This window comes from Lactuca virosa, chromosome 9 (assembly GCF_052849685.1).
Source record: "Lactuca virosa cultivar CGN04683 chromosome 9, Lactuca_virosa_CGN04683_v6, whole genome shotgun sequence".
NCBI lineage: Eukaryota > Viridiplantae > Streptophyta > Magnoliopsida > Asterales > Asteraceae > Lactuca > Lactuca virosa.
The window spans coordinates 266,999,489-267,071,577 of NC_136434.1; the positions used below are offsets into that span (position 1 = coordinate 266,999,489).

Genomic DNA, 72,089 nt, shown 5'->3' on the forward strand with positions numbered 1-72,089 from the left:
ACATGCAAAGTTAGTATTACATCGAGTTTTTATCGCCAAATGGAACACACTTTCAGAAAAACTATAATGGGTATAGTTTGCAGGTTATTCATTACATCTTTACGTAAACATTGTGAAAATGAAATACTTTCATCTACACGAAATATAGACTTTTCTTTTCATAAATCTATTAAATACTAAGAGTTGTGAGACATTCAGCTTCAACGTACTCTCAAGTACGTATTTCAAGTCTTGTATTATAAACCATAATCTCTTGGAGGGAGAGCGTGATACTTGTGTATAGATCTATACGGGATTGACAATCCCGCACCTAAACTGTTAGCTACAGTTAGACCGGCAGGTCTGGGGTGACAAACGTCATAACACTACAACGCCTGAAGAACGTTGTTACAGGCAGTCTGGGTCAATAGCATGGTTATAAAACTCACACGGGAGTATTAATATAAGTTTCATTTACGAGACTTTTTGATGCATACACATTATTTGAGTATAAATACACTTTCACCATTTAAACACGAAGGATACTATTTCAATACCAGCCTTTAGAACTTTTTCAGACTACATGTAGAAAATATTGGATTTTCTGGAAAACACGTTCAGTTATTTTTACTAAAGGACATACAAATTTTTCAGTACAAAACTCTTATGAACTCACCAACTTAATTGTTGACACTTTTTCAAAACTACTTGTATTTCTCAGGGAATTAGTAATACAGGTAACCATCAGCTTTTGGAGAATGAACGCTAAGGCGTCTATTATCAAAACATTTTAAATCATCATATTTGTAATATTCCTTTGAAACATGTACTACACGCAACAATGTAAGTTTTTATTATATTTATGATGGTTGTGTTTACTTCTTTACAATATTCAACTGTTATGATACTACGTGAAGTCACCCACCCCCGAATGTTTCCGCCATTCTGGTTTGGGGTGTGACAGATTGGTATCAGAGCATTGTTTATAGTGAATTAAGTATATCGAACCACATAAGATATACAAACTATAAATGCAAAGGGACCAAAAACCCTCTGACAAAATGTTTTCATAAACGATACTTTTAATAAATTAAAGTGATATACATTTTTTTATATATATATATAAAAGTATAAGTACACGCATGCATCGGTCTCGTATTATAGCAAAATTTTATAAAAAGTATTAAGGCAAGTTGCGACACTACGACTACGCTTCGGGGTATGTAATCAAATCAAGAATAAATATAGTCTGATCAACTATATTCATCCTGGATGTGACCAACGTATGTCGAAGAATGGTCGTAGTAAGCAGCAAGTTGAAAACTTACCGAATTAAATACTAGAATCGAACTCACAAATTTGAAATACTATAGGAGTATTTTGTAAAAAAACTAAAAGAACTGTTATAATCATGTGAATCTCAGTATTTAATTAGAAATAGGAATCGTCGAATAAAATTTACCCTTATCGAAAATTTCCCTTCTTACTCCCGAGTTTTATATAATTCTCTTACCCCTATTCTCGATCAGACGAAATGTCAGGTTTTCACATTCCCGGGGATCCCTACTACCCTAACCAGGGTAATGGAGGCTGGATTGAGGACGACCCAGAAGAGGATTCCGAAGAGGAAATTCCCGAGGAAGAACCCGAAGAAGAATCCGAAGAGGATCCTGAGGAAGACCCAGACGAAGATACAGAAGAGGAAGGAGATGGTGGAAGCACAGACTCGGAGCCTGAGATCTACAATCCTCCTCGAGGAGCAGCAAATCCCCCAAGGAACTTTCAGGGCCCGGCGCCCCGCTGGGCTGTGGATCTGAAGCGATGGAGCAAGGAACAAGGGCAACGCCCACCATACGGCATGGCACGAGGCTTTTATAACCTCCGCAACGGGGGTTCGGCTGACAGGGCACTCCCTGTCATGGTCCGACGCATTGCCAACCAAGGCGAGCAAGCAAGAGCAAATGCCAACCAACTCTTGGACATTGGGGCCACCACTGTTGTCACCGCGGTACGTCTTTGTCGTCTGGACGAAGAGCATGAGCGAACAATAGAGCACACCTTTTCCCTGCAGAAGGACATCACTGTTACAAGAACCGAAGTGAGGGAGCTCCGTAGGAGCCAAGCCGCAATGGAGAGGCGCGTCATCGAGGCTGAACATCAAGTAGCCCGAGCTAAGGCTTCCACAACCACATACCATGGTCCACAGCGTGCCACCCGCTCAGAGTAGAGCGCGTACTTCCGGCACTATGTATATACCTATCAAATAAGTGTTGGTGCTACTCTTTCCTTTCAAAATGTAAACCCATCGGATTGTGAGAACACAGTTCGGGGGTCGGAATGCGGTCAAATTTTCCCATTTTTCATTGATGTACCCTAGACCTATATAAGGTCAAATTTTCCTGATCATTGTATCATATACTAATATCAATGAAATTGACACGCGTTTATTATTTCCTTGAGTATTCCATTTAATTCTTAAAAGAATCATACACTTATTTTTGAAAGTTTCCATTAACATACAAAAACCAGAAATGATCAAAACCAAAACTTATAATACTAAAACCTTCCATAATCATTTCTAATGACTTATCAAGAATTCGTCTCTTAACTTGTGGCAGAATCATGCCACCAAGAAGAAATCCTCGACGCTTCAATAATACAGGAGCACAAACACCCCCTCCACCACCCCCTCCGTCGATGGATGCTGCTACCTTTCAGGCTGCGGTAACAGCTGCCGTAACCGCATCAATGGCGCAAATGAGTAACAACGGATCAGGAAGAGGAATAAACAGCTCTACAAATGGCCAAAACCAGGGTCGTTCCGGGGAATGTACTTACAAAGACTTCTCCAACAGCAAACCCATCCCCTTTAATGGAACCGGGGGAGTGATGGCTCTATCCCAATGGATAGAGAAAACGGAAGCCGTGTTCGAGATATGCTCATGCCCCGAAGAGAGCAAAGTAAAATTTGCCGCCTGTACTTTCTCCGAACGAGCCCTAACGTGGTGGAATGGCCACGTCAAGTCACTAACCCTGGTGGTGGCAAACTCCATGGGTTGGGAGAACCTGAAGCAAATGCTACTGCAAGAGTACTGCCCAAGGGGCAAGATCCAGAAACTTGAACAGGAACTTTGGGAATTAACTATGGTAGGCTCGGACATCACAACCTATACGAATAGGTTCAGTGATTTGACAATACTTTGCCCAGGGATGATGGCCCTAGAAAGCAAGAAGGTGGAAAGGTATATCTGGGGGCTGTCGCCCCAGCTTCGAGGAAGTGTGCTAGCTTCCAAACCCACGACGTTCGACAGTGCCAAACAACTGGCACAGTCCCTCGTCGATCATGGGGTCTGCCAAGATGTCACGACCATCGTCCCGGAACCAACCAAAGGAAGCAACAACAATAATAGCAATGCCAACAACAACAACAACAAGAAGAAGTTTTGGAACAAAAGGAAAGGTCAAACTTCGCAAGAACCTTCAAAGAAACAAATAGTGGCGGTCCATGCCGCTACTGCCCCCACTGCTGTTCCCGCTACCCCTGCACCGACAAAACAATATGTTGGGAACCTACCAAAGTGCAACAAATGCAATTACCATCACCACGGTAATTGCCGGGAGATGCACTGTAGAAACTGCGACAGAAAAGGGCACACTGCCCATTTCTGTAAGGCACCGGCGCGACCAATCACCCAAGTTCCTGGTGCTGGAGTGAGCCAGGCATGTTATGGGTGTGGGGAAACTGGGCACTACAAGAGGGATTGCCCTAAGGCAAAGAATGTTGGCGGTGTAGGAAGAGTGTTGGCAATAGGGCAGAACGAGGCAATAGCCGATCCCACAATGGTTACGGGTACGTTTCTCCTCAACAACATTTATGCATGCATACTCTTTGACTGTGGTGCGGAGAGAAGTTTCGTGAGTCATAAATTCAAACATTTACTTAATCAAAAACCCCAAGCACTCAATAAAATATTCACAGTAGAAATGGCAAACGGTAAAACGGAAAGCGCAAACGATATGTACATAGGCTGTATGTTAAATTTAAATGAACACTCGTTCCAAATCGATCTTATGTCGATTACTATAAGAAGTTTTGATGTCATCATCGGTATGGACTGGTTAAGCCTTCACCATGCCGATATACTTTGTCACGAAAGGGCCGTTCGCCTCAATCTGCCAAGCGGCAAAACTCTTATCATTTATGGGGACAAACCCAGTACAAATTTACAAATCATCTCTTGCGTCAAAGCCCGAAAATACCTTCGCAAAGAATATTATGCCTTCCTAGCCCATGTGGTGGACAAGAAACGAGAAGTGAAAGGCATTAAAGACATTCTGGAAGTCTGCAATTTCCCAGATGTTTTCCCAGAAGATCTTCTAGGAGTCCCACCAGAACGTCAAGTCGAGTTCAGGATCGACTTGATTGCCGGAGCAACCCCAATAGCAAAATCGTCATACCGTCTAGCACCGGCTGAAATGCAGGAGTTATCCAGCCAGCTGAACGAACTTCTAAGCAAAGGATTCATCAGACCAAGCTTCTCACCTTGGGGAGCACCAGTTCTGTTCGTAAAGAAGAAGGACGGATCTTTTCGCATGTGCATCGATTACCGAGAGCTGAACAAACTCACGATCAAGAACCGATATCCCTTACCGCGCATAGACGATCTATTCGACCAACTACAAGGAGCGAGCTACTTCTCAAAGATCGATTTAAGATCTGGTTATCACCAGCTGCGAGTCCTGGAAGGAGACATTCCCAAAACGGCATTCCGAACTCGCTATGGTCACTACGAGTTTGTAGTGATGCCCTTTGGATTAACAAATGCACCGGCGGTGTTCATGGACTTGATGAACCGAGTATGTCGTCCTTTCCTGGACAAATTTGTGATCGTATTCATAGATGATATACTCATCTATTCAAGGAACAAGGAGGAGCATAGCCAACACCTCCGACAGGTCTTGGAAACATTAAGGACAGAGAAGCTTTACGCAAAATTCTCAAAGTGCGAATTTTGGATTCGGAAAGTAGATTTCCTAGGTCACGTGGTCAGCAAGAAGGGGATACACGTGGACCCTTCCAAAATCAAGGCAATCGAGAACTGGACAACTCCAAGGACTCCAACGGAAATCCGGCAATTCTTGGGCCTTGCTGGGTATTACCGAAGGTTCATACAAAACTTTTCGAGGATCGCTAAACCACTTACCACCCTGACTCAGAACGGTGTAACCTTCAATTGGGGAGAAAAACAAGACACTGCGTTCCAAACACTGAAGCGAGCTCTGTGCAGTGCACCTATATTATCCTTGCCAGAAGGAACGGAAGATTTTGTGGTCTACTGTGATGCGTCAAACCAGGGACTTGGATGTGTCCTAATGCAACGAGGGAAGGTCATCGCTTACGCCTCGAGACAACTCAAGACGCACGAGGTCAACTATACCACGCACGATCTCGAACTAGGAGCAGTCGTTTTCGCTCTAAAGATCTGGAGGCACTATCTCTACGGCACGAAATGCACAATCTTTACCGATCATAAAAGCCTTCAACACATCCACAATCAAAAGGAACTCAACATGAGACAAAGACGGTGGGTAGAACTACTAAACGATTATGAATGCGAAATTCTTTATCATCCCGAGAAAGCTAACGTAGTAGCTGATGCCCTCAGCCGGAAGGAATACTCGGGCTGCCGAGTGAAATCCTTAACCATGACTATCCATTCACACATGCCCACACAAATCAAGGAAGCCCAAATAGAAGCCTTGAAATCCGAAAATGTGGCAAGTGAAGCCTTAAGAGGAATGGATAAAAATTTTGAAGTCAAGGAGGACGGAGTTCGTTACTTCGCGAATCGGATCTGGACGCCGAAGTTTGGCGGATTTAGAGATATGGTCATGGATGAAGCCCATAAGACACGATACTCCATACATCCCGGTTCAGATAAGATGTATCTGGACCTCAAGAAACTGTATTGGTGGCCGAACATGAAAGCCGAAATTGCTACCTATGTAGGCAAATGTCTGACTTGCGCCAAGGTCAAGGTGGAACACCAAAAGCCATCGGGATTGTTGCAATAACCGGAAGTACCTGAATGGAAGTGGGAGCGGATAACCATGGACTTCATAACCAAGTTACCCAAGACGACAAGTGGACTCGACACCATCTGGGTGATCGTCGACAGATTAACCAAATCCGCGCACTTCCTACCACTCAAAGAAACGGATAAACTGGAAAAGCTAACCAGAACATACATCAGAGGGATTTTACGACTGCATGGTGTATCAATATCCATTATCTCGGACCGGGATAGTAGATTCACCTCGAGGTTCTGGCATTCGCTACAAAAGTCTCTAGGAACAAGGTTAGACATGAATACCGCTTATCACCCACAGACCGACGGCCAGAGTGAGAGAACCATACAAACCTTAGAAGATATGCTAAGAGCTTGTGTGATCGATTTTGGTAAGGCGTGGGACACCCATTTACCATTGGTCGAATTCTCGTACAACAATAGCTATCACACTAGCATCAAAGTTGCCCCATTCGAAGCCCTCTACGGTCGTAAGTGCAGATCACCTCTGTGCTGGGCTGAAGTGGGTGACACACAACTAGCAAGAGGACAAGCAACCGACAGCACTCTCACTAGACCAGAAATCATAAGGGAAACTACGGAGAAGATTGTTCAAATCCGGGAGCGACTGAAGGCTTCAAGAGACAGACAAAAGAGTTATGCGGATAAAAGACGGAAACCCTTGGAATTCCAGGTTGGGGACCGGGTACTACTAAAAGTCTCACCCTGGAAGGGATTAATACGTTTCGGAAAGCGTGGGAAACTAAACCCAAGGTATATCGGACCATTCGAGATCCTTGCCAGGATCGGCCCGGTAGCATACAAACTTCGATTACCGCAGGAACTCAAAAACGTACACCCTACCTTTCACGTATCAAACCTAAAGAAGTGCTTGTCCGATGAGACCCTCGTTATCCCTCTGGACGAAATTGAAATCAACGAGAATCTCCAATTCGTAGAAGAACCAGTAGAGATCATGGATCGGGAAATTAAAAGGACTAAACAAAGCCGCATACCCATTGTGAAGGTCCGTTGGAACGCCAAGCCAGGACCTGAATACACCTGGGAACGCGAGGATCAGATGAGACAAAAGTACCCACATCTTTTTCCTAATCCATAAACTCTGTCTTAGATTAAATTTCGGGAGGAAATTCCCTCTAACAGAGGGATGATGTAACAACTCGATATTTTTAAGTCAATGTAACATTCAAAAAGTCAAATGTAATAAACTGTTTGGAATCAACGAAAATAGCATCAAAAATGAAGTGTTCAAAAATCTAAATTGGGATACTCAAAGTGTTAGACATCGTGCCAAGGTTTCCAAAAACATAAAGAACACTCAAATCTGAGTTATAACGAAGAAGTTATGACCAATCGAAAATCCACGACACACCCGGTAAAACACTGCTAAACGTAAAAAGTGAAACTTCGATAAAATACTTTTTAGCCTTAGGTATCTAAACGAAAGTCATAGATTTCGTTAAACCGTGAGCATACATAAAGAGAACGCCCAAATCTGACTTCGTATGAGGAAGTTATGATTTTTCTAAGTTTCGGAACAGCGGTAGACAGCTAAAAATTCGGAATAAAGATCGAGCGATTTTTAGCCGACGCAACCTAAACGAGAGTTCAAGGTCTCTACAATAGTAGCACAATGGTAAAAAGACAGACGAAAACGGACGTCGGATAAAGAAGTTATGGATTTTTAACGGAATTATCGTGTCCCGGCCTATTAAATAAAATATAATTAAAAATAAAGTCAAAATTTGCCGACGAAGTCTTAATGAAAGTTGTAGAGTATTTTCTCACCTTCGCGTGGATATAAAGAACGTCAAAAACGGAGCTCGTATGCGAAAGTTACGCATTTTTGAAGTTTTTGGCACGCATTACGAAGCTTATCCGAAGGAGTACGCCCAGCGTACTGAATGGAGGGCCTCGGATCGGCCACGTCGCCCCTACCACTCTACTGCCATCCCATCCGAAGACCGGAGACCGTGACATCATCGCTGACGTACGCCCCGCGTACGAGGGTACGCCCAGCGTACGAGGTACGCCCCGCGTACTTCGGAGTACGCCCAGCGTACGAGGGCAGTGTTCCTCACCTATAAATAGGATGCGAGACCTCCGACTTTCCTTGCCCATTTCCTCCTTCTCTCTCATTCTTACTCCACATTTAGCATCCCGAGACGATCCCGACTTCCCGGTTTCATACCTCAGCCCCGACGAAGGTCCGAAGCCCCGAGATTCCCGAGAATCTCACCACTTTCTGGTCGAGGTGCCGCCTGAGGAAAAATCTCATTTTCTTCGAATCATCACACTTTCCAGGTGAGTTCATACCCCTACTTTTCACGTCTTTTCATGTTTTAGGGGGGGAATACAAGTGCAATACGAGAAAAACTTATCGTTTTATACGGATTCACATACATCACCTACATTTTTTATAAATGTTAAAATAACTTTGATATCAACGTTATACTTTACATGCAAAGTTAGTATTACATCGAGTTTTTATCGCCAAATGGAACACACTTTCGGAAAAACTATAATGGGTATAGTTTGCAGGTTATTCATTACATCTTTACGTAAACATTGTGAAAATGAAATACTTTCATCTACACGAAATATAGACTTTTCTTTTCGTAAATCTATTAAATACTAAGAGTTGTGGGACATTCAGCTTCAACGTACTCTCAAGTACGTATTTCAAGTCCTGTATTATAAACCATAATCTCTTGGAGGGAGAGTGTGATACTTGTGTATAGATCTATACGGGATTGACAATCCCGCACCTAAACTGTTAGCTACAGTTAGACCGGCAGGTCTGGGGTGACAAACGTCATAACACTACAACGCCTGAAGAACGTTTTTACAGGCAGTCTGGGTCAATAGCATGGTTATAAAACTCACACGGGAGTATTAATATAAGTTTCATTTACGAGACTTTTTGATGCATACACATTATTTGAGTATAAATACACTTTCACCATTTGAACACGAAGGATACTATTTCAATACCAGCCTTTAGAACTTTTTCAGACTACATGTAGAAAATATTGGATTTTCTGGAAAACACGTTCAGTTATTTTTACTAAAGGACATACAAATTTTTCAGTACAAAACTCTTATGAACTCACCAACTTAATTGTTGACACTTTTTCAAAACTACTTGTATTTCTCAGGGAATTAGTAATACAGGTAACCATCAGCTTTTGGAGAATGAACGCTAAGGCGTCTATTATCAAAACATTTTAAATCATCATATTTGTAATATTCTTTTGAAACATGTACTACACGCAACAATGTAAGTTTTTATTATATTTATGATGGTTGTGTTTACTTCTTTACAATATTCAACTGTTATGATACTACGTGAAGTCACCCACCCCCGAATGTTTCCGCCATTCTGGTTTGGGGGTGTGACAGATGCGATCAAATTTTAATAGCTAGTATTAAGTCGATGCTTGAGCGTTTTAGAACATTTGTAAACCTTTTAATAAAACTTTCTTTTATAAAATAAGGTTTGGAGTTTGATAAGTTTATAAATCTCAATTTTAAATTTTTACAATTTTAATCCCGAAATTTTACCGGTTACTAGTTTTAACGATAAAGCTTGTTTTATTGTAAAACTATTTTTAGCATCTTATGTTAAAATGTAAATTTCATTAAAACAAAACTCCTTGTGATGTTTATTTATGTTCAAATATTATTTTGCATTTGAAAAACTAATTTATCAACCATAACATAATAATAATAACATAAACATAAAACAACACAAGCATGCATAACAATTATAACATATGTGCATAAATCAAGCCATTAACTAGTAATAATTTTGTGAGCCATCACAAAATTATCAAGTCCATTCCTAAAGGGACATAAGGGACCTTTATATTGTAAAGTCTTCATGTGCTCCCACTTGCTTCAACACCTTGTAGCAAGTTTATAAAAATAATTTTATAAAGTTTGAGAAACTTTAATAAAATCAACTTTATAAACTTTTGATCTTCAAAATGGCCACCATCTTCATTCTTGTTACATTTTTATAAAAATAAATTATTTCTAAAACTAATCTATTACTTACAAAAATAAACAAAAGAAAACTATATATTTAATTATTACATACCATATGAATAAATAAATAATTACAACTATTTTAAATAAATCAACACATGCAACAACACAAAGGTCCATGGCTAGTTTATGCACATCATACATATTTATATACTCAAAAATATATAAAATAACTCTTTGTTTTTCTAAGACAAATTTTATAACTAAAAAGATGCATGTAAACTTTTGGTCAAAAATAACAATTATAAACATTTTAAAGTTGTCATAGAAAATATGTGTGGATTTTTCTTGCAAAGAGAAAACCATCCATGTTTTCCAAAAACAAATATTTCATCAACGAAACAAATAATCTAACTAATCTTGCAAAAATCACTCTGATACTAATTATTGGGTTTTTATTCAAAAATCTGGTTTCACAACCGGTAAAATGACAACGGAAGCTTTAAAAATGTTGAATAAAACCAAAACTATTTTACCTACCATGGATCATTTTGCAAGAGTTAGAAAGATTAAAACAACCATAGAAGAGAAAGCATAACAACCTTTGAAGACTCTGATCCTCATGGGAGGTTGGAAGTTGATAAAGTGTGGCATGAAACTCTAAAACAAGAGTTCTCTAAAAGTATCCACCAAGCAAGAGTAGAACCATCAAAATATTCTAGTATACACTTGTGATTTGTTGTTCATAAGCCATTGAAATATATACCAAATATATGTTCAAAGGTGAAGCAACAAAGGGACTTTGTCTAGCATCAAAATGCAAGAGAATGGAGGAGAAGAGGAGCTTATGAAGCTTGAAATTTGGCAGCCCCATAGAGAGCAAGGTGCTCTCGGATTTTGGCTCCAAAGAAGAACAAAATGAGGCTTGCAAGAACTTTAATCTAACTTTCCATGCCCTCCCTTATATAATGGCCAAAAAGCAAGAAGATACCATAAAGCCAAAAGGTGAAAGGAGACACAAAAGCAAAGCAAGGAACAACACCATTCCAAGCATGGCATGCACCATTAAACAATTCAAAAGAAGACCATGATTGGTCTCCTTTCAATTTTCGAAAAAGGCATGTCACAAAGAAGACAAAAGTTGTCTCATGGCTAGTTTATATATACATACATGTTATCTTTATAAAAATCAATCATTTTTATAAAGAATTCCCAACATATATATATATATATATATATATATATATATATATATATATATATATATCTTATTTTATATAAAACTATCTTTTATATAAATTGTAGATATAAATATGAATATATAAATATCTTATTTTTATAGAAAACTACATTCTATATAAATTGAACTAGTTTATTAAGATATATAAATATAACTTATAAATAATCAGACTTTATGATATATTTCATAAGTTGTTATTTCTCCAATAAATATTATTTTCACAAAAATAAATTCCCACTTAGTAAAATATTATTTCCATGAAATAATAATTTTTCAATTAAATACAAGTGTTGATATATTTATTAATAATCAAACTATACTAATAAATAATCAATTGACAGTAACTTGCTATATGGTGTGACCCTATAGGATCATATATTATTAGCAATATCATTCTATAATGACTCTTGGGCATACAAGATCTTTCAAGGCCCAACTTTCTCAAGTCTAAAGCCCAACACCAAACGAGCCCAAAATCTTCCAAGCCCACAGATCGTGTACGCGTGGCATACTTGGCTTGTACACCCAGTGTACGTTGGTGTTGACCAAGATCGAGGTGTTGACCCAGTACGTGCAACATACACTTGAGTACGCACGGCGTACTGGTCTGCCAACCCATACTTAGCTTCATGTCTTAATCCCTTAAGACCTTACGTCCAAAACATAGATCCAGACCCCTAGAAACGACCTAAGCCATAAAGTTGCAAACCTTATGCTTTTGCATGCAAGGATGGGGCTCAAAACATGAATCAAGTCCATAAGCACCCATGGTTGGTCCCTAACACTTGCATGGTTGAGGCTTAACCATCAAGATCTGATTTTATGTCTCAAAACACCTTCTATAGCTCAAAAGGACAGCTTATATGGTATGAAGTTCCTTAACTCCAACAATCCAAACTACGGGACCAAAAGATGACATTTTCCACCCTAAAACTAGATCTAAGCATGCAATCGTCAAGGTTTGAGCTTTATACCTTCAATGGATCAGAAATGGTGCCAAACTTCTGGATCTACAAGCTCTTCCCAGGTCCTTGCTTCTTCTCAAGCTTCCTTCTTCTTCAAAGGCTCTAAAGAACACCAAAAATAACTCAAGAAGCTCACAAATGCACTAAGGTGGCTTAGGGTTCGAGATTTGCACTTCAACGGCAATAGAGGCTGAAAAGCTAAGGGACTTGGGGGACTTAAGGTCCTTAAATAGGGTGCAAACCCTAAAAACTAGGGCTTTCTTCATACATTAGTACGCCATGCGTACACCACGTACGCCCAGCATACGTGGTTAAGATTCGCGACCAAACTGTGGCTAGTACGCTAAGTGTACTCAATGAGTACGCCCCGCATACTAACCAAGGGACTAAAATGAAAGAGATTTTACATTAGGGACTTAAAGGTAACTTACCAAAACTTGGATGTTACATAATCACTAAAGGAAGACACAAAGGGAAGCACCAACACAAACAACCAACTTCAAAAGGAAGAGAGTGAAATGGTGAGAGGAAGCTATGGCTTCTATGAGAGAAATGCAAGACCAAAAGCTAGCAACTTTTGTCCATAAGACTTTCTTATATATCCCATGCATGAAAAAAGGTTATACCTTATTTTAATCTAATGTAATACACTAGATGAGAGGCATGGGAAACAAAGCATGGAGGTTGACAAGCAACCTCAATACCCTCTCGAAAGTTACGATTTTGGGGGCTTAGGAAGAGACAGAATGTTAGGCTAGTTTGCCTAAGTAAGTCAAGTATCTAGTTAAGTCATGGTTAGCCAAAGTACCCAAGACATTTGTACATGACTTATTAATCATACCATATGATGCAATAACTAGTTTGTCTTTCCTTTCATTATTATGGGAAATTGTCAGAAAAGTCCCAATATTTTCGGAAAAGTTTCACTTTATTCCGCAAAAAAAATTGAACATAAAAGTCTCGATTATTTCATTTTGGCTCAAATTAACAAAAGTCCTTTTTTTCTTTTAACATGAAAGGGAAATCAAAAGTCCTTTTTACCCTAATTTACGAAAAAATCTCAAACTAAAATTTGTTTACGAAAAAGCATGAATTACCGGTAAAAATGACGATTTGACCCCTTTTTCCCGGTTTACCGGTTTCATTACTTACCAGTTTCATTAAAGTCCCATTATTTTATCCTAATTTTTGAATAAGTCTCAAACTAAAATTTAGTGATGATTTGGCCCTTTTCTCCATGTAACATTCATTTTATCAATTTCATTGCTGACTTAGACACCTAGTCATTAAATTAATTGATAAGATGGATATGATGGGTTATATAAGGCTACATTTACTGTAAAATTTGATATCCATCTTATCGGCTCATTTATGACTATGTATCTAGGTCAGCAATGAAACCAATAAAATGTGTGTTTTTAGGAAAAAAAATGGCAGAAAATGAGTTGATGTCTGATGAGATGAATATATTGGGTTACATAAGATTAGATAGATAATTTGAAATTTATTATAAACGTAAAAAATGATGCAGATGTTGCTAGTTTATGTAATTATTGCAATCTTCATTGGATGCATTTATATTCCAAAAAAAATTATAATACATCAGGATATCAAGTTTTATGGTAAACATAACATTATATAACCCAACATATCCATCTCACCAACTCATTTAATGACTAGGCATCCAGGTCAGCAACAAAACCGGTAAAATGTATGTTACATGGAGAAAATGACCAAATCATCACTAAATTTTAGTTTGTGAGTTATTCGTAAATTATGGTAAATTAATGGGACTTTAATGAAACAGATAAGTAATGAACCGGTAAACCGAGAAAAATGGGTCAAATCGTCATTTTTACTGGTAATTCATGCTTTTTCGTAAATAAATTTTAGTTTGGAACTTTTCGTAAATTTTAGTAAAATTTTAGGATTTTTCTGGAGATTTCCCAATAGAAAATGAAATGTTATCGTGTAAAATCAAATAATCGTGACTTTTCTGTTCAAAAAAAAAATGGGACTCAAGTGAAACTTTTCCGAAAATATTATAACTTTTCTGACAATTTCCCTATTATTATTTTCATAAAACAATATTTTTTCTCTAATTAAATACAAGAGTTGAATTTATTTATTAATAATAAAATGTTTAATAAATATTCAATAAGTACCAACCTGATTGACCCTATAAGATAATATGTTATTAACAATATCACTCGATTATGATTCTTGAGAATATAAATCCAACAAATATTGCATTGAGTTTGCACACATAGGATTACCTCAACAAGCTACTTTCATTCTACAATACGAAATGATTTTAGAGGTCATCTCGATACACCAATACTATGAAGTTTGCTACAAGTGGAGATACCATTGTTTCTGGTACAGAAGTTCCTATAAAAATGGGAATGCTCTACCTTTGAGTGCGGTTTGAACTATTAATTTACGTAATTAGAAGTAACCAATTAGGTTTACGACGAAACCTAGAAATCGATCACTGATCCAATTTGAGTACCTCTACAGGATAGACATCAACAGAAAACTGAAAAGTAACGGCAGCAAGTGATTGAGTTCAGTAGTTCCTCATATAAAATTATTGACTCTAGAGATATAGTAATATGGAGAAGACAAAATTGTTTCAAGCACCGACAGAACCGGAAGCGCCCCTTCTTTCAAAGAGATGAGGACTGATTATTCACATTTCATTTGATGGTCAGAGGCGAATTGAAAGCTAAGCAGTGGTAATTCTAAATTCTTTTCAATCAGATTATAAGTCAACTAATTTAACATTATAAGTCAACTAATTTGACAGGCAGATAATTTTATATTTTGTATGTTTAAGGACATTTCATATTATATTTGTTCTTTTTTTTCGTCATTTATATCTTTGTTTGCAAATTCTCTATAGATTAAATGTGGGTTGATATTCTTTATTTTTTGTGACTATAAATGATGAACACGCAGAACTTATTATTTTCTGTCAATATGTTGCTATTAAATGTATTTTTGTCCAGTCGGTAAAATTTGTTTCTAAATAGTAGTGTCCAGATGCAAAAATTAACAAATGAATAAATAAGATAAAAAAAAATTATGCACAACTCTACATTTAAAATTGTTTTGTATATATAAACACAGCCATGCGATGGTGATATTTGTTATGTTTTGAATGTTTTTCTTTAGTACATGGAAAACATATATTAATATGATATAGATTTTTTCAACTTTTTTATTCTATTGATGACATGCCAATATCAAAAAATCAAATCAACAATTATCACCAACTGCTCATAAATATGTATAATAAAGTCGATATCTTTTTTTACAACAAAATTTAACACCTAAGCAAAAAGGTCTCTTCTAGTATTGTGTATCTGTGAGTAAATGAATAATAATATATTGGAGACCCCACATGTCACTTATCGCGTACTTCCCTTTTGGGAAGTAAATCTGCTCTCCTAAGTCTCAAATTCAACTTCATGCCTACATTTAACACACAAATCATCAGCAGTTATATAGAATTTAGGAGGGCATTCACGTCTTTTGCACCGAGTCCAATGCATCCCTAAAAGTAGGTCAATAGTAATTTAGAACATACCAATTGAATTTCGGGAGAAAAACTTCAAAATCTCATCAATAATTATTACCTATATATACATATCATAACAAACAAAAACAAAGAAATATTAATGTTAGACAAATTACAGTGGTCTAGAAGAAATAATTTAAAAAAAACTTACAGGAAACGATAAATACAAAACAGTAGTCCACTCGTCCCATGTCAAAGGTACAACCTGAAATGGAAAATGAAGTTTAAAACTTACTGACAACATATTATTATTTATTATTTAGAAAAAAAAAATAATAATAATAATAATAATAAGACTTACAGAAAAGAGAAGCGAAAGTGGTTGAACATATAAAATGAGGCAGTGAAGTAACATAGTCACCCCAATAGAACCAACAAGCCATAAATTACTCCAAGGAGGTATAACCCTGAAATTATTATTACTCATTATTTTTTAAAATCCTCTCAAAAAAGAATTCAACCAACCGTGTACAAAAAAGATACTTGACAAAATGACGGAATAGCAAATGAGGGAAAATTCATAAAAATTAGCTTCTTTTTTTTAGTATGATGTAAGTGGATAAACACGTCTGAATGAGTAAATGACGATTGTATCCCTCTGTTAATGAAAAACTGTCTCTTTGTTTGTGTGACAAGAGGTTCTGTTCATATAAAGTCAAAAGAAACACACATATATCTCAGTCCTTAAGTCAAAAAAAGACAGCTCCTGGCTAAAAGTAAAAAAGCATAAAGCAAATCCAAAAGGGTAGGATATGGATTATGGAGTCAAATCAATCAATGTAAATAAAAGTAGGTATTCCTAAAGTAGAAAGAAATAACGACCCCGTTTTGATTTGGCAAAAGAAGTAATACTGACATTAGGGATTGATTTTCGCTGAGATTGTTTAAAGCATTGAACATTTCAACAACAACAAGCACTGTCATTGCAACAGTTGAGGGGTGTCGATCACTGAATATACTGCAAGGATATGTTGTCTGACGTGTCAAACAGCTGTCAAAATTCATCTGCATAAATAATTATAAAACAAACAAAATGCATTCATTTTAAAAAACTCCCAAAACCAAACATATATATGTACCAAACTTAATCCTTCAATCATTATAATAATCACAATAATAAAAATAATAATCATAATAATACTAACCAAATATAATAATATATATTGTAGTGTCACACTATCACTACAATAGCAATAATAATGAAAATAATAATACTAATATTGTTATCATAATCAAGGCTAAATGTAAAAAATAACAAGCTATTTACATTTAGTATTTGTGTATTAAGCAATTATAGCATCTTCCTTTCATTTCTTTATATTACAGCATTCTACTTACTAAGGCATCATATTGAAAAATCTTCCCAAGTAGAGCATATTAGTTTGAATTTTTTTCTTATTGTGTATTATTATTGTTTAACATTTGTATGAAAGTTGTAAAGAAATCAATGACTTGACCCTTATTATTATTATTATTATTATAGGAAGAATGAATAGTTAATGTAAGAAAGGATTTACCAGTTCAGTATAAGGTATCTTTGGACCCGTATCCGAGTAAATAAACCACCATATGAAACCCGCCACAGTTGCAAGTCCAACATAAGCTGCATAAAAAATTCAAAATTACAAAAATAAAAATACCTTTTTTTTATTAATTCGACATAACAAAAATTAAAAATGAATACCTCCAATCACTAAATAACGGAAGAATAGCCACCCAGTGACAACAGCTTCATTAACCTGTGATTCAAAAAGTTGCACATGATTTTTAAAATCAAATGTTAATGTTATGTAATAATATTAGTATATAATAAAAAAAAATAAGTTAATAATGAGAAAGAGAAAGAGAAAATACCTTTCGAGGTTTAGCCTTCATAACATCTGAATCTTGCTTATTGAAGCCAATAGCTGTAGCTGGTAATCCATCAGTAACCAGATTAACCCAAAGTAGTTGCACCTGGAACAAGTGATGGAGAAGTGGTAAGATTTAAATGAAAATGGTAGGACTAGGGAGGGGTAAAAATGTAATTTCACATAGTTGGATTGGAAGAAGCTTACAGGGACAAGAGTATCAGGTATCCCAAGTACAGCTGCAACAAAGATACAAACTACCTCTCCAATGTTTGAAGAAATCATATATCTAATGAACTGCTTTGTGTTATTGTATATAGCTCTTCCCTCTGCAACAGCCTATCAATAACAAATTAATTAATTAATTAAAAACAACTCTTTTGCTTTTGCAAATCTTTATTATTCAATCGATAATGACAAGAAACTTACTGCAACTATTGTAGCAAAATTGTCATCAGCCAAAACCATGTCTGAAGCACTCTGATAATAACAAGTGATGATTATTAATTTATTAGTATATTATAACCATAAAAAAGTCAACATATATAAGAAAGAGTTGACTAGTCAAAAAGTCAGAAGAAGATAGATACCTTTGCAACTGCTGTGCCTGAGCCCATGGCAATTCCTATATCTGCCTTCTTTAATGCAGGTGCATCATTCACCCCATCTCCAGTCATGGCAACCTTCAAACAAAAATTCATTTACCAATTCTCAAAATGATTTTTTTTTATTTTATAAATTCTACTTAAAATAGAAATTCTGCATTAATCTTACCACTTCATTTTGGTGTTGTAGTGCTTCCACCAGCATCTTTTTATGAGATGGTTCAACCCTGAAGGATTGCAACAAATCAAATTCATTTTCCTTATGAAAGAAATCATACATTAATAAAAGAATTTAACCCTTTTGCAGATATAAATAATTAAATAATAATATGTATGAAGAAGTGAAGATACCTGGTGAAAAGTATCATATGTTGGAGTGCAGATGTCTTTTGAGAAGCTGGAAGCTCTTCAAACTCAGAAGCAGTGAAAGATCTTCCCACAAAATCATCCAAGTGATCAAAAGCACCTATCTTTCTGCATAATGATTCTGCAGTAGTCTGGAATTTTCATCTCCAATTAGAATAATAATAACAAAAACTGATTTTGAATGCACAGAAAGTTAGTTAGTTAGTTAGTTAGTTATTTACCTTGTTATCCCCTGTAACAACCATAACACGTATGCCAGCTGTCATGCATGAGAGAATAGCATTTCTGACTTCCTCTCTAGGTGGATCCAGCATTCCAACCTTAAAGTAAACAAAAAAGGAAAAATGAAAATAAAATAATTTGAGATTGAGAATTGGGATATGAGAATGGGATAGAAAGCATACATACCAACCCAATAAATGTAAGATCTTTCTCATCATGTAAGGTAATATTTTGGTGACCTGTAGGCATCCTTTTTAAGGCAAGTGCAAGACATCTTAGTGTATCTTTTCCTGCAAAACTGAAACACAAAAAAGTAAAAAATCAACTCATGTAAAATTTAATATTGTTGGAAATAGAAAATGATATCACCTGGAAAATCTAGATTCCAGCTCAGCTCTGATATTTGGAGTTAGAGGAACAGTAGAACCATCATTGTTACAAAGGATACTTGTGCATTTAGAGAGTACACTCTCAGGGGCACCTTTGGAAAACATAATTTCAATCTGTTTTCTACTACAAAGAACACTCATCATCTTTCGATCACGAGAAAATTCCAAAAGAGATATCTGCATCCAAAAAAAAAATCAATAAAAGAAAAAACATGATTATGGTTATGATTATGATCATAAAAACCAAACCTTTTTGAACTGATTTTCCCAATAATGATTACAGTAAGATGCTCTTTCATGCTTTGTCAACATATTCAGGGCAGAAGGCATAGAATCAAAACCTGGAAGACCAACCTGATAAGATTTTCAAAAAAGTCAAATAACAAGTTTGACTAATGTTGAAATTTTATAAAATAAAAGAATCAAATGAATCAACCTTTTCTGCTAATATACGAAGAGCCACTTCAGTTGACTCCCCAATTTTTTCATAGTTTCTTTTGTCTGGATTGTATTGTATAACAGACTCATTGCAGAGAGCTGAACACATGGCAATGTGAAGAAGACAAGGAAATTGAGCAGGAAAATCAAGCTGCAAAAAAAAATGTTATTTATATTATAGGAAAGTTTAAGTTAAAACTTAAAACTTAAAACTGAAGTAGATTTTTTAGCAAAAATAAACCTGCATCCCTGAGTGATCATAAATAGAACCCTCTGGTGCATAGGTAGTACCACTAACACTGTACTCTGAAGCTGCAACTCCATGATTTACAGAATGAAGCACGCAAAGCTAGGAATAAAAAAAGATTAATAAACAATACAAGTATGATTATTATTGATTAGAAACTAGTGTAAACTTTCAGCATTTTTTAAAGTAAAGTTTTGAAATAAATACAAGCAAAATGAAAATGATGAATAAGTAAGTAATTTAATCTATGATAACAAAAAACATGGAGAACATAAAAAACGTAATTATCAATCATAAATTTGCAAATGGTTATTTTTAAACAATATTGATTGTTTTGTTCGTAAGTCTATCATCGTTATTTTTAATTAATATGTATTTGCAGTGTTCTTTGACTCAAGATTAATGATAAGATAATCATATTGGATGATGAAATATAATAAGACTGAAAAAAACGAAGACAATCATAAATGACAATATCATTGTTTTATTTAAAATCAGAAAGTAAGATAACATCATTGATGTCTTTTGTGTTAAAAAGATATTTGTAATCAGTTTGTGTTTAGAAAAGCATGAAAGACACCTGTTACACCAAGTATTTGTTCTTAAAAATTACAGGATTAGACCCTATAACAATAAATAATTTCATTACATTTATATGAAAAAAAAAAAGGGAAACTTGTTGTGTATAGTGCCATAAATATAAGAAGTTAAAACATGCCAAAAAGACAAGTGGATATTAAATAATTTTAAAAGAGAGAGAGAGAGAGAGAGAGAGAGAGAGAGAGAATGACAAGTGTCTGATTGCATGAGAAGATGACATGTGGCAAAAAGGATCACCTTTGAAACTGACATCATATTGGTGGTGAGAGTACCAGTTTTATCACTGCAAATGACTGTAGTACAACCCAATGTCTCAACAGAAGGCAATGATCTCACAATAGCATTCAAACGAGCCATTCTTTTAGTTCCAAGAGCCAAACACCTGTCATTATTATTTTATTTTATATATATAATAATAATGAGGTAATATCAATAATAAATTACAATTTACAAATCACAAATCACTCACGTTGTAACAACAGCTGGAAGGCCTTCAGGAATTGCAGCAACAGCCAAGGCAACTGCAATCTAGTGAAGTAAGATAAATTAAATTAGTAATACCGATACACTCACTGAGCATGAAATTTTTCATTTTTATAAAATAATAATATTTAGTTTACCTTGAAGTAGTGAACAGCACCTTGAAAGAAGCCTCCATGGATAGGGTCACGAAAATGTCCAATATTCACAATCCACACCAGTATACAGATACCTGCTATAACTTTTGCTAAGAAAGTACCAAATTCATCAAGCTTCCTTTTCAATGGTGTTGCTTCCTGCATCCATCAAAACTCAATTAGGGTTTAAATTTTTAAAATATAATGATATATATATATATATATATATATATATATATATATATATGTATACATGAAACTTACATCTTCAGTTTTCAACATGGAATCACGTATGCTGCCCATTGCAGTATTAGAACCAACACCAACAACAACAGCTCTTGCTCTACCAGCAACCACCACTGTTCCCTGCTCATCATCCCATATCTTCAATTCATTAATTCTATTTTATTAAATAATTCAAAATAATTTTTAAAGTTTAAAACTCATACCGAGAATAGGATATTGGTTTTGTCTTGATACACTGCATTGCTTGTTACCATGGACTCCAGCTCCTTTTCCACTGATGAACTCTCACCTGTTATCAAAAACACAAAATTATCATCATCATCATCATTATTAGGTTACAAAATGTAAAAGACAATACCTGTAAGAATGGCTTGATCAACACGTAAATGGTCACTTAAAAGCTCAATCATTCTCAGGTCAGCTGGAATTTTGCAACCCACTATTCATTGGAGAATCCCACAAAAAAAATAATAAGAAAAAAGAAATTATTGTCCATTGATGGTATTATATGTTATATAGATAGGGAAGATATATATGTAAAGATTATAAAACCTACCACTAACTTCAACAATATCCCCAGGAACTAGTTCTGTTGCAGGTAGGATGGAGAAGCATCCTGCAAAGCATTCACAGATGAGAAAATATAGAACACAATATTTTAATTCTTATCTTGGATAATAAATAAGTTTGAATCCAAAATACAAAGTAATTAATTAATTTTAAATGTTAATTGATACCATCAAATGTTTACCATTACGCATGACTGTTGCAACATCTGCTTGATAGGCCCGCAATTCCTGCAACATGAAATAGGAACAAATTAATAAAATTATAAAGAATGTTTGTGTATATTAAAGTAAAAAAAAAAGGTTTAATAAGATCAAGAATTCAAGACAATAAAAGCAAGACACAATCACACAAGGAACATTGAATAAAACTAGAGTTAGATGATAAGATTACCTCCAAAGCCTTTTCAGCATTTGTTTCTGTAATTACTCCTACAGCAGCATTTGCAGCCAATATCATGAGTATAACCTGCAATCCATCATAATAAAATGTAAATCATGTCAGTTGTAGTTTCTACATACAACATAATCTTTCAAGTCAAATCCACTATAATCACATAGTATTCTCATAGGCTATAGCAATATAAAGTTATAAGGTAGTGTTTATCAAGTAATCAAAGTTGGAATTGAATGAAGCATTTCAAATAAATGGAAAAAACTGAATCTTACAGAAGGCTCCAGAAAAGCAGTTAAGCCTGTTTCTCCATTGACCAGTGCCAAAAGAAAAGAAACAACAGCTGCAGCAATCAATATCTTAACAAGCAAGTCATCAAATTGCTTCAATACCAATTTCCAGAAAGGAGTGCCTGTATACATACAGTGAGATGCAATTAAATGTAGTGAAATTCAAGTGATTTGATTAAATCAAAAATGAAGGTGAGCTATACTTACTTTCTTCTTGAGGCAACACTGCAAAGAAAAAAAAAACAACTTATTAGAAAAAGAGAATACAGCCTATATTTATAGCTGACAGAATACTTATTAAGCCAAAAGAAAGCAATGTATCAAGTTACTTATAGCATAAGTACACAGTAAATTATGAAACATGAAAGCTTGCTTTCACCATGTAACACCTTCTTCAGATGGTATACAATCAAAATAGAGGAAGATTAATCAAATAGCAAGAAATCTAAGCTATGTATTCTTTATTCTTTAATTTGTATCCATTGCTTCCATGTCGATTTCCTCTCATTTTAACCATGGAATCTTGCTCCATTTTATGAAAAACTTACAAACAATATGATATACTTCTTCCTAAGTCACTCACCAATCCATTTGATCAGACTTTACTAGCCTAAAATAATAAAAATAGAGTGCATACCATTACTGCCATAAATCCGAGCATGACTTGTCACCTACAAGTAATAATAATAAACAAATAAAAAAGAATCTTTAGTGAAAAGCCAAATCAAACTATAACTGGAACAGAAGTTTGGGAAAATGACCAGTGACTACCATTACATACCTGGATATCAGTGAGACCTTTTGTGGGATTTACTCCAAAAAAATCCAGGACCTGCATACAGAAACAGATACATTGCATAAACAGGTAGAGAAACAAGACTACACATTGTGCTTTGAGATGGAAATTAGAGGTCATTTAGCTCATCGTATTAGAATGGCAATAAAAGAGAAGTTAATTATCACTATGAAGGTAACATTCAACTACTGTTTCTAGATTCAGCACTAAGTTAGAAGGAATGCTCGATTATTACTGCCAACAATGAACATTCTTGGATCATCCACCCACTCCATCCCAAGAAAAAAAAAAAAAAGTCACATACATTTCCATATGAGTTATAAAGGAAAAACCTCAACTTGGCTGGAAGACAATGCTAGGATTTGGGAGAATGGAATCATAAAGTTCACAAATTGTGCCCTAAAAAATTGAGTAATACCTCAGGAACAGATCTGGCGAATGCGTCCTCCATTGGAGAGAGGACTGGCCTGGTGATCGAATCGAGTGTGGTGGATTTTCAGGAAGAAGATTGTTTGTGTTTATTGTTTGTAAAGATCTAGCAGCAACTTGAAGAGATTGATGTTTCAAGTAAGGGAAGTAGTGATCCAGATCACAGCTAGGGTTTTTGTAGTTCCGACGAACAGAACGCCGACGTAGGATTTACGTTAATTGGCTGACTCGGCCCGGGTCCGCTCGTTTGCTAAAGCCCTAAAATGTCTGACTGTCAACAATCACTGACCTAGCTCCTTACTCGGTCCATGATTGAAAGAGAGCTGACCGAGTCCGTCCTGCATCTTTCTCATTCATGCCCTTCGCGTTGCTTCTTTCGTACTATGTCAAGACGCAGGTTCCTTTAATCGATCGCATAACCAGGATCGACAAACTGCGTACACGACCTGGAACGTGAAATGTGTCTCGATCCCGATTTTGTATGGGGTTTGGCAAAAAAAAAAAAAAAAAAAAAATTTAAAATTATTGCATATCACCTTATAACTTATTAGTTTATAAGTTAATTAGGTAACTAGTTTATAAGTTAATTAGGTAACTAGTTTATAACTCAAGGTTGCAAAATTAATTACACTTTTATACTAAAATGTTGTAATTATTAATCAAATAATATAAATAAAATTAACAAAGTTTTATTAATAATAATAAGAAAACATGTTATGAGGAATAAAATTTTACAAACAACTTATAAATTTCTAAAAACTTCTTTATAAACAACATTAGAAGTTTTATTTGTAAGTCTATCATCCTTATCTAAAATTAACAATTTTAATCATTCTCTATTTTAAACTCTAGATAGGGTCAATTATATAATTGACCATGTGTAAAAATCGGATCTTTCAAAAACAAACCAACCTTAGATAAAGACTGTCATTGGCTCATGTTAATTGTCATTGCAAAACAAACAACTAATGGAAATTGTCTTCTTTGGAATTTGAATAGGATTTTTTTTTCAGATGGTGTTAAGGTCATTATTGGAATAAAGGTCCGATTTCCAATATTACTTCCAGTTATGATAACTGCCTTAATAACACGTTTGCCCAAAGATATCACATGTAGTCTAGTGTCATTACATAAACCATTTTTTTATCAATGTTTCTCAGTAACATAACTGGAACCCCGACTTTCAAAACTAACTTATGATTAGGCAGACCCGAGACTTTAAGACCATTTAAAACATCAGGTGAGTATAAATTGGCATCAAAGTGATCATGGACAAACTCAGATTCACATAGTTTATCTGAACTTAGATATTCAACTTCATCTCCTGGAAATAATGCTACCAAACGATCATTTATTTTTCCGACAACTTCATTTTTTGGAGCATGTATTGCTCTTTCTTGAAAATATTCTGGATTGCTAGAAGCTTCAAGAATTAAAGGATATACAAACTCGATTAATGAACATATAGTATCATAAGGATCATTAATTAGAAGATCATTCGGAATATCAGTAATTGCTTCGTCATCATTAGAAGTAAGTGTAGGGTAACTTATGAAAAAATGACTTATTAGAGGTCCCCCACCGGAAAAAGTTATTTTCGTCCAAACACTTTTTTAACTTATAGTGGTGTGGAACCTAATAAGTTGTTTTAAAAAGCTTAGCCAAACACCCCCTCAATTGGGATCGAGAATTGATCGACTCTGGAACACAAATTAGTCAAATTGGGATCGTAAACTGGTACGATTGGAACTCAAATTGGTCGCCAACTGATTTAATTGAAATCTGATTTTCTTCTTTGTGATGTGAGGTCAGGTCGGGTAATTATCGGGTATACCCGAAAATTTCTTAAGTGTCAATTTTTGATTTTTTTTTAATTAAAGAGTTTCAAGTGTGTTTGAAGAATTAATGGTGTATTAATATGTGATAACCCGGAACTTCCATCTAGTCAAGTCAACCCATGTTAAACTCGTTTCGGTGGTCTTTTAACACTGTTTAAGGGTTCGTTTAAGTGTTCTAAGCTTAAGTACAATCAAGGTTGGGATTAGGGATGAGTTATCAAGTCGTAAGGTAACAAAATCAGGCCATGCACTCTCTTAGGAGGAGTGTATGGCCGTACACATGGGTGTACGGCCGTACACATGGGTGTACGGCCGTACACCCCACCCCATGGGCGCACACTCAAGGTGGTGGGTCACCCACCCCTATATATATGAGTAGACCCCCTTCTTTCACTCCTTTCTCTCCTTGGCCGCACACTACTCCTTCTCTCTCGAGTATTCTTCAACCGTGAACCCTTCAAAGCTTCAAGAACGTGAGTAATTCATCCTCTAACTTGTTATTGTCACACCCCAAAATCGGAACGGCGGAAACGTTCTGGGGCGGAGGACGTCATGTACAGTATCACAACACAGAAATATAGTAAACAAGCAACAACATCATCCATTGCATTAATAGTGTATTTAAATACAAACGTGTTCTGTACAGTTATAAGACACCAAAAATATAAATCAAAATAAGATGGGTCTTGAAAAGTGCTCCATCTTCTCAAAAGCTGGCCTCGGTACCTGCCTACTGCCGACCTGAGAATACAAGTTATTTTGAAAAGAGTTTATCAGCATTAAAGCTGGTGAGTTCATAAGCATTTTAGTGTCATTGTTTGTATGAAAATGTTTGTACGTGTTTGGTGTGTAAGTTTGTAAAAATGTTTGTAGTAATTGTTTGTAACTCCTTGAAAATCCTATATTTTCTATTTATAAGTAGTCTTCTACCAAAACGTCAAGTACTGCATGCTTGTTCTTTGTAAAAGTGAGTATTTCTCCCAATGTGACTATCATTTGATAAAATATAGTTCTTGTATTACTGTTTATGTGAGAAAATCACAAAGTAGATGTAATGGGAAAATAACGAAGTACTGTAGTATTATATTGTAGTGACCACTGTTGTACTAACTACCTTAAACCAATCGTTAATTAAGGTATAATGTGATATAATTGTAACCATACTTGATCGACCTTAGAAAAACACGACGCTCGAAGACGTCGAGATGGTATGACATTCATCACCCGAAGACCTGCAGGTCCCACTGTAGCTAGCAGCAAGGTGTAGGACGGTCAGTCCAGTATAGATCTATACACGAATTCACGCTCTTCCTTCAGAAGACTCTGGTTACAAGTCGAGCCATGACAGAGTTGTCATGCCCCGAGGTAGTGCCTCACATTTTAGTTATAGTGTGTATGTATTTCTTGTACTAGTGTAGTGTATGTTCTCTCCTGATCCTCATCATAGTGTGTTCTTTAGTATAGAGTTTAGTGTGTATGAATAGTATGTATTAGTGTATGTTCTTTCTTTCTAGTGTGTAGTATGTTCAATTATATAGTGGAGTGTATGTATTGTTTACAGTATGTATTGACTCATGTATGAACTGACTCCTTGTATGTTTCATAGTATTAGAGATAGTGAGTAGTATACTCCTAAACTATACTTATTATAGTTTACTAGTAATGTTATATAAGTAACTTAGCATATGCACCTTTGTTACCCAAAGGGTTAGAATTGAAGTAAAAGCTTTATATCTACACATATATACATGATATATAACTAAGGATCAAACGACAGTCGGACAAACAACAGGGTACTCTAAGTCCACAACCAAACAAGGAACAGGAAATAAAGTGAGTTATCAGTCCTAAGTCCTTCAAACCTTACTTATATAACTATATACACATTAGACATGGTTTGGCAACATATAAGTTTAAAGAGTTGAAAGTAAAGATTTGATAATCAAGAATAAGTTTTATAAACAGTTTAACATGTAAAAGAGTTTGATAACCATTCTGAAGTAGTTTTGTTGATAAAGCAGTTAAAAGTATAGAAAATCCATTTGTTTGCAAGTTATAAATCACATGTGATTGATATTATAACTAGTTTGATTCAACTGGTATCCCCCCCATAAAATCATTTAAAAACATTTAAAAGGTTGATTAAGGGGGGTATGAAGTGAGTAACTCCAATGGAAGGTCGATATAGGATTGTCGGGTGTCAATTGAAGTCTTGAGCACAAACGAATCCTATTTTCATGTAATAGCACATATATGAATACACTTAGGGTATATAACCACTAATATCCACTTGGACACGCCTTAGGGACATGAAAGCACTTAGAATTAAGTGTTACAAACACCCCTTGAAGTCCCTAAATGAGTGTAGGGCCTTAGATTTGAGTGTAAGGCCACCAAACTCAACTTTTGTGAGTGTGCGGCCAGGCCTGTGTGCGCCCAGAGTGTGCGGCCAGGCCTGTGTGCGGTCGTACACTCCCACCTAAAAGTGCCCAAATCGATTTTCCAAAGCTTGGGGATGATCCTAAGAAGGTGTTTTGGCCGTTGTTATGCTTAAAGGAGTGTTTAAGTCCATTTTAGGACCAAAAGATGTGTGTGCGGTCACACATGATGTGTGTGCGGCCGTACACACATGAAGATCATCTTAGAACGATGCTTCCATGGATCAAACTCGAGGAAAATGCTTTCTAAGGTGTTGTAGTAATGATCTAAGGATGTTTACTTACTTGTATTGCCGATTGGAGAAGAAAACTTGAAGAACTCTAGAGAGAAAATGTTCCAGCTTTGAAGGAGTGGGAAAAGGGTGTAAGGTTGACTTAGGGGCCTTTATATAGGCTGGAGTGTGAGGCTAGGAGGGTGTGCGGTCAGCTGTGTGCGGCTGGCTGGCCGCACACTCGGGTGTGCGGCCGCACACACCTTGTTTGGTGTGTTTGGCCCGATTTTGTAATGCTACATACATTCTAACCCTTCCTAAGACTCATATCTTGATTATACTAAGCCTAATGCACTTATATAGACCCAAAACTTCATTACAAAATAGCGAAAACGAGGCTAACTTTGATAAAAATGAAGAATGTATAAGTTAGAAATTTCGGGTTGTCACGGTTATCATTGAAATACCACTCTATCTAAGCCTTGATTCTACAAGATTCGTCATGTTCTTCATGTATTGAAGAGAGTACGGTCGTACACCTTCATAAGGTGGGTCGTACACTCCTTAAAGGCTCTCTAAAGTGAGAGTTTGACCCCTATCTTCTAGTTGGACATAACCCTAGCCTTGTTGCGCCTTAAACTTGACATTTTGGGCATGAACAAGAAGGGTGTACGGCCTCACACCCCTATGTACGGCCGTACACACCTCTTAAGGCCGTGAACCCACTTTGATGATCCTTAATGGCCTCAAACTTGCACCACAACCAAGCATGGACCTAGAACACTTCATGGATGCTAGTATAAGCCTTGGAAACACCTCAAGAACACATCCCATCATAAGTGTACGGCTGTACACTCATGGGCCATACACCCATGGTCGTACACACCTATAGGGTGGTCGTACACCTCTCCCACTCAATCCCATAAGGTTCTAACACTTAGTGCAAGAGGTTCCAAGTCCCTAGAGTGGTTTCTTATCGCGTCTAGTAGTGAAATACCCTAATTTGGTTGCTATATGTATTATTACATGTTGAATAGGATCCAATCGTGTTCCAGGTTTCACTTGACACTCAGCCTCCCGTATCGATCCTTCAATCAAACCACTTGCTCGAGGTGAGTTCATACCCCTACGTTTTTTTTGAGTTTTTCATGTTTTCAGGGGGGGGGGGAATACAAGCAAAAGCACAAGCAATCTTGTGCCCAAAATATATTATTTGTTTAAGATAATTATATTTTCAATATACTTCGAATATGGAAATCAGTTTTTCCAAATGGGTTAAGAAATCAACTTGTAAAAGCAGTTTTCAAAACTAAGAAAATGAACTTATGAATCATGAAGTAAAAGATATTATTTTAAAGGATTCATGTTAATAACAGAAAGGTTTTTCCTGTAATATTATTCGTAAAGTCGTTAATCTAGTTGGAGACACGTCCTTGGGCGCTTACAAACTTAACTAAGTGTGAGGACTACCCCTTATGAACCAGAATCTCCTGGAGGGAGAGAGTGATTTTTGTGTATAGATCTATACGGGAGTAACTATCCCGCACCTTTCTGCTAGCTACAGTAGGACCGGCAGGTCTACGGGTGACAAAGTCATAAAGGATACTGGTGCCCGACTTGCGCCATATCAAGTTAATGTATGGTCATAAAGCTCGCAATGTAGATAACAACGATGTATTTACGTAATAATAGATCAAACGAACTAACTTCAGAGTTAATAACCAAGTGATTACTGTAGGGTATTAACAATACCTTCAGGATTTAGATCACCACGTTTTCAATTAGTTTTATTTATGTAATAAGACTAATATACCTCACTGGGAGTAACCAGGGTTTTTCAAAAGAAACTATGCTTTAACGATATAAGTATGGTAGATACTTGTACTCTTCAGTTTAGAACGGATAACCAACAACCTACTTTTAGGGAAAATATAGGATTTTCCCAGGAATAACACGGTATTTTATAAACTGATGGTTTATCATTCAACTAACGGATATTCATGTTCATTCCATGACTCATTGGATTGTGCGTATCTAATATGAACCGGGAAGTCATGGAAGGAATGGTTTTTAATCATGTTTTTCATAAGAAAATATGGGATTTTCTTGAAGAACGCTTTTAAAAAGGATCAAAGAATATTTTTCTCCAAAACTAAATGCTTATGAACTCACCAGCTTTATGCTGATACTCTTTCAAAACTGCTTGTATTCTCAGGAAATTAGTAGTCATGTACTTCCAGGAGTTTGGAGAAGGCGGAGCGTTAGAGTCACGTCTTTCTATTTTACTCTTGATATAAACAAAACTATGTTTTAAGTCAATGTAAACCTTTTTCATATATGTATTCAATGTTTGGTTGTGTTTACTATGATTGCTATGATACAATTGTGGTGATACTACACGTGACGTCCTCCGCACCCAAACGTTTCCGCCGTTCCGGTTTGGGGGTGTGACAGATTGGTATCAGAGTTATTGTTTATAGTGAACTAAGTATACCAAACCTTACATGGTATACAACTATAAACACTAAGGGGCCGAAGTGCTCTGAACTAAGTATATACTTTTAAAAACACAAGTATTATTATAACAAAGTATATAAGTATACCCGAGTACCAGAATCCGTGTCATTAGTAGAACAAAACAAAAGTATTTGGATGTTGGACATTGCAGTTAAACCTGGACAGTTATGTAATCATATCTGAAATCAATATAGCCTGATCAACTATATTCATTTCAGATATGACCAACATGTGTTTGGGAGTGATCGTAGTGTTGCAACAAGTCTAAAACTTACCTAGATACCAGAAGAGTTCCAGAACCAAACACAGAGGTTAAAATACTGTAGGAGTATTTTAGGATGCTATAACGATCGAACCGGAAACTTACAAAAAAATTCATAATACAATGGAAGTATTATTAGATTCGACGCCTATTAACTATCCCTTTTTGTAACATCCCATTTTAAATAGAGTAATTAAATAATAAACTCGAAACCTTGGAAAGTAATTATTATTATTATTTTATATTATTATAGCCCAAAAGCAAGTAATAATTATCGGATGTTAGAAGTCGGGGGTTAAAAGTGTAAGTTTTGGATTAGTTTTGTAAATATTTGTGAAGGCAGGGACTAAATGGTAATTATTGGGACTTCATTTGAAAAGAATTTGTAGAGGAGGGGCTTTTTTAGTAAAATCCGGACCTGAATTGTAAAGGACTTAATGCTGAGGGTTTATATGGTAAATATAGGGTCTATTTCGAAATAAATGGGAGCTGGAGGGACCATTTTGGTCATTATGGCAAACTCGTATAAGGAACCGGTATATAAAGGTTATGAAACCCTAACCCTAGAGACCCATTGCAGCCGCCAACTCTCTACCACCTTATACCTCCCATCTCCGGCGTCACCTCCTTCCTCCACTTCCGGCGTCGCACCGCCACTGTTGAGACCGTGAACCACTGATGCCACCTCCACAAATTTGTTGTTGCCTCTATCTCCGGTCCAATGCCACCACAAGTCGCCACTGGTGAACCGAGGAAGCGGAAGACGGACGTCGGGGCAGGTGTGGATTTCTTTCCCAGCTAACGACGTTGCTGCCGGAGTGTGCCGACGGCCTCCCAGCACCGTTGCTATTCCAGCGGTCGTCAAGGGCGCAAGCAGGCGTCTTCTCTCCGCCCTGTCGTTGCTGCTATCGTCAGGGGGGGGGGGTTATGTCGCCGTCACCGCCTCGCTGCTAGTCCTTTCCGTCAAGGGTTGCGCCTGTCGCCACCCTTTCGCCTCCTCTTTAGTCTCGTCGTCAGCCGCGACATGCCACCGCAATATGTCGCCGTTAAGACTTCGATGCCGCCTGTCCGGGTTTCTGCCGTCACCAACCGCCACCGGAAGTGTGGCTGGGTCCTTGTGCAATTGAGAAATGTGTGTGTGGGTGAAACATCCCAAAAACACAACCCAAAAATTTTTGTTTGAAAACTTTACTAAACCATAATATTAAATATTAAAAGATAAAACCATGAATCATGTATCTCAAAATGTCATAATAACTTTATCAAATCGAAACTAGTGTCAAGATCATATCAAAATATCAGAGTCTATCTCCCAGGCTAAAACTGTGGTGTGTGCCATGCCATCATCCCGAGCCCTTCCCTTTGCTAGCTGAAGTACCTGAAACCAAAACTGAAACTATAAGCACGAAGCTTAGTGAGCTCCCCCAAACTACCACATACCATACAATAACATATAAAACACATACTGGGCCTCGCCCACTGCATCAGACCGAAGTCCGGAACTGACTAGGGCCTTGCCCACTGCATCGGACCGGAGTCCGAAAATAACTAGGGCCTCGCCCACTGCATCGGACTGTCACACCCCAAAACCAGAATGGCGGAAACGTTCTGGGGTGGAGGACATCATGTATAGCATCACAACCAATGTATAATAGCAATCATAGCAACGCAACCATTACAGTGAATACTTAAATAAAAATGTTTCCGTCAAGGGTTGCGCCTGTCGCCACCCTTTCGCCTCCTCTTTAGTCTCGTCGTCAGCCGCGACATGCCACCGCAAGATGTCGCCGTCAAGACTTCGATGCCGCCTCTCCGGGTTTCTGCCGTCGCCAACCGCCACCGGAAGGGTGGCTGGTTCCTTGTGCAATTGAGAAATGTGTGTGTGGGTGAAACATCCCAAAAACACAACCCAAAAATTTTTGTTTGAAAACTTTACTAAACCATAATATCAAATATTAAAAGATAAAACCATGAATCATGTATCTCAAAATGTCATAATAACTTTATCAAATCGAAACTAGTGTCAAGATCATATCAAAATATCAGAGTCTATCTCCCAGGCTAAAATTGTGGTGTGTGCCATGCCATCATCCCGAGCCCTTCCCTTTGCTAGCTGAAGTACCTGAAACCAAAACTGAAACTGTAAGCACGAAGCTTAGTGAGCTCCCCCAAACTACCACATACCATACAATAACATATAAAACACATACTGGGCCTCGTCCACTGCATCGGACCGAAGTCCGAAACTGACTAGGGCCTTGCCCGCTGCATCGGACCGAAGTCCGGAACTGACTAGGGTCATGCCCACTGCATCGGACCGGAGTCCGGAACTGACTAGGGCCATGCCCACTGCATCGGACCGGAGTCCGGAAATAACTAGGGCCTCGCCCACTGCATCAGACTGTCACACCCCAAAACCAGAATGGCGGAAACGTTCTGGGGTGGAGGACATCATGTATAGCATCACAACGAATGTATAATAGCAATCATAGCAACACAACCATTACAGTGAATACTTAAATAAAAATGTTTACATCAATTTAGAACTTGTCTGAAACTTTTTTTATTACATCAAATAGTATGCAAAATAAAATCATGAAACTCTGATTGCTCCAACTCCTCAAATATCCAGCAGGTACCTGTCTACTGATTTCCTGAGAATACAAGCAGTTTGAAAAATATCAGCATAAAGCTGGTGAGTTCATAAGCGGTAGTTTGTAATGAAAACTTGTTGATGAGTTTGTAAAAGTGTTTGTATAGTTTCAAGAAAATCCGATATCTTCTTTAGTGAGAATGTAGTGTTTTCAATGCTGTATAAAACCATGAATGTTTGTTACTAAAAATTGTAGTGATGTGCGAAAATAATACTTCATGTGACTAGCTAATGCTAATCATGATGTATAAGTATTTCGTACGTGAAACCATCGTATGTTCAGTGCTGTTTGAAAACCCTGAAAGTTCTCCAGTTGTAGTGCGTATTAGTTCTATTTAGTATAAATAAAACTGTTGAAGAGTGTCCGGTTGTAAACTAAATGTGATTTATACATAATGTGAGTCGTATAACGATGCTTGATATGACTAGAGACCTTTCCAACGTTCTTCAGGCGTTGAGTTAAATGACATTTGTCACCCCAGGCATGCCTGCCTAACTGTAGCTAGCAGTTCAGGTGTGGGATTGTCAGTCCCGCATAGATCTATTCACAAATCTCACGCTCTCCCTCCAGGAGACTCTGGTTATACTATGATAGGATTTATCCCTGTACACCTAAGGGTGCAGTATTGAAGTAGCATCTCACAGTATCGTACAATCTAGTTTACATATAGTGTTGTAGCATTTTACCGTAGTGAAAATCCGTATGTATACCATATGTAGTGATAATTACAGTTATGAATACCATGATAATGTAGTGATGTAAACTGTAATATATTTCAGTCTTAGTGCATATGTTTAGTAGTGAAAGTTTTTGTACTTGTTATGTTTAGAAAATCCCAAACTATACCGATTATAGTTTGCATGTATAGCGTAGTGGATATCGAGTCCGGAAAACTATGCAATTTTAGTGAAAACGTCCCTTATGCTCAACACAGTACAAAAGGGTTAAAGTATGAGAATTGCATGAGTTTTATACTTGTTAAAAGCTCTTTGTATTAATTTACAAAGCATTTGTGGTTTAGCTTGTATTCCCCCCTGAAAACGTTTTAAAAACCAATAAAAGTGTAGGGGTATGAACTCACAGTTGGTTGGATGTAAAGGATTGAACTGGATGATCCTTGAGTTGGTGTACGTTGCACTTAACGGAATCCTAATATCAAATAAATACATATATGTATCTAAATTAGCGATTTCGTCAGATAAAGTGTTAGATATACACTTGTTTTTGGTTAAGGAATGTTACCGGGACTTGGTTGAATTGAGAAAACAGGCTTTTCCCCACGAAAGAGCTGTTTACGGTCGTGAATGGAGCTTACGGTCGACAGACCGTGAATAGGATTTACGGTCGACAGGCAGTTTACGGTCTATGAAGATTGATGTGTTTACGGTCGCAACAGGTTTACGGTCTATGAAGATTGATGTGTTTACGGTCGCAACGGGTTTACGGTCTATGAAGATTGACCGTAAACTCAAGAACAAGGGTGCTTGTTTTCGACGAAAAAGTGTTCCAGAGGCTCCCAAACGGCCCCAAATGACGATTTCCGGCGTTTTTCGGGTGAAAGGAGGGCTTTATGGTGTTTACGGTCAAGAGGTTTAGAGAGAGAAAATGGGTGTTTCCGGTCAAGAAGGTTCAAATGAGGGTGGGGGTCCAGTATTTATAGGCTGGGGGTTTGGTCGGTGGTGGGGTCCACCTGGCACCGACCGTAAATGGGTTTACGGTCGTAAACTCGTCCTGACCGTGAACTCGGTGATTTTCGAGGAAGTTTCAAGTTTTTCGCGTGATTCCCGGTTTATTCCGAATCGTATAAAATACATATTATTTATTTAAAACGTAAAGTCCTTCCCAAACTAAGAAATTTGACGGAATTTAATGAAAACCCAAATTTTATTAACGGAAACTGGGTAAGGATAACGGAAAAAGTTTCGGGTTGTCACACGGACCGAAGTCCGGAACTAACTAGGGCCTTGCCCACTGCATCGGACCGAAGTCCGGAACTGCATCGGACCGAATCCCGGAACTGACTGAACATAGCATAACATAATCATAGCATATAATATGAACACATATACTGCATACTGCATCGGACCATAGTCCGAAACACTTAAACATACCATGCCTGTATCACAAAGACACCAAGCATACTGAACTACTGCATCGGACCGTAGTCCGAAACTACTGCTAACTAAACGGGCCGGCATTGTGGCCGTAGACCCGTTCCTACTGGAAGGAAAACTCACCTCGCAAGGCTGGCTGCTGAAGTCCTGCTCGGGAACTGTCTGACTGCTGCTCCGGTAACTCCCTGGCTACAATTCCCAAAATCCACTTAATCAGACACTGATAACTAATCTTAGGGTGAAATGACTATTTTACCCCCTGGTCAAAGTCAACAATCCGTTGACCTGACTCACCGAGTTGGGCCGCCAACTCGTCGAGTCCCTATCTTTCCTTCTACTCCCTTTCCCGACTCTACTTGTCGAGTTTAGCGAAGACTCGACGAGTTCTCCTTCTATAATAACCTCGAGTCAACCTTTATCTGACTCGCCGAGTTGTATGAACAACTCGTCGAGTCCTCCTTCATCATATGAACACGTCCAATCTATGACTCGCCGAGTTGTATGAACAACTCGTCGAGTTTGTTCTTGCGGGAAGAAGATTGTCTTGGACTCGCCGAGTCAGGGCGTAGACTCACCGAGTCCCTCTACACTCAGATTCATGCCATAACTCACTGAGTCTTTACTCCACTCGCTAAACAGACTCGCTTCTACTGAACAGGGAATCTAAGACTCGCGTCCTGACTCGCCGAGTCCGAAGAACGACTTGCCGAGTCCCTTGCATGCAGATTCTATTCAGTCGATTCTAATCAGTTTCAGTGCATCCAATTCATAGATCTAGGCTTATGGGACAATCTGAACACGTAAAGTTGCTAACTTTACGTGTATCTATGATGCAATGAAGCAATAACACTCAAACTTGGCTATAATGGAGGTTACTTGTCTAGAACAAGGCCATGGCTGCCAAAAGGTGGCCTTCTTGAGCTCCTGGACTCAAGAGAGGCTAGATCTGAGATATGGCTTGATTACAAAGCTTCATCACTAGGGATTTGGGGTTTTTGAGCTCAAAACCATCAACTTGGGGACAAACTAGATATAGCAATATAATAACCAAGATGAAAGCTTAATTACCAGAAACGATGGCCAAAGAGGAGTATAATCTGGATCTACTTCTTCTTCCTTGAGTTCTCCTACCTTCTCCTTCTTCTTCTTGCTCAACAATGCACCAAGATTCCTTCACAAGGGCAAAAATCACTCACACACACTTCAAGGAGGCTAGGGTTTCGGGAATAAGTCTCTGAGAGGTGAAGGGGGCTGGTTAGGGGCTATAATGGGGTTTAAATAGGGTACACTCCCTAAAATTAGGGATTTGTCCAGACTGGCGGACTCGCCGAGTCCGGAATATGGACTCGTTGAGTCGCCACGCCAACTCCACGTGCTAACCCGCTGCTACTCGACGAGTTAGGGCCACTGACTCGTCGAGTAGCTTCTAAAATAAGAAGAAAATAATTTTTTAAATGCATACCAGGAACGAGGCGTTACAACTCTGTTGGATTAATGTCTAAGTCCATAACTATAATTGGTAAGACTTGACCCGACCCGACATGGTCCATTTGGGTTGCATGGCATCATGCATTTGGATAGACTATAATGAGAGAAATAACACTTAAGGTTGGTTAATATATTATAAGTTCTGATATATTAATAAGGTTATTTAATTAGTATTGATCAATAATTAATTTGGAATTAATTAAGTGATCAAAAGGAGACTAATTAAATATATGGGTTGATTGTGTAAATCATTCATTCTTATATATGTGGGCTTGTGATCCAAGATTCCTTATGTTGGACTAAGTCCATGGGGTGACCCATGGATACTCCATGGAGGTTAAAATCCATGGAGCATAAGGAATGGGTAAAGTTATGAGTTACATGGTGTAACCCTAATAGCCACCATATAAAAGAATCCCATGGCTCAAGAAATCGTGCACTAATGTGTGAGTGTGAGGGCTAGACGATTTCAAGGAGTGTTCAAGTTTCTCTCAAGTTATTCCAAGTGTATTTGGTGTTGTGTGAACCATTTGAGGTGTCACACTTGGGGCACTAGGCACTCAAGCTTCATGAAGACATTCTACATCAAAGAGGTATGTATTCTATCTTGTTATATTTATTATTTTGTATGATAGATTAGGATAATACCTTGGATGTTCATAATTGTATGTATAATAGAGAAAACATAGATCCAAGGTATTTAGGGTTGCATGTACACTTAGGAGTGTTAGAATGCTCATAACCCAACAGTGGTATCAGAGCCAGGTTTGTTTTCTTGTTATACTTGCAAAAGTAGCTGAAAAATCGAGTTGGATGCATATATTCGATTGTTTTGGCTGGAATTGGACTAGGAACATTACCCTAAGATGTTTTTGGACTTATAAACTTGTTTTTAATGTGGTAATGTTCATGCTAATCCAATTTCTAAGATAATTGTCATAATTTCAAGATTTGTATTAGTTTGTATGTTCATGCTAATTTCTTGAAGATTGATGATTTGAATTATCTTGTTCTTATGAGGTTCTTAGATTAATAGAAATAGTTGTTTTCAATCCATTTTAATCTAAGAGTTGATTCCAAAGTGTGTTTTTGTAACTTGTCCTCAAGTTATATGAAAAGTCACATTTAAGAATCATAAAACTCATAAAAGTTGGCAAAGGTTACAAAATGAAGAGTCTAGTTCTAATTAAATGGTTTTATGACTCCATAACTTGTCCTCAAGTTATGGAGGTTCAAGAGTCTCTTCATTAAATTAAAAAAAAAAGTGTAACCTTAATTAGTTCCATAAGTTACAATAAAAAAAAAGTTATTTTTTTTTATTAATTAGTTTAAAGTCTTCCATAACTTGTCCTCAAGTTATGGAACTTGAAGAGTTTTTTTTTAATTTTTTTTTAATTAAAACTACTTTAAACTCATAAGTTATGGAATTAATTAGTTTTGAATAGTTTCAAAACTTGCCCTCAAGTTTTGGAATTTGAAAAGTTTTCACTTATGAATACTTTAATTCCAAGTTAGCCCTTAGAATTTTAAAAGTTAAAATTCAACCCTTATACTTTATAATATTATAAGTTAATAATATTTATATATATATGTATAAGAGTAAAGTCAGTCTTACCGTTAGTAGGCCTCATTCACGAAGCCGGTCTATAAGGGGGGTATAAGGTTACTGCCTATAAAATGGCAGTTTAATGGGTGTCCACTCTCACCCACCGCTTCCTTGACTGGTGGAGGGTCGTTAGCCGAACGGGTAGGACAAGGACTATAATTCTCCTTTCATTAAAAGTATTAATGATAAATACTAAGTAACTAAACTCTTATTAATACCCAATCTTAGTTACTTAGGAAAATGTGAATTTGGTGTTAACCCATGAAATTACACTTTGCACTTTGCTGAAGTCGTTAGTGGAGTGTGTGTGGTTAACCGGCACACTAACCTGGACTTAACAAGGTAGGCAAAGGGTAACTTAATATTTATCATAGTATCGGTGGAGCGTGTGTGGTTAACCGGCACACTGATTAAGGGGTAAATATTAAGGGTCCAAGTATATTTGCATGGTTATTCACACCTTGTTTTGTGATCCTCGGCATCCCAGTCACAAAACCTGAAGGGCACACTCGAGATTGAAACATGCCTTTGAACAGTTCAATGAATCTCAAAGATCTAGGACTTTCAAATCCAATTAAAACCTAATAAATTATTTCGTTTTTCATGGTGGAAATTGGTGAATCGTCATTCACCTACCTTCAATATTTTATAGCTTGGATTACGACATCCCTCTTCTAAGTTATAAAATAGTTTGTTGGGTCCTAGCCTTAATATTTCATATTGGGTGTCATATTAAGGACTTTAAATCAACTACCTTGAATATCTCCCAAAAAGATGTCTGGTCTAGACATTTATGATCTTCCCAAATCTCTTGAAACAAGCTTTCCTAAATGAAGATGATGTCCCATGGATATCATACTTCTTTCACCTCCTCCAATTATTCTCCCTAACCCACAAGTTCCTAAAAAGTTTAAGGTCACTCAAGCCCTATTGGCAAGGCAAGGTCTAGGTGTGATCACATCTTGGAGATGTAGTCACATATTGACAAGCCGGGAGAGTTGGGTGTCAAAGTCTTGAGAAAGTTGGTGGCTCAACTACTTTCTAAGTCACATAGTGAGTTCTTTTGGGAATCCTATGAAACAGACTAAGACAAGACCCTTAATGATCTTATCTATTTGCTAAGATCAACTTCCTAAAACGCTATGGACATTGACAATGATGACATTGGATATCCAGTAAAGCTCTCTCTTCCCAATGGAAAGGGATCGGCCATAGTCAACTCGGTTGACCCAATGGTAAAGAGAGAGGCGAAGTCTGAGATAGTCCCATTATCAAGGGTCCATAGGTAACTATTGCCAAAGGAAGGGGCATTGGTTACGAAGCTGCCAAATTTACCTAAGGATGTTAAAGTCAATAAGTTTGGCTCTACTTCAGGTAAAGTCCATTGTCTAACTCTATTAAGTACATGCTGATTCTGATCGCGAAGATGGATTTCAATCGCATGGTTCGGTGATCAGAATTTTGGGCTATTACTTAAGAGTTATGATATTTATATTGCTTAGGAATAGATAACAACAAGGTTTTCATATGGATTGTAAGGATAAGATTTTCCGCAAAGTTTTAAAATAAAAGAAAAAGGTTTTGATTTTATTTATTTTAAGTATCCTTACAATGGCATTTGTGAAAAGTTGTTGCTTATAAGATTCCATTGATAGCAATATTGGAAAAATGGATTTGATTCTTTCGGTTGTGGTAGTGTCTAATATTACCAAATAAGGAAAGATTCTCATCACCCAAGGTTCAATTGGACCGAAACTTGGAATCATGCAAGTTATACAGTATGATGAATGAGAACTTTCAGCTTGGAAAATTAAGACTAATCCCTTATGTGAATGAGGAAAGGACTAAGGGATCGAGTACACATTCTTGTGCACTGGTCAAGTCCACCACAAAAGATCAAGAAGACTATTCGTCATGATTTACTTAAGTTCAGTAAATATGGTTATACTTATAAGTTTAAGTATAAGTCTGTAGCATTGGAGAAGTTTCAATGTGAGACAGGACGAATAAGAAGAATCAAAGTATGGCAGAAAGATAAAAGTTTCTCAAATCTGAAAAGATGGGAGAGTACTTTAGTATCATGTTTATGATCATCTTAATGATTAAGATACCATATCACAATTGGTCCTCTAAAGTCATCTTAGTGCATTCTTATGACTAAGAAGAGGAGTCATGAATTGTTGAAATGGTTAAATCAAAAAGATGAGTCATACTTCGTTCCAAAACAATTCTTAGAGTCATACTCCAAGATTGTAACTTGAGTGACATATCTTAAAGAGGGTTTGTTAACACTAGTCAAATGTAAGAGTAAAAGGTTATCTACTCTTGTACATTTGAAATTGGTAAGTTGTGATGTTTTGGATAAAACAGAGACCAACTTAGGCCAATTGTGTAAAGTGTTAGTCTTGATAAAGAATCCACACTATCTCTTGAATATTTGACAAGGGAGTCTTATATGTCAAGAGGACAGTGGGAGTCTTAAAGCTCTTGAAAGTTTCAAGACTTAATCAAGAATAAAACCTAAAGTCCTTCACTAGCACACGACTTGAGGTTTATAACCTATCGTGTTGAAATTTTTGTGCCTATTCAAGTTGGCTTTGCATAGGAGTTCTGAGAGTTCTCAATTGGTTGCACAACTACTTGGAAGCAATGGCAGGCACCTGAGCTGCCAAATGGCAAGAATTTAAGATTGCACAAGTTTAATCAATATGAGTTTGGATTTGTCACTAACCTTGTCTCGTGATTATGGTTTTGACAAATTCACATGGATAAGAACACATACACTATTAAATCTAAGTGTCATAAGGTTTCTCTCCGATTCATGAAAATGATGGTGAGGAAACACTTTCACTAAGTAGATTTTAGCTAGATAGCAATTGTGATATTTGCATTCTCAAAGTCGTTAGTGGAGCGTGTGTGGTTTACCGGCACACTAACATGGACTTGTAAGAAGTGGCAAAGGTCTAAACAATTGAGACTATGATTACGGCATCCCTTTTCATAGTTCTAAAATTGTTTAGACACACATGTGAGCTATCTAAGAGAGGTGTATGATTTTGATAAAGTTTTATCAAAACAATCTAGTATCAGAAATATGAACTTTGGTAAGAAAGTCAGCTGATTTCTGAGTACATGTCAAAGCTAGTGGGAGCATAAGTGTTATGCTAATAATCATCATGTTAGTGGGAGCATGATAATTATGACAAAGGTTGCAAGTTAGCAATGTTAATTATAGAAAACAAAAGTTTCAATTCGTGAGGTTGCAGGGGTTGAAAAAGTTGTTTTGCTATAATTAAGGGAGATGAAATTATACTTCATTTCAATTCTAAAAGCTTAGATTGAGATTTTAATCGTATTTAATCAAGGATATATATATATATATATGAATTTCATGTTGGAATGACTCAACATAAGGAAATTCTATATATGGGTCCATTATTTGCGTTCTAAAATTCGATTATGATTACGACATCCCTTTTCATAATCTGAATTTTGAGAACTTGGCAAATTGAAATGGAAATATTATAGCAAAAGACTGGTTTAGTCTTTATGTGAGACATCATGAATCGTGTCCCATATGCTTCGGATATAGGATCGATTACATGTGCTATATTCATCCTTTCTAAAATTTTCGAAATGCCTGGGGCATTATGAAGGGAAAAGGTCTAGAATTGGATATGACTAAAATGATTAAGCAATTGTCGAGGACAATCTAAGGTTTACCAAAGATTGATTGCTCAAGGACAGTTGGAAGTATAATGTTAATTCTGGAAGGACCATATTGACATAATCTGTAAGGAGGCAACTCTTGTTCAGAAGTGATAGTCAAAATGGAATATGGAAATGTTTCAAAGTTAGAAATTATTCAATCTGTGTAAGATTAGGAAACTTAATGAAAGAAGGATGTTTCCAAGGAGCTGATCTCCTTTGGAATGCTCTGTAATGATTGTTGTCAAGTCTTTCTGACTTCGTGCATAATCATTAAGAGGATCAATGCATATAAGTTTAGAATCTAACAGATTTCAGTAAATGGCATGAATTTGGAATTCTTGCATTTGCAGTAAGGATTTGGGACTGTGAAAAGAGGATCATTGGAGTGATGTTCAATTGATCTATTTTACAAAGTAAATATCATAGACAAACATAGTATGCATACTTGGTGTATGGCATGACTAGTGTTTAGAAAACATAGTGTACATGCTTGGAGCATGGGACAACTATTGTTTTAAATTCAAGTATAAAGTTCATAAAACCGAAACAATGAATAATGAGTAATCAGTATGGTGATAAATAAAAGTGCTTATTTATATTCATAGGGTTTGATACCATATTTGATTCATTTATTCTTTTGTTTCACTTTGCATGTTTTGACTTCCAGAATAACTAAGTCGCTCTTCCTGAATGATTAAGTTATTCAAACCATCCACAGTCGGTCATATGTTGGAAGTAGATATGAATCAAGACTGTCATGGGTTGGATTGTAGAGGTCCAAGTTGGTGGACAAAAGTGGTGCTATAACACTCATGAGTGCTCATAAGTTCTGAGTATTGGATTCAACCCGCGCTCATTTGAATCACTTCATGGATTTTATCACGAGTGATCATGAGACGATAATATCTTATATTCTTCAAACCTAGAGATATGAGTTGTTACTATGAGTTGGTTATACATTGATTGCACGAAAACGCATTGGTAACTCGATGTTATAAAACGTGCCTTTGTGTATGATTCAACAAGTAGTAGAACAAGCCATATGAGTCGAAGTTTATCCATTCCTTTTACCTTCAGGATAAAAGCGATATATTTGGGCCCCTCGATGATTTAAAGATGATACATGTGAGTGCTTGGCCAAGCCAGGACTGATTTGATTTGTTCAATCAGTCAGTCATCATGAATCGGAAATCGGGAAACAACAAATGGATAGAGAGAATGATTGATAATCCATGTCTCAGTCCATATGATATCTAGAATGGAGGAATATATGATCCCTTGTCTAATGGACAAGTCATTGACAAAGGTCAGAGTTCATCGACAAGGTCAGAGTTCGACAGAAGCTTTTGAGAGCTACGATTGCTGATCGGTTCCTGAAGTCACACGCAATAATAGTTTTAGACTTATCCAAGTGGGAGACTGTTGGATTAATGTCTAAGTCCATAACTATAATTGTTAAGACTTGACCCGACCCGGCATGGTCCATTTGGGTTGCATGGCATCATGCATTTGAATAGACTATAATGAGAGAAATAACACTTAAGGTTGGTTAATATATTATAAGTTCTAATATATTAATAAGGTTATTTAATTAGTATTGATCAAGAATTAATTTGGAATTAATTAAGTGATCAAAAGGAGACTAATTAAATTATGGGTTGATTGTGTAAATCATTCATTCTTATATATGTGGGCTTGTGATCCAAGATTCCTTATGTTGGACTAAGTCCATGGGGTGACCCATGGATACTCCATGGAGGTTAAAATCCATGGAGCATAAGGAATGGGTAAAGTTATGAGTTACATGGTGTAACCCTAATAGCCACCATATAAAAGAATCCCATGGCTCAAGAAATCGTGCACTAATGTGTGAGTGTGAGGGCTAGACGATTTCAAGGAGTGTTCAAGTTTCTCTCAAGTTATTCCAAGTGTATTTGGTGTTGTGTGAACCATTTGAGGTGTCACACTTGGGGCACTAGGCACTCAAGCTTCATGAAGACATTCTACATCAAAGAGGTATGTATTCTATCTTGTTATATTTATTATTTTGTATGCTAGATTAGGATAATACCTTGGATGTTCATAATTGTATGTATAATAGAGAAAACATAGATCCAAGGTATTTAGGGTTGCATGTACACTTAGGAGTGTTAGAATGCTCATAACCCAACAAACTCTCCCCCACTTATCTCAGACTTCGTCCTCGAAGTCTGCTGCTACTGAATCTGAAAATAACTACGGATAATGCTCCCTCATCTCCTCCTTGGTCTCCCATGTCCATTCTGAACCCTTCCGATGCTGCCACTGCACCTTCACTAGCTGAACCACCTTGTTCCTTAATGTCTTCGACTTCTAATCCAAGATCGCAACTGGTCTCTCAATGTAATTCAGGCTGCTATCAACTTGAATATCCTCCAACGATACAACTGCTGACTCATCCACCAAACACTTCTGCAACTGAGACATATGGAAAGTGTTGTGGATCTGGCTAAGCTCTGCTGGAAGATCTAACCGATAAGCAACCCGACCCACCCAGGCTAAAACCCTAAAGGGACCAATGAACCTGGGGCCCAGCTTGCCCCTCTTCCGGAACCTGATGACACCCTTCTAGGGTGACACTTTCAGGAGGACCATATCGCCTACCTGAAACTCCAAATCAGAACGCCTCCTATCGGCGTAACTCTTCTGCCGACTCTGAGCTGTCTGGATCCGACTACGAACCTGCTGTATCAACTCTGTGGTCTTAAGCACCACCTCAGTGCTCCCCATGACTCTCTGACCGACTTCACCCCAACAGATTGGGGTTCTACACTTCCTCCCGTAGAGCATCTCAAAGGGAGGTCGGTCTATATTGGAGTGGTAATTGTTGTTATACGAAAATTCCGCTATTGGAAGGTACGTATCCCAACTGCCACCAAAGTCTAGGACACATGCCCGAAGCATGTCCTCGAGAGTCTGAATCGTCCTCTCGCTCTGACCGTCCGTCTGAGGGTGGAAAGCGGTGCTGAAAAGGAGACGAGTTCCCATCTCGTCATGGAACCGCTTCCAAAACCTGGAAGTGAACCGGACGTCTCGGTCTGATACTACTGAAACAGGCACTCCATGACGTGCCACAACCTCTCGTACATAAATATCAGCTAACTTCTCGGCCGATATGCTCTCCTGAATCGGTACGAAATACACGCTCTTGGTCAACCGATCCACTATGACCCAAATCGAATCAACTCCACATGCAGTCCTGAGAAGCTTAGTAACAAAATCCTTGGTGATATTCTCCTATTTCCACACGGGAATGTCTAATGGCTGCATCTTGTCGTGGGGTCTCTGGTGCTCTGCCTTGACCTTCCTGCAGGTCAGGCATCTCTCCATGTACCAAGCTACGTCCCGCTTCATGCAGGGCCACCAATAATCGGGTTGAAGATCTCTATACATCTTTGTCGCCCCTGGGTGGATGGAGAACCGAGACTTGTGGGCCTCATCCATCAACACCTGCCGTACTCCTCCCCAATATGGCACCCAAACTCTCCCATGAAGGGTTAACAATCCTCGACTATCATAATCGAAAGAAGCTACTCGGCCCACGATCCTCTCGCACTTATGTCTTTCCTCCTTTAGGCCCTCAACATGTGCCTCTCTAATATGCTCCAATAATGGAGTAATCACTGTCATCCTCAGACATATATCTCTGATCGGGGCCGTCATCGCCTTGCGGCTCAGGGCGTCGGCCACTACGTTGGCCTTGCCCGGATGGTAAAGGATCTCACAGTCATAATCCTTTACCACATCTAACCATCGACGCTGCCTCATGTTCAGATTCGGCTGATCCATGAGGTACCTCAAACTCTTGTGATCCATGTAGATGGTACAACGGACCCCATAGAGGTAATGTCTCCAAATCTTGAGGGCGAACACCACTGCCCCCAGCTCTAAATCGTGCGTCGGATAGTTAGCGTCGTGAGACTTCAACTGTCTAGAGGCATAAGATATCACATGCCCTCGCTGCATCAACACTGCTCCCATACCTGTGATCGAAGCATCACAGTAGACCGCGAAGTCATCCACTCCCTCTGGTAGGGTAAGAATCGGTGCCTCACACAATCTCTGCCTGAGGGTCTCAAATGCTGTCTGCTGCTTAGGCCCCGAGCGAAATGCCACCGACTTCTTGGTCAGTCGAGTGAGCAGAACTGCTATCTTGGAGAAATCCTGGATGAATCTCCTGTAATACCCTGCCAAACCTAGGAAGCTCCGAATCTCAGATGGAGACCTCGGGACCTCCCACTGCATCATGGCCTCTATCTTGGCCGGATCTACTAGTATACCCTTCTGGTTGAGGAGGTGTCTAAGGAACTGCACCTCGTGCAACCAGAACTCACACTTGCAGAACTTTGCGAAAAGTTTCTCCCTCCTCAGTGTCTCTAGCACCTCCCTCAGGTGCTCCTCGTGCTGCTCCTGAGTCTTGGAATAGACCAAGATGTCATCGATGAACACTATCACAAACCGATCTAACATCGGTCTGCATACGCGGTTCATGAGATCCATGAATGCGGCTGGTGCGTTGGTGAGCCCAAATGGCATCACCACGAACTCATAATGACCATAGCGGGTCCTAAAAGCAGTCTTCTATACGTCCTCGCCTCTGACCCGCATCTGATGATAACCGAAGCGCAAATCAATCTTGGAGAACCAAGATGCTCCCTGGAGCTGATCAAACAAGTCATCTATCCTCGGAAGTGGGTAACGGTTCTTCACCGTCACCTTGTTCAACTCCCGGTAATCTATACACATACGGTGTGACCCGTCCTTCTTCTTCACAAATAGGATCGGGGCCCCCCATGGTGAACTGCTCGGTCTGATAAACCCCTTGTCTAGCAGCTCCTGTAGCTGCGTAGACAACTCCTGCATCTCGGGAGGAGCCAATCGGTATGGTGCCTAGGCTATTGGAGCCGCACCAGGAACCAGGTCTACCGGTACATCGTCAACTGTCGCCTTGCCCTTCTCCCGGGCATCTAAAACATAGGCGACATACCCCGCGCAACCCTGCTGAAAGTAGCGCCTCGCTCTCGCTGCTGAACACAGAGTCGGTCCGTACTACGGCCTCTCGCCCTGAATCACTAACTCTCCCCCACTAGGAGTGCGAACCCTCACTAACTGCAGTTCACAATCAATCACTGCCCCATTGGGGCTCAACCAGTCCATACCCACTATGACCTTATTCCCTCGCAGGGGAATAGGAACCAGATCTGCTAAAAACTGCTTATCAAATAACCACAGCGAACACCCGCTATGCACTCTCGCGACCCTGACGGTCCTGTCATCAGCTATCTCAACCTCAAGTGGGCAATCCAGCTCCCCTGGAGCTCTGCTAAACTGCTTGCTAAGCGCAAGCGAAACAAATGATTGGGTAGCCCCCGAGTCAAACAATAATGTAGCTGAGATGCCGTTCACGAAGAACGACCCTATACACAAACACATAACCATAAGAAACAATCAATACTAAAACAGAGATAAGAGGAAAATACATACCCGTCACCACATCAGGAGTCGCCCGCGCCTCCTCTGCTGTCATTTGGAAAGCTCTACTCTTCGCCACTGGCGCCTCAGCCGGTCGTTTGTAATCCTCAAAGTAGTAGGGGCAGGTGCTGCCACCTTCCTTGCTGCTGCTAAACTCGAGCATTGGGACTTTTTATGTCCCCTCTGATTGCAATGGAAGCAAATCAGATCAGCTGCTGTGGTGGTGGCGGCTGTACAATCTCTACTCATATGCCCGGTCCGACCGCACTTGTAGCAGCCGGAGATCCCTGCCTTGCACGCCCCATCGTGCAATCTCCCACACTTGCCACACCTACTGTGGCTCTGCTGTCCTCTGGATCTGAGATCCGATACCTTGGGCCTTTTGCCCGAACTCCCTGTGCCAGATGCCACCTCTGGCTTTCTCTTCTTTTCCTTTTCCAAATCTATCTCTCTCTCACGAGCCCTCGCAATCATTTCATCCAGCGTTTTACAGCTGGACCGTCTCACAAACTGTCTGATATCACTCCTCAACATCTCATGATAACGAGCCTTCTTCGTCTCCTCATCAGCCGCATACTGAGGAACGAGAAGAGCCCTCTCCCTGAACTTGGCGGTAATCTCCGCCACAGTCTCAGTAGTCTGAGTAAGATCCTGAAACTCCCTCGCTAATTGCTGCACCTCGATAACAGGTGCAAACTCGACTCTGAATCTGGTCGTAAAATCCGCCCAGGTCATAGCATCAAGGGTTGCATCATCCCCAATGACATGTCCGACCTCCTCCCACCAATCACGTGCCCTGTCCTTTAGAAGACAGGATGCAAGTCGGACATTGTCCCCCTCGGGACATCTGCTAGTGCGGAAAGCGTTGGCAACATCAGCCAACCATCTGGTACTCGCAATGGGGTCTCGGGCCCCATGGTAGTAAGGAGCTCCACAAGCTCTGAACTCCCTGAACGTCAATGTGTGCGATCCCATAATGGCCGCTATCTCAGTACGGAATGCGCCCGGCTTCTCATCCAGAAGCTCTAGGATACCCTCATTGACCGATTCAAAAATCACAGGAGTCTGGTCTAGTATGCTGTGTGTGACCTCTGAAGAGATGAACTCTCTGGTCTGCTCATCCAAATGCTCGGATCCCGAGCCTGAACCTGATCCCTCTCCGGCACCTGAACTGCCGACTGCTGGTCTAGGGCGTAAAACCACCATTCTGAAACACACAATGACAATCATCAGAAACACTGATATATCTCGAGGGATCGCTACCACTACAAGTTTCCTGGTCTCATCTTAGCCTTCCTTGATTCGAGTACGGATCCTCTGCTTTCAATAGTACGGGCCCATACTACCTTCCACATCTATCCGTACTTTCCTCAAGAACTGCCTTGACTCCACCAAGTCCCTTCTACTGCTACTGATCTCTGCTATTCTCATCCTAGGCTTGCCCTAGGGTAATCACTGACCCACTCCCCACCATCAGCTGCGTAAGAAGTCCCTGCTTTCTACCCCTAACTAATTCGTAAATACTGTTGGATTAATGTCTAAGTCCATAACTATAATTGGTAAGACTTGACCCGACCCGGCATGGTCCATTTGGGTTGCATGGCATCATGCATTTGGATAGACTATAATGAGAGAAATAACACTTAAGGTTTGTTAATATATTATAAGTTATAATATATTAATAAGATTATTTGATTAGTATTGATCAAGAATTAATCTAGAATTAATTAAGTGATCAAAAGAAGACTAATTAAATATATGGGTTGATTGTGTAAATCATCCATACTTGTATAGTGGGCTAATGCTCTATGGATTGTCAAGTTGGGCTAAAACCCATAAGATGCTCCATGGATGCTCCATGGTATGTTTGAACCCATGGATCCAAGGAAATGGAAAGCCATGACAATTAGGGTTTACCCTAATTGTCACTAACTATATAAGCATCTTATTGTTGACAAAATCGGCCACTAGGGTGAACATGAGGGCTAGCCGATTTTCATGAAGTGTGTATGTTCTCTCAAGTTATTCCAAGTGTATTTGGTGTTGTGTGAACCATTTGAGGTGTCACACTTGGGGCACTAGGCACTCAATCTTCATGAAGTCATTCTACATCAAAGAGGTATGTATTCTAACTTGTTATATTTCATATGAATCAAAGTTTTGTATGCTAGTTAGTATAATACCTTGGATATTCATATTTGTATGTATAATAGAGAAAACATAGATCCAAGGTATTTAGGGTTGCATGTACACTTAGGAGTGTTAGAATGCTCAAAACCCAACAGTGGTATCAGAGCCTAGGCTTGTTTTCTTGTTATACTTGCAAAATCTGCTTAAAAATCGAAGTTTTTTTGCTGTCTGAACAGCAGAGTCGCCGAGTCCATAAAGGGACTTGACGAGTCCATGCCTTAAAAGTGTTCAAAACGATCCAACTCGTTGAGTTGGTTCATGCACTCGACGAGTTGGACCCCCTGACAGCATATCTTCGAGTTTTTTGGCTAGAAATGGACTAGGAACATTACCATAAGCTGTTTTTGACCCTATAAACTTGTTTTTGATATGGTAATGTTCATGCTAATCCAATTTCAAAGATAATTGTCAATAGATTCATGTTTTGGATCCTAGCCTTAATATTTCATATTGGGTGTTATATTAAGGACTTTAAATCAACTAACTTGAATTTCTCCCTTATAGATGTCTCCTTCAGACAACTATGGTCTTCCCAAATCTTTAGGAACAAGCTATCCTAATGAAGATGATATCCTAAATGGCAATCAAGGTGAAAGATCAATCCCTTTATTGTGCATTAGTGGGACTGGAAATCATACTTCACTTCCTCCACCTCCTCCAATAAATATCCCTATCCCACAAGTTTCAAGACTTGATAAGTTCTAAGTCACTCAATCCCTATTGGCAAAGAAAGTCTATATGTGCTTGGGTCTTGGAGATTAAGTCACATATTGAAAAGCCGGGAGAGTCGGGTGTCGAAGTCTCGAGGTAGCTGGCTGTTGACTTGGTTCTTCAGTCACTCCCTGATGATAGATCACGACATGACCCTTTAATGATCTTATCTATTTGCTTGGTGCTGCTGAATCAGCAATGATTTGGAACACTGGTAAAACAAATTTGATTAGAAGATCGACTTCCCAAGACTTCATGGACATTGACAATGGTGACACTGGAAATCCAGAAAAACTTTCTCTTCCCAATGGAAAGGGATCGGCCATGGTCAACTCGGTTGACCAAATGGTAAAGAGAAAGGCTAAGTCTGAGATAGTACCATGTACCATTCCCAAAGAGTCCATATGTGCCTAGTGCCAAAGGAAAGGGGCATTGGTTGCGAAGCTTCCGAATTTGTCTGAAACCTCATAAGGATGGTAAAGTCAAAAGTTTGACTCTACTTCAGGTAAAGTCCGTTATCTAACTCTATTAAGTCTCTTTTGGTGATTCTTAATACATGGTGTAATGTAATTACATTTTGATGTTTTTTGAAGAATCAAAGGAAGGTTAAAGAAAAAGTGTGTTGATTCTGATCGCATGGTTCGATGACCAGAATTTTGAGCCACTGCATAAGAGTTATGAGATATTGCTTAGGAGTAGATAACAACAAAGTTTTATATGAATTTGCATTGTAAGGATAAGTTTTTCCGCAAGTTTTAAAATAACAGAAAAGTTTTGATTTTATTTATTTTTAAGTATCCTTACAATGGCATTTGTGAAAAAATTGTTGTCTATATGATTCCATTGATAGCAATATTGGAAAATGGATTTGATTCTTTCGTTTGTGGTAGTGTCATAATTTATCAAATAAGGAAATATTCTCATCACTCAAGTTTCAATTGGATAGAAATTTGGAATCATGCAACTTGTATTGTATGATGAATGAGAATTTTCATCTTTCGGAAATTAAGATCAATTACTTGTTCACATGTATATGTGAGTCAAGTGAAGGACTAACGGATCGAGTACATTAGGTTGTATGCTGGTCAGGTCCGCCATAAAGGTTGAGAAGATTATTCGTTATGATTTACTAAAGTTTAGTACATATGATTATGCTTACAAGTTTAAGTGTAATTCTGAAACATTGGAAAAGTTTCAATATATGGCAGAATGAATAAGAAGAATCAAATAAGGCAGAAAGATAAAAGCTTCTCTAATCTGAAGAGATGGGAGAGTACTTGAGTGTCTTGTTTTATGATTATCTTAGTGATTATGGAACCATATCACAATTGATCCTCTAAGGACACCTTAGTGCATTTGTTGGCTAAGGAGAGGAATCGTGAATTGTGGGAATGGTTAAATCAAAGATAAATCATACTTCATTCCAAAATAAAATCTTAGAGTCATACTCCAAGATTGAGCCTTGAGTGACATAATCTTAAGAAAGGTTTAACACACTTCTCAAATGTAGAGTAAAATGTTTTCTTACTCTTGTACATTTGAAATTGGTAAGTTGTGATGTTTTGGATAAAACAAAGACCAACTAAGGCCAATTGTGTGAAGTGTTTGTAAAAGAATCCGCATTATCTCTTGAATATTGGGCAAGAGAGTCTTATATGTCAAGAGGACAGTGGGAGTCTTGAGATAGTTTCAAGAACTAATCAAGAGTATTGCTAATCACTAGCCCACGACTTGAGGTTTGTAACCTATCGTGTTGACATATTCTTATTTCTGTGTCTATTCCAGTTAAAAGTTGACTATGCTTGTGAGTTCTATGAGTTCTTAATTGTTTGCATAACAACCTGGAAGCAATGGTAGGCCCTTGTGCTGCCGGGTGGCAAGAAATTAAGATTGAACAAGTTCAGTCCATATGTGTTTGAATTTACCACTAACCTTGTCTTGTGATTATGGTTATGACAAATTCACATGGATAGGAACACTTACACCATAAAATCTAAGTGTCATAAGGTTTCTCTCCGACTCATGAAAATGATGGTGAGGAAACTCTTTCACTAAGTAGATTTTAAGTAGATAGCAATTGTGAGAATGACAAAAAAGTCTAAACATTATGATTACGGCATCCCTCTTCATAATTGTTTAGACACACAAGTGAGCTATCTAAGGAAATATGTATGATTTTGATAAAGTCTTATCAAAGCAATTGCGTATCAGAAATCTGAACTTTGGTAAGAAAGTCAATAAAGTGTTGATTTCTAAAAGTCCAGCTGATCTCTGGATACATGTTAGAGCTAGTGGGAGCATAAGTGTTATGCTAGTAAGATAATAATCATGATGCTAGTGGGAGCATGATTATTATGTTAAGTGTTGCAAGTTAGCAATATTAATTATAGAAAAAAAAAGTTTCAATTCACCTTAAAAAAGTTGTTTTGCTATAATTAAGGGAGAGGATTTTATACTTCATTCCAATTCTACAAGCTTAGATTTAGATTTTAATCTACTTTAGTCAAGGATATATAAGAATGTTATGTTGGAATGGTTCAACATAAGGAAATTCTATATATGTTGCGTTCTCAAAATTCGATTATGATTACGGCATACCTCTTCATAGTTCGAATTGTGAGAATGTGGCAAATAAAAATTTATAGCATGAATCGTGTCCTATATGCTTCGGGTATAGGATCGATTACACGAGCTATAATAGTTATCCTTTCTAAATTTTCCTAATGCTTAGGGCATTAAGAGGGGAAAAGGGATTAGAACTGGATATGACTAAAATGATTAAGCAATTGTCGAGGACAATTTGAGGTTTACCAAAGATTGGTTACTCATGGACAATTAGAAGTATAGAGTAAGGACCATATTGACATATTTTGAAAAGAGGCAACTCTTGTTCAGAAGTGATGGTCAAAATGGTAATATGGAATTGTTTCCATAGGTGGAAGTTATTCTTTGAATCTGTGTAAGATTAAAGTACTTAATACAAGAAGGATGTTCAAAGGAATGTACTTTGAATTTGAGACTTTATTTCCATGGAATTGATCTCCATTGGAATTCTTTGTAATGTTTGTTGCCAAGTCTTTGTGACTTTTGGGTATAGTCATTACAAGAGGATCATTGCATATAAGTTTAGAGTCTAACAGATTACAGTAAATGGCAAGAGTTTGGTATTCTTACATTTACAAAAAGGGATTGGGATTGTGAAATGAGCATCGTTGGAGTCGTGTTCAATTGATCTATTTCACAAAAGACCATAAGTAAACATAGTATGCATGCTTGGTGCATGGCATGACTATTGTTTCAATTCAAGTATTAAGTTGATTAATCGAAACATGAATAATGAGTAATCAATATGGTGCTTAGATAAAAGGGTTTTTTATTTACACTCAAAGTGTTGAGACCATACAAGATTAGTATTATTTTTGTTTTTCACTTTGTATGTTTTGACTTCCAGAATAACTAGGTCATTCTTCCCGACTGATTAAGTTATTCAAACCATCCACAGTCGGTCATATGTTGGAAGTAGATATGAATCATGACTGTCATGAATTTGGCTTGTATGATTTGTCTAATGTGCATTAGACATATCAATGGTTGCTACAACATTCATGAGTGCTCATAAGTTCTGAGTATTGGATTCAACCCACACTCATTTGAATCACTTCATGGATTTTATCACGAGTGAATCATGAGACGATAATATCTTATATTCTTCAAACCTAGAGATATGAGTTGTTGACTATGAGTTGGTTATACATTGATTGCACGTAAATGCATTGGTAACTCGATGTTATAAAACGTGCCTTTGTGTATGCTTCAACAAGTAGTCAGTACAAGCATATGAGTCGAAGTTTATGCATTCCTTTTACCCTCAAAGGGATAAAAGCGATATCTGTGGGCCCCTCGATGATTTAGTGATGACAAAATGTAAGTGCTCGGCCGGGCCTGGACTGATTTGATTTGTTCAATTAGTCAGTCGTCATAAATCAGAAATCGGGAAACAACAAATGGACAGAGAGAATGATTATAATCCATGTCTCAGTCCATATGATATCTAGAATGGAGGAATATATGATCACTTATCTAATGGACAAGTCATTGACAAAGGTCAGAGATCATCGGCAAGGTCAGAGTTCGACGGAAGCTTTTGAGAGCTACGATTGCTGGTCGGTTCTTGAAGTCATACGCAGTAATAGTTTTAGACTTATCCAAGTGGGAGACTGTTGGATTAATGTCTAAGTCCATAACTATAATTGGTAAGACTTGACCCGACCCGACATGGTCCATTTGGGTTGCATGGCATCATGCATTTGGATAGATTATAATGAGAGAAATAACACTTAAGGTTTGTTAATATATTATAAGTTATAATATATTAATAAGATTATTTGATTAGTATTGATCAAGAATTAATCTAGAATTAATTAAGTGATCAAAAGAAGACTAATTAAATATATGGGTTGATTGTGTAAATCATCCATACTTGTATAGTGGGCTAATGCTCTATGGATTGTCAAGTTGGGCTAAAACCCATAAGATGCTCCATGGATGCTCCATGGTATGTTTGAACCCATTGATCCAAGGAAATGGAAAGCCATGACAATTAGGGTTTACCCTAATTGTCACTAACTATATAAGCATCTTATTGTTGACAAAATCGGCCACTAGGGTGAACATGAGGGCTAGCCGATTTTCATGAAGTGTGTATGTTCTCTCAAGTTATTCCAAGTGTATTTGGTGTTGTGTGAACCATTTGAGGTGTCACACTTGGGGCACTAGGCACTCAATCTTCATGAAGTCATTCTACATCAAAGAGGTATGTATTCTAACTTGTTATATTTCATATGAATCAAAGTTTTGTATGCTAGTTAGTATAATACCTTGGATATTCATATTTGTATGTATAATAGAGAAAACATAGATCCAAGGTATTTAGGGTTGCATGTACACTTAGGAGTGTTAGAATGCTCAAAACCCAACAGTGGTATCAGAGCCTAGGCTTGTTTTCTTGTTATACTTGCAAAATCTGCTTAAAAATCGAAGTTTTTTGCTGTCTGAACAGCAGAGTCGCCGAGTCCATAAAGGGACTCGACGAGTCCATGCCTTAAAAGTGTTCAAAACGATCCAACTCGTCGAGTTGGTTCATGCACTCGACGAGTTGGACCCCCTGATAGCATATCTTCGAGTTTTTTGGCTAGAAATGGACTAGGAACATTACCATAAGCTGTTTTGACCCTATAAACTTGTTTTTGATATGGTAATGTTCATGCTAATCCAATTTCAAAGATAATTGTCAATAGATTCATGTTTTGTGTTAGTTTAAAAGTTATGCTAGTTACATGAAAAAGTTTGATGTGAATTATCTTTTTTCATATGAGTTGCTTAGATTAATAGAAAAAGTTAATTGATTATGTGTCTTTTGGTTGACTATTGGGCTTTTGGAGTGTGAGCTGGACTTTGGGCTTGGAACCCAATTATTAATTGGGTATTGTTTGATGTTGGCAGTCCGGGAATCTGTCAACCAGCAGCTGGAGTTTTATCCACAGGACTTCGGCAGTGTCAGGTGAGTCATCCTCACTATACTCAAGGGTCTAAGGCACCAAGGCCGACCCTTTGGATTATTATCTGGTTATGTTATGATAGCATGATCTGTTAGATCGATATCCTAGAGGGTAGGATAATATTATATGATATGTGGTATGATCTGTTAGATCGACATCCTGGTAGATAGGATGGTGTTATGTGCTATGTAGTATGATCTGTTAGATCAAGTGTTATCTATAGACTGTTATGTGATTATTTGTTATATGTGCACATGTTTATTTGGCGGTTGAGGCTTATCTGCTTTGTGCGAAAGCCAATAGACCTGGGCATTCCAACCTGTTGGTTGTGGGCCGTGAGTATTCCATCCCGAGGATGACTGGACTCATAGTATGTGGACATTCCAACCTGTTGGTTGTGGGCCTGAGGTATTCCATCCCGAGGATGATTGGACCCATAGTATGTTGGCATTCCAACCGGATGGTTGAGGGCCTAGGGTATTCCAACCCGATGGTTGACTGGACTCATAGTATGCTGTTTATGATTATATGTGTATTGTTGTGGGTATGGGTATTTTGGGGGAACTCACTAAGCTTTCGGGCTTACAGTTTCAGTTTATTGTTTCAGGTACATCAGGGGATTGTGGCAAGGCAAAGGCGTGATCGTACAGCTCCTTACATTTTCATGATTGATTCTGGGGATACTCTGATGTTTAAACTATTTTGAAAACAAACTGTAATAACTTAATGGTTTTAAATGTTCTAAAAAGTTTTAAACTGGCTTGAATTTTTTGGGGTGTTACAAGTTGGTATCAAAGCCTTGGTTTGAGTGAATTAGAGGAACACTCGTGTGACTCCAGTCTCAAATCAAGGAAAAGAATTTTCAAAATGATTTTCAAAATAAGTAAAGGAGGATGCAGGGTGTACGATCAGCCAGAGCCAGTAAGTTGACCCCAAAATACCATACAATTATTTGATTATGTGATATGTTAGAACAGCATGCTAGTGCTAGGATAGGGATCTTCAGGAATTGCATGATAGAATTGCCTGATTACATGATGCCTGCTAGCCTAGGGTTTCCTTTATATGAGATTGACATCATTACTGTAGTTGCTTAGTGTATGCATCACGGTTATACATAATTAAGATCTTATAGCCTGAGAATGTTTGATTTGGCCTTATGTTCTGTTCTTGTTTGATTGGGGGCTTAGGTTAGGATTGGATATTCGAAAGTCTATAGGGTCCAGTGTTATGTATGGCTAGAATACACTAGTACTTCAGGGTTGGTGGAAGTTTCATGGATGGGTGGGTTGTGTGAGACCGGTAGGTCATTTGTGAGACAGTTAGCCTTCCTCTAGGAGTGAGGTTGAGCGACCACCAGGTGTATGTATAGTGTTAGGATGTTGTGGTGATACTTAAGACAAATATGGGTAGGTGTGGAAGGTAGTAGGGGACCATACTACTGAAAGCACAGGACCCATACGCGTAGCAAGGAAGTCACAACCCCTAGTGTTGGGTTAGGAGTTGGTTCCCTGTCTCTATATGGTTTATCAGTGATCCTTCTGGTGTTTTACCAGAATGATGGTTACGAGACGTCTTGAGATCGGATCCAGGTTAGGATCGGGAGCTGGCAGCCAAGATAGGCCATCATTGTCAGAGGACCGTGTTAGTGAGATCATTCGGGAGGAGGTGATCGAGTTTGTCTGGGGACAGTTTCCGGGGATGTTTCGGTCTATTAAGACCGCCATGGTTGAGTATTTCGACGAGCGCTATGCAGCCATTGCCGAGACGGTTGCCGCGGCAGCTATATTAGCTGTAACGCCGGTAAGGGGAAGAGCTGGTCGAGCTTTTCAGTACCGGGACTTGTTACTGGGATATATTCTGATGAGCAGAGGGCTGTAGTTACCTCGGATCAGGGAGATGTTCTGTACTTGTTACATTTTGCGGGTTAGGCGGGAGAGTCTAGCAAATGCGTTTCTAGATTTGAGGCTTCGGGGGTTTTGCTCGAGGCCGGAATGTGAGTCGCGGGGGCTCCGGAAAGGAGTAATGATTATGTTCAGCTGGAGTTATACAGCTGGAATTAGAATGGTTAGTTGATAGGATTGGAATGTTGTTTTCTAGGGCAAGGAATGTGCCCTTTCAGTTTACGAGCTCGAAGGATTGAGCAGGCTTGTGACCCCAGGATCAGGTTGTATTCTAGCTCGGGGTTAGTTGGTCGTCGGGATTAGCAACAGTAGTTTAGCGTTGGTAAGTGCGGGTGGGTTGATGGGGGCATAAGTATTTATGAGGTCCATTTCGCCTTGGATCTCTTGTATCGGACGGTAAGGATTGATTGTGCGATCTATTACACTTTCGGGATTGAAGACTATGTCTTGGGGGTAGTTTGTAGCTCGGTCTAGGGCAGAGGTTGTTTTAGCTACTGCAGTTTAGCTATGGACGATTGAGCTGGTGAGTGAGTCAGGGTGCGAACCCTGAATGATATGATTTCTAGAGCCGAGAGCGGGAGAATTGTTGGAAAATTTTAGGAAGAAGGGTATCATGTGGGAGGTCTACGGACAGGGTCCCCAAGGATGGTTATTCAGCATTGTCAGGATTAAGTGGTTTTAGTAACCGTTATTGGTTGGCGAATGAAAGGGCCAAAGGAAGTAGCTCGTTGCTGAGGTATTAGTTGGAGTATCTGTCTTTTGGACTTCAAGATTTGAGTGTGGGATCATTCAAGCATTAGGGATTGTCGGTTTCACTGGGATTCAAGAAGTGTTCATCTAGTTATTAGACACGTGTGATCATTTGGGGTTGGCTAGTAAAGGAGTACTAGTTGGAAAGGTCTGGTTGTCATCAGATCGATCGTTGGAACGTGAGAAGGATTGGGAATTCTTAAATTTTCATGTATTGTGAAGACTTAGTTGAATCTAAGTGGGGGAGAATCGTCCCAGAATGCAGAAGCAGGATCGGCTTTGAAACTGGGATATGTTTCGCATCGTTTTCAGGAAGGAAGACAAACCTAGTGGCTGTTTGGTTAGAGTGTTGTGTGAGTTGGGAGTTTGGTAAGACTCCCCAGCATGGGAATCGCGTCTTCTCGGTGCTTGATAGCAGAATTTGGGGATCAGGATGGGATTCTAGCCATAAATTAAGTTTAGTTGTGTGTTAGGTCGAGTGCGTGTTCGACCGATATGGAAAGTGTTGCAAGACTGCAGGGGGTAGCCGTAGCATTCACTAGCGATCAGGTAGTATGGGAAGTGTTGTAAGTCTGCGGGTGTAGCCGTAGCATTCACCAGGTTGGCAGATAGTGTGATAACTGTTGTAAGACCGCGGGTGTCGTCGTAGCATTCACCATGTTAGCAGATAGTGCTAGAGTGATGCAAGTCTGTGGGTGTAGCCGCATCATTTACTGGGTTGGTTGGTAGCATGAGTGGGTTGTTAGGACGTGGAAGGGACAGTAGTAACCACCAGTTCGGGTGTAGCAGTGAGGATATGAAAATCCACGGATGGGTTTATGGGTTTTCCCAGAGGGATTAGACCTGATTAAACCAGTGGTAAGACTGTAGGAACGTCACTACAGTTATGAGATCAAGGAAGCAATGGATTGCTTAAGGTTGCTTGTGATGTAAGGCTACCATTGTTCATGTAGCAATTGCTTTTAGCCGTGGATTTGGTAACGACGGGATACGACGCATGGATCCGATCGGTTGGATCAGGTGATTGTTAGAGTCGCAGTTGCATGATAACTAGTGGCAACTAGTTCCAGGGAAGGATTTCGTTCGGAAGTCGTGTGAGGCAACTATGTGGGAGACCTTTAGCTCCGCGATCGGGCCGGAACCTGGTATTTCAGAGGAGTGCTACTTGGTTGTGGCGAATCATAGGATTTTTTGGATGAGATGGAAGGATAGGTCCTTGGATTTCAAGTTATGGGTTAGACCCGAGTTATGTATATAGTGGTATTCCAATCTAGGGTATTCCATCATGAGGATGACCGGACCCTACGATTGAGTGGATCTGACGTGTTTGGTATTCCAACCTGAGGGTTGATTGGACCAAACATGTGTGTGATACGAGGGTATTCCATCCTAGGGATGACTGAACCCGTCGTAGGCATGCCTGGTATTCCAGCCCGAGGCTGATTGGACCAGGTATGAGTGTGTGTGCTTATGAACCGGTTATTATAGGTATGTGGTTTGGGAACTAAAGGAAGCATTGTCTTGTTGATCCAAAAAGGGGTTCATCTCCCAGTACATCCTGTTGTTCATTATATAACTAGAAATTGGTTATCAAGGTGAATTTCTCTTGAAGCAGTACCTAATCTCTTGTCAAGAAGAGAGTTACAGGTAGCAGTGTGGGATTTGTGATTCCGCTTTCGGGTGAAAACCCCCAGGTTATTAGCAGTCGAGTACCTAGTTGGGAGGTAAGTGCAATGAACTCGACAATGATCCAATGTGGGAGGTCTGACAGGAAGCCAGACCATCTCGAGACTCCAGAGTTCGGATTGAGTAAATGTGATCATATTGTAAGGGATTCGTTTATTTTCAAGGTTTTAGAACCCTACAAGGGTTGGTTACGATTGCCTTGGAAAGGCTAGAGTTATGCTTGAGATTATAGCCATGTAGTTCGAGTTGTTTGGCGTGTAAGGGACGATAAGAAACGATTTCGAGGACGAAATCAAATTTAAGTGGGGGAGAGTTATAACATCCCGTTTTAAATAGAGTAATTAAATAATAAACTCGGAACCTTATTATTATTTTATATTATTATAGCCCAAAAGCAAGTAATAATTATCGGATGTTAGAAGTCAGGGGTTAAAAGTGTAAGTTTCGGATTAGTTTTGTAAATATTTGTGAAGGCAGGGACTAAATGGTAATTATTGGGACTTTATTTTGAAAAGAATTTGTAGAGGAGGGGCTGTTTTAGTAAAATCCGGACCTGAATTGTAAAGGACTTAATGCTGAGGGTTTATATGGTAAATATAGGGTCTATTTCGAAATAAATGGGAGCTGGAGGGACCATTTTGGTCATTATGGCAAACTCGTATAAGGAACCGGTATATAAAGGTTATGAAACCCTAACCCTAGAGACCCATTGCAGTCACCAACTCTCTACCACCTTATACCTCCCATCTCCGGCGTCACCTCCTTCCTCCACTTCTGGCGTCGCACCGCCACTGTTGAGACCGTGAACCACCGAAGCCACCTCCACAAATTTGTTGTTGCCTCTATCTCCGGTCCAATGCCACCACAAGTCGCCGCTGGTGAACCGAGGAAGCAGAAGACCGACGTCGGGGCAGGTGTGACTTTCTTTCCCAGCTAACGACGTTGCTGCCGGAGTGTGCCGACGGCCTCCCAGCACCGTTGCTATTCCAGTGGTCGTCAAGGGCGCACGTAGGCGTCTTCTCTCCGCCCTACCGTTGCTGCTATCATCGGGGGTTTATGTCATCGTCTGTCACACCCCCAAACCAGAACGACGGTAACGTTCGGGGGCGGAGGACGTCATATTCAGTATCATAACAATTGAATAGTAAAGAAAGTACACACCACCATAACATATATATTTGAAAAGTTTACATGATTGTAAGTGTTACATGTTTAAATATCAAATACACTGTGGGGTTCCAAAATATGTTACTAACGCCAGCGCGTTAGTCTTCAAAAGTAGTTGCTACCTGGCTTAGCGATTTCCTGAGAATACAAGTTATTTCAAAGAAGAAGTGTCAACATTTAAGTTGGTGAGTTCATAAGTATATATTTGTATGCCATTCGAAAGTTCGTGTTTGTTTTCCAGAAAATCCGATATTTTCTTATGAGTGTATGAAATGAGTATGAATGATTGTTGTATAAATTGTATGTATTTGAACCAGGAAAATCCTATATTTTCCTAAAAGTGAGGTGTAGTCTTATATGTACCAAGACCATGAGTGTAAGTAAATATGCCATACTTAAACTGGGAATATATAGTTTTATTAGTAAACAAAACTATAAGAAGTTTGTAATTTCGCGTAAAGATAATTGTAATATTACTTTTCCCGCAAAAACATAAATACCATAATAATTGTCTATCCTGTGAGTTTTCATAACCGTACTATGATGGGTTTGCCTGTGGCGACGTTCTTCAGGCGTCGAAGCGATATGATATTTGTCACCCTGCGGACTGTAGCTAACAGTTAGGGCGCGGGATCATCAGTCCCGTATAGATCTATACACACGTATCACGTTCTCACAACAGAGACTCTGGTTATAAAACAGGGCTTTCTAGTGGTACCTTGACAGGTATGGTGAAGACGATTGACTCACATATTCTCAATTAAGTCACGTATTTGGAAAGATATATGAATGATTTCTGAAATGATTACCCTTTCTACAGTGTTAACAAAGGCATAATAATGAGTTGCCTTTTCTTATATAAACATGATGTTATAGTTGAAATGGTTACTCTTGGTATGATGTAGTATGCAGATATATAAATAAAACATATTTCTATTTATAAAACATATTGTACCCTATGAGGGTAAAGTTGCGATGTATGATGTTTTGCATGATAATAATTTCATAAGATAGTTAAAACAACAGTATGAAAAATATAGCAAAAGATTTGTGTTTCACACGAGTTTAACCGTGTGTTTACTTGTATATCCCCCCTTAAAAGCATTTAAAAGCATTTAAAAAGCATTTGAAAACTTAGTGATAGGGGTATGAACTCACTTGGTTGAAGTGGTAGCTTGAAGAAGGTGAGACAAAGATCGAGCATAACTTCGACTGGAGAAAGCTGATTTCTCGGGATTCTCGGGAATCTCAGGAATCTCGGGAATCTCGGGAGCGTAACACTTACTTCGAGACTTGGATGTGCAAACTGGGATGGCTTCGAGGGGTTAAACGCAGAGCATAAGCACGAGGAAGAGAGGAATTGAGCATTAAACCCGGAACCCCTTGGGTTCTATTTATAGGCTGAATTTGGGGTCTCACGTCGTGAGCATGGGCTTGCTCACGTCGTGAGTTTTGATCTTATCCACTTCCAAGGACGCGACGTCTGCTACCAACTCTGGAACCCATCAATCACATACTCACATCGTGAGCTGCCTGACAGCCTCGAATTTTGTGTCCCGAACTTGTAAAATCCATAACGTTCGCGTACGAGCTCCGATTTCGACGTTCTTTATATGCATGTGTAGGTGAGATTATGCTCTACAACTCTCATTTAGAATTCGTCGGCAAATTTTCACTTTATTTTTAATATTATATTTTTAACAGGCCGGGACAGGAAAAGTCCGTTAAAAATCCATAACTTCTTCATCCGATGTCCGTTTTCGTCAGACTTTTTACCGTTGCGTTACTATTGTTGAGATCTTCGATTCTCGTTTAGGTCATGATGGCAAAAAGTCGCTCGATCTCTAATTCGAGTTTTTAGCTGTCTACTGCTATGTCTGAAACTTCGAAAAATCATAACTTCCTCATACGAAGTCCGATTTGGGCGTTCTCTTTATGTACGTTTTCGGTTTAATGATATCTACGACTTTCATTTAGATACCTCAGGCTGAAAAGTATTTTATTGAAATTTCGTATTTTACGCTTAACAGTGTCTTGCCGGTTTTGTTGCGGATTTTCGATTGGTCATAACTTCTTCGTTATAACTCGGATTTTTGTGTTCTTTATATTTTTGAAAAGCTTGATACGATATCTACCACTTAGTACATTTACATTGAGGTTTTTGAACATTTCATTTATGACGTTATTCCTATTATATTAAGATAGGTTACCAAACTTGACTTTGGATCGTTATATTGATTCGAAATATTGGGTTGTTACATCATCCCCCCGTTAGAGGGAATTTCGTCCCGAAATTAATTACAAGGCAAAAGTTTATGGACTAGGGAAAGGATGCGGGTACTTTTGTTGCATCTGATCTTCTCGCTCTCACGTGGATTCGGGTCCCCGCTTAGCATTCCAGCGAACCTTCACGATTGGTATGCGACTCTGCTTAGTTCGTTTGATTTCCCTATCCATGATTTCGACAGGTTCCTCCACAAAGTTAAGATTTTTGTTCAAGTAAGGTCGTTTCTTTTTGAAGTTCATGGTTGAATTCTTACCTGGTCCGCTTATCACCGCCTTGTGTATACAAGTTGCATACCCATTTGCAGCGATAGGTTAACCGTAATCATTCCTAGCCTCTGCGTTTGAACTTGACTCGTCGTACGTGTGCTAATAGTCTGTCGGTAACACTTCGGGAAGGTTGCAAAGGATATAGTACTCCTCACAAGAGGGCTATGGGATTTTGAAACTAGAAATGATTTGGGAGTTGTCTCGGGTTTGTCCTTATAAATCGATAGAGTTTCGTTAGCCAACGGTGAAAGTGAAGGGTCTTTTCATAGCACATGCAATTGGCATGGTGAAGACCAAGCCAATCCATTTCTAGCTGCTATTTGGGAACTTCTTATCGTAACAGGTGTTAAGTCGATTGGGAAAAATGTTCGTTAGCGCGATGGTGCAGTCTATGTGTATGTTTTCAGTGCTTTTTGTTTATCCTTGCTATTACTCTTATGAATGTTTCATTTAATGGTTGGGGTGCTTGTTTGAATAGATTTTAAAATTTGTGACTCACGAAACTCCTCTTCGCTCCACTATAAAATAAAATGCATGCTAATGTGTTATCAAGGAAAAACGTACCCGGAATAACCGTGGGGTCTGCAATGGCCTCCTCTTGGCCCATTGCGAATACTCGGCCTCCTCCACCAGCATTCCTATTGTTTGCCTTCGGGCAGTCCCTTCGGAAGTCCCCCGTTGCTCCGCACTCATAACAAGTACGGTCTATTCCGACATTCGCAGCTGGATCGGCTGGTTCCTTGCAGAAGCGGATGGTGTGTCCCTTCCTGTTGCACCTAGTGCAATGCATTTCACGGCAGGGTCCGTGGTGATGGAAGTTGCAACTATTACACTTAGGCAGGTTTCCGGAGTACGGTTTTGTTGGTGTGGGGGCGGTAGGGACAGTAACAACGTGAGCCGTCACTATCTGTTGTTTGTTGAGGTTATCTTGCAGGGCTTGCCCCTTTCTCTTGTTCCACGGTTTCCTTTGGCCCTGTATGTCCTTTGGTGGGTCGGCAGTAACTGCGGTAGTATCCTTTTTGATCCCGTGATCGATCAAACGTTGTGCCAGGCGCTTTGCGCTGTTGAATGTTATTGGGTTGGAGGCCAAGACATGTCCTTGAATCTGGGGTGACAACCCCCAAATGTATCTTTCCACTTTCTTCGGCTCCGGGTTGACCATTCCCGGGCAAAGGGCTGACAAATCACTGAACCTGGCCGTATAGGCGGCTAGGTCAGAACCAACCATTTTCAGGTTCCATAGCTCCTGCTCCAGTTTTTGAATTTCGCCCCTCGGGCAGTATTCTTCCAACAGTAGGACCTTCAAGTCCTCCCAGCTCATGGCGTTGACGACTGGAAGAGACACAGATTTCACATGGCCCTTCCACCACGTGAGGGCTCGGTCTGTGAAGGTACAAGCAGCAAACTTGACCTTGCTTGTTTCTTGGCATGAACAGATTTCAAAGACCGTCTCGGTCTTTTCAAACCATTGCATAAGAGCAATAACTCCTCCAGTGCCGTTGAACATTTTTGGCTTGGCGTTTGAGAATTCTTTGTAGGTGCATTCCCTAACATGACCATGACCAGTGCCATGGTTCTGATGGTTGGTACTACTCCCGCTCCCTCCTGCTCCATTAGAGTTTATTTGGGATAGCGCAGCTGCTACTGCTGCGGTGATGGCAGCCTGTACCATAGCGGGATCGTAAGTTGGAGGTGGTGGTGGCGGTGTTGGTGTCGTATTTCGGCGTGCTGACCTACGAGGAGGCATCTGGCTGCCGAAGAAATAACAATGAAGACAATAAGTCTCACATGATTGAAAGTCATGTGTTAATGATTTAGCTATTTCCAACATTTCATGAATTAGGTTCGACCTAAACAAGGTTCTCGATTTTGATTCATAATTAGAGTTTATAGATAAACTTATGAATTCGAGTGGTATGCAAGGAATTAACACACAAAAGAAGTACTTCCCTATATATTAAACATATATTGGGTTACATTTTGGAGTCAAGAAATTTTTTGACCTTTCTAAAGGTCTCCGATTACAAAAGTTAGAGAAAAGTAAGGCTTTTAGCCGAGATCCTATTCTATAACAAAATTTTGGGAGTCGTGCAAGTACTACCTGGAGTACATACTAAGGTTATTCCATAACCCAACAGAAAGAGCGAGTAGAGTATCCTCTACTGGCGACGGGAACTGTTCTGCTGAGCCTTTTGACCTTCCAACTGACGTTCCATCTCGAGCAAACCCATTTCATACCTTGCCTGACGTGCTCTAAGTTCCATGACTTCAGTTTGAGTTTCAATAAGCTCTCTCTGCAGAGCTGCATTCTGGTTCTGAGTCCTTTCACGAGCAGACTCTAGCTGACGAATACGGACTGTGTTGACTCCAGTGTCAGCATCAACCTGCAGGATTTGGTGGATAGCCGCTCTACCCTGCTCATCAGTACGAGCAACCCTACGGACTAGAATAGGCAAGATTCTGTCCGCTGAGCCTCCCTCGCTCAAGTCATAGAAGCTTCGATCTCCGTTGTAAGGTAACGACTGACCTTGCTCGTGACTCCATCTGTTCAAGTTTGTTGCCCACAGAGGTGTGGGGCCTTGAAATACCGGACGAGGGTTAGGATTTGGGTTTGGGTTTTGAGCTACTGGGGGTAGGTTGTTGACTTCTGGCTCTGAGTCAGAACCATCAGAAAAGCCTTCAGCTTGGTGATCATCCAAAGGGATTGGGTGATCATCTTCTGGCTCTTCTTCAAGCCATCCTGCATTGCCGTTGTTGGGATAGTATGGATCTCCGGGGAGATGGAATCCAACCATTGCGTCTGTGCGAGAATAGGGATATGAGAATTGTCTAGAAATTAAAACATGTAAATCTGAACATGTAGGTTAAACTATTGCATTAACAAAATACTCCTATAGTATTCCAAATGTTATGTTTGATTCTAAAGGTTTATGTTTGGTAAGTTTTAGACTTGTTGTCCACTGCAGCTACTCCCTGGCATACGTTAGTCGGCTCTCGGACAAATATAGTTGATCAGACTATATTCATCCGAGTTCCAATTACATATCTCAAGGCATAACTGTAGTGCACAACTCATCTATAATACTTCTATATTGTTTTCATCATGATACTGACCCTGTTAGATAATGTATGCATGTATACTTTATAAAAATTTCATTTTAAAAGTATAAATCTCACTCAGAGTGTTTTTGTCCAGATGCGTTTATAGTTGTATATCAAAGAAAAATGGTTTTGATATACTTAGTTCACTATAAACAATGCTCTGATACCAATCTGTCACACCCCCAAACCAGAACGGCGGAAACGTTCGAGGGCGGAGGACGTCATATTCAGTATCATAACAATTGAATAGTAAAGAAAGTACACACCACCATAACATATATATTTGAAAAGTTTACATGATTGTAAGTGTTACATGTTTAAATATCAAATACACTGTGGGGTTCCAAAATATGTTACTAACGCCAGCGCGTTAGTCTTCAAAAGTAGTTGCTACCTGGCTTAGCGATTTCCTGAGAATACAAGTTATTTCAAAGAAGAAGTGTCAACATTTAAGTTGGTGAGTTCATAAGTATATATTTGTATGCCATTCGAAAGTTCGTGTTTGTTTTCCAGAAAATCCGATATTTTCTTATGAGTGTATGAAATGAGTATGAATGATTGTTGTATAAATTGTATGTATTTGAACCAGGAAAATCCTATATTTTCCTAAAAGTAAGGTGTAGTCTTATATGTACCAAGACCATGAGTGTAAGTAAATATGCCATACTTAAACTGGGAATGTATAGTTTTATTAGTAAACAAAACTATAAGAAGTTTGTAATTTCGCGTAAAGATAATTGTAATATTACTTTTCCCGCAAAAACATAAATACCATAATAATTGTCTATCCTGTGAGTTTTCATAACCGTACTATGATGGGTTTGCCTGTGGCGACGTTCTTCAGGCGTCGAAGCGATATGATATTTGTCACCCTGCGGACTGTAGCTAACAGTTAGGGCGCGGGATCATCAGTCCCGTATAGATCTATACACACGTATCACGTTCTCACAACAGAGACTCTGGTTATAAAACAGGGCTTTCTAGTGGTACCTTGACAGGTATGGTGAAGACGATTGACTCACATATTCTCAATTAAGTCACGTATTTGGAAAGATATATGAATGATTTCTGAAATGATTACCCTTTCTACAGTGTTAACAAAGGCATAATAATGAGTTGCCTTTTCTTATATAAACATGATGTTATAGTTGAAATGGTTACTCTTGGTATGATGTAGTATGCAGATATATAAATAAAACATATTTCTATTTATAAAACATATTGTACCCTATGAGGGTAAAGTTGCGATGTATGATGTTTTGCATGATAATAATTTCATAAGATAGTTAAAACAACAGTATGAAAAATATAGCAAAAGATTTGTGTTTCACACGAGTTTAACCGTGTGTTTACTTGTATATCCCCCCTTAAAAGCATTTAAAAGCATTTAAAAAGCATTTGAAAACTTAGTGATAGGGGTATGAACTCACTTGGTTGAAGTGGTAGTTTGAAGAAGGTGAGACAAAGATCGAGCATAACTTCGACTGGAGAAAGCTGATTTCTCGGGATTCTCGGGATTCTCGGGAATCTCGGGAATCTCGGGAGCGTAACACTTACTTTGAGACTTGGATGTGCAAACTGGGATGGCTTCGAGGGGTTAAACGCAGAGCATAAGCACGAGGAAGAGAGGAATTGAGCATTAAACCCAGAACCCCTTGGGTTCTATTTATAAACTGAATTTGGGGTCTCACGTCGTGAGCATGGGCTTGCTCACGTCGTGAGTTTTGATCTTATCCACTTCCAAGGACACGACGTCTGCTACCAACTCTGGAACCCATCAATCACAGACTCACGTCGTGAGCTTCTGGCTCACGCCGTGAGCTGTCTGACAGCCTCAGATTTTGTGTCCCGAACTTGTAAAATCCGTAACGTTCGCGTACGAGCTCCGATTTTGACATTCTTTATATGCACGCGTAGGTGAGATTATGCTCTACAACTCTCATTTAGAATTCGTCGGCAAATTTTCACTTTATTTTTAATATTATATTTTTAATAGGCCGGGACAGGAAAAGTCCGTTAAAAATCCATAACTTCTTCATCCGATGTCCGTTTTCGTCAGACTTTTTATCGTTGCGTTACTATTGTTGAGATCTTCGATTCTCGTTTAGGTCATGATGGCAAAAAGTCGCTCGATCTCTAATTCGAGTTTTTAGCTGTCTACTGCTATGTCTGAAACTTCGAAAAATCATAACTTCCTCATACGAAGTCCGATTTGGGTGTTCTCTTTATGTACGTTTTCGGTTTAATGATATCTACGACTTCCATTTAGATACCTCAGGCTGAAAAGTATTTTATTGAAATTTCGTATTTTACGCTTAACAGTGTCTTGCCGGTTTTGTTGCGGATTTTCGATTGGTCATAACTTCTTCGTTATAACTCGGATTTTTGTGTTATTTATATTTTTGAAAACCTTGATACGATATCTACCACTTAGTACATTTACATTGAGGATTTTGAACATTTCATTTATGACGTTATTCCTATTATATTAAGATAGGTTACCAAACTTGACTTTGGATCGTTATATTGATTCGAAATATCGGGTTGTTACATCGTCGCCGGCTCGCTGCTAGTCCTTTCCGTCAAGGGCTGCGCCTGTCGCCACCCTTTCGCCTCCTCTTTAGTCTCGTCGTCAGCCGCGACATGTCACCGCAAGATGTCGCCGTCAAGACGTCGATGCCGTCTCTCCGGGTTTCTGCCGTCGCCAACCGCCACCGGAAGGGTGGCTGGGTCCTTGTGTAATTGAGAAATGTGTGTGTGGGTGTTTTAGGGGTGTTTTGATGGCCAGAAAACGAAGAAGACGACCACCATGGCCGCCAGCCATGGTGGTTGCCGCCATGCGCCACCGCCGGCCGCCATTAGGTGGATGTGTATGTGTGATTAGCTTAGTGGGTGTGTGTGTGTTAATTGATAATTTTATTGTAATATGTAATTAGGAATTGAGATAATAAAAGAAATTGAAAACCACCACCTTAGGGTGGTGGCTGCCGCCACCGGCCGCCGTGTCGGGTGGCGGTGTGCCTTGTTGGATAGTAACTAGTTTGGGGTGTTTGGACAAAGGACTAAAACCATAGTGGGCCTTGTGAGCCCTAATGGGCCCAATGAAGCTTAATGGACCTAGAAGCCCAACAAATTGATAAATGGGATATTTGGGTTGGAAACCCTAATTAGGGTTTGGAAAACCCTAATGCCAATAAAACCCTAATTTTGAGAATTAATCGGGACACACACGAGAATTATTTAATAACTTGAAATATTAAATAATAATAATTGGCAATTAACCTAAGTCAATATTAGACTTAATGGATTAAGTCCTTAATGGGTTAAGTAAGAAACACTTAACCCTAATCACCATTTCATGTGAAAACCCTAATGTTGGGATTATGGGCTTGGACTTATCGGGACCCATATTTGGGTCATTGGAATGGAATTGTGTATTAAGCCCAATCACACTATATGACTTATTTAGTAAAGTGAGGTACTTAATGGATTAAGTCTGTGACAACCGTCAAATTTCGGTCAAGTCAAAGTCAAACAAAGTCAACAAGTCAAACCGGTCAACTCCAATAACCCTTGTATGTTAGGGTTTACGTTATGTAATCACTATACAATTCGCTATTTTAATGAGAAATCATCATTTGGAAAGTTTATGTGTTTGATTTTCCTTAGCCTTAACAGTGCTAAACAACGAACCAAAGCGATAAAACACTATTGCACAATCATCGGGATTGTGTACGACACTAAAACACGGTTTAACGGGGTTTACGAACCTTGCGTTGTGAAGTCGGACACTCAAATTAATCACAAACGAAACCTCTCTAAATCATTTTCACTCTATCTCTTTCTATTTGAAATCTCTCCCAAATCTCTCCCAAATCTCTCTCAAAAGTTACTTTAACTTTTTGTAATCATTTGGGTCATATCGACCCTTAACCGGGTCAAAAATCGCTTGAAACGAGGTAAAAACGGGTAAAATAGCCTTAAGGACCTGGAACTGAAGCTTCAGGACCGAAGCCTCTCATCCGAGGCCTCGGATCCGAAGCCTCTCATCAGGACCGAAGCTGAAGCCTCTCAGGAGACCGAATCCGAAGCCATCAGACAGCAGCCTCGCATGCGAGGGTCCGAATCCGGCCTCCATGCGAGAGGTCTCGCAGACGGCCCTTTTTTACCGATTTTTCGACTACGACTTCGTTTTAACTCCGTTTTTCATTATTTT

General features: G+C 38.8%; 1 protein-coding gene across 2 annotated transcripts; it reads right to left on the reverse strand.

Annotated features, from left to right (window-relative positions):
- Nucleotides 1-15,509: 15,509 nt before the first annotated feature.
- Nucleotides 15,510-24,363, reverse strand: ECA3 (endoplasmic reticulum-type calcium-transporting ATPase 3). 2 transcript variants are annotated; one of them, XM_079070662.1, is made up of 33 exons: nt 23,891-24,363; nt 23,458-23,508; nt 23,314-23,347; nt 22,884-22,901; nt 22,662-22,798; nt 22,387-22,461; nt 22,178-22,223; nt 21,983-22,042; nt 21,785-21,865; nt 21,630-21,715; nt 21,445-21,546; nt 21,184-21,339; nt 21,033-21,091; nt 20,801-20,945; nt 19,958-20,065; nt 19,715-19,867; nt 19,528-19,632; nt 19,259-19,455; nt 19,076-19,187; nt 18,889-18,987; nt 18,653-18,798; nt 18,471-18,528; nt 18,287-18,379; nt 18,126-18,176; nt 17,904-18,035; nt 17,701-17,802; nt 17,531-17,585; nt 17,364-17,449; nt 16,703-16,851; nt 16,148-16,253; nt 15,998-16,051; nt 15,856-15,904; nt 15,510-15,740 (listed from the first exon to the last, which is right to left on the reverse strand). In XM_079070662.1, exons 1-33 carry the CDS (start codon nt 23,921-23,923, stop codon nt 15,673-15,675), a joined length of 3,006 nt encoding a protein of 1,001 aa, XP_078926788.1. In that variant the 5' UTR covers nt 23,924-24,363; the 3' UTR covers nt 15,510-15,672. The 2 variants fall into 2 exon arrangements, with proteins under 2 accessions (XP_078926788.1, XP_078926789.1); XM_079070663.1 differs by lacking the exons at nt 22,387-22,461; nt 22,662-22,798; nt 22,884-22,901; ... (1 more) ...; nt 23,458-23,508; nt 23,891-24,363 and having other exon boundaries at nt 22,164-22,184.
- Between the last annotated feature and the right edge of the window lie 47,726 nt (nt 24,364-72,089).

Excerpts from the sequence above, each read along its gene's own strand:
- ECA3 (XM_079070662.1), bottom strand. The coding sequence starts at position 23,923 with ATGGAGGACGCATTCGCCAGATCTGTTCCTGAG. Across the intron at positions 21,866-21,982 it reads GGATATTGTTGAAGTTAGTG|TGGGTTGCAAAATTCCAGCT; the intron begins GTAGGTTTTATA and ends TCCAATGAATAG. Across the intron at positions 21,092-21,183 it reads GTGCTGTTCACTACTTCAAG|ATTGCAGTTGCCTTGGCTGT; the intron begins GTAAACTAAATA and ends TTACTTCACTAG.